Genomic DNA, 64,154 nt, shown 5'->3' with positions numbered 1-64,154 from the left:
TACACATAGAAACCATTATCGCTTCGATTCCGCTTTGCAATGTTAAGGCTGCTGTGTTTCACATTAGTGTGAAACCATAATCGCTTCAATTCCGCTTTACAATGTTAAGGCTGCTATGTGTCAGCGGCAAAATCGAACAGACAGTATACTACATATATGCAGTTTGTTGAACAACTTCTCACAACCAACCAATCGTATATGTGCATATGCATTCATGAACACATAAGCGCAGTATGTTGCTGACCAAGTAAATATATACTTACAAGGATATTCTCCTATATGAATACAATAGGTGTAATGAAATTCGACATGAATGGCGCTAAACTTACTATAAGTGGGCTAATATGTAGTTAAGCCTGTACATTCCACTGAGATATTGATATCAATTTAATTCGCATTTTTCCAATGAATTGGCAGCAAAACGGCCGGAACCTTACAACACACACCTTCTCCCACATTTCACGTTGAATGCATTCTGCAATTTCAATTAAAGGATACAGCCTTTGTACAACCAGCTAAGTGCAATCCACAAGAGCAGCACAGCGCTGCGGTATCGGCAGTCAGAGGTGGTAACGAATGTTTCTGATTGCAAAGTGTATAGCAAAAGTGCAAAGATGCAAGGTAAAAAACCAAAAAGGCTAAGAAATAGCAAGTGTAGAGTTCCAAGTAGTGTTTGTGGTTGGTTGTGTTGCTGCAATTTGCGAGCAACAGAAAGTAACAGTAATGGCAATTTCTACGTGCTTTGTAATGTTATGTATTGATACGAGTAGATAGCATACGCACAAGCAATCGGTGCGTTTGTATTTGCGCTCGCCTACCTACCCATTGTTTCAGCGCATGCAAATGTCAGATGCTGTGAAATCTGTTGTACAGCTGTGTGGGTGAGCAGGTGGTTGATTAAGACTTCCGCTTTTGCTTCCGCTTCACTTCACTTCATCGGATGTACAGGGGTTGTGCTGATGAGGAAGAATGTAATAGCTACGTGTTGTTTTTTTTTTAATACATTTCGTATACTCTGTAGAAAGTAGCAAAGAAGAGGAAGTGAACAAATCTAAAATAAATTCATAAAATTAAATTTCTTTTTATGAGGTCAATGCACACTCATGTTCTTACATATGTTTTTTGTTTAAATTAAATTTTCTAACATTTACAAGTTTTTAATCCGTTTAAAGGAAAATCTGTAGCGAAGGAAAATTTTTACACACAGCAAACATAACGCAATAACGATTTGCATATTGCTTATAATGAATTAAACGAATAGAAAATATTCTCTTTCGATTCTAATCCTCATTTGGGTCAGACTAAGTGGGTGTGGGTAGGTTGGGATGTCGGAGGCACAATTTTTCCTTGTGAACACCTTCTTCGGTGGCCAAGTGTATTTGTAGGTGGCTGGCATTTAGTTGGTTTAGAGTTCAATGCCCATGTGAAAGAACAAAAATCATGAATGTTGCAATTGTACAGTCCAACAATATTACAGAAATGTACAATACAATGAAGAAAGATCTCTTCTTCTGGGATCAGCTTTGCCGAAGACAAAGGAAGGAAGGGTTAAAGTTTTAAGAATAGTTTATTGAAATTATTATGTATAAAACGACTTGAAATATAATATCTGTCCTCAGAGTTGTATAATGGAATATAACAGAGAATTTTTTGAAGTATATTTTAACCTCTGCCTCCTATCTAAATATGCATTTTGTATCCTTTCTCAAAACATATACATGTGATGAAAGTTAATTAAAACAGACAGTTAAGGTATCAAATTGTCCGATAGAATTTTTACCATTTTACTGACGTCACCATAAACGAAAAACTCGTACTTTGCTCAAGCTAATGTTTTCACATTTGGTATAGATATATATGTATGTATATTGAAAACTCATTCAACTATTATCATTAGGGTGTATCTATTTGTATGGAACGCATTTCCTGACCTGCTGTTTATAGTGTCATTTCCGGGGTTGGTTGGTTGGTTTAAGTGGTGATTCTTCCAGAATCCAACTAGCGCTTCCGCACCATTTTGTTGCCACATCCTCGTTACCAACTTGTTTACCAGTTATTTACAGCGTGACTATATCCAGTCTGTGCGGTTCAGGAACCTTATCAGGTTGTTGACATATAAGCCAGACAGCTGGTCAGACTCTCGAGTAGCAGTTTAGCCAGGGTTAACATTCGGTCCTTCCATAGTGCAGGGCATTCGCAAAGGAAATGGAAGATTGTTCCCTTTTTCTCCGGTTGTTTACAACTGTGACAGTATGTGTTGTGAGGGATTACTGCACAAAGAAATATGAATAAGTAATTGGAAAGCGAAAAGACTTTGGATTATTGTCAGGCAAGCCAACAATTTTAACATACAAGGGGCGAATAATAAGTTCGCGACCTAAGGTACTAAACGATGACTCATCATCATCTTAATTATAATAATAATTACGTGACGTATATCGGGTTCGAAACCACGCGCGTGGAATACCAAATGACAAAACTCCTGTCTATCGTTCGGAGGCGGCATAAAACTGTAGACTCCTCCATTTGTGGAAAGACATCAAGGCACATATGTACCTCAAATAGAACGAGAAGCTTGGCCAAATACCCAAACAAAGGTGTAAGCGCCTATTGTATACTAGCTTGTGCAAAAAGTTTTGCGGTTCAATAAGAGAGAACGTTGCGACTAGGCTATTTTTTTTTTTTTTTGTCATTTCATTATTTGTTTACAAGTAATTTAGTATCGACGTGTCACAATATTTTCTACAATGGAAAAAATTAAGTATCCTGTGGTAATTGAATTTTTATTTTTGGAAGGTTTAAAAGCAATGAAAATTTATGAACAAATGTTGAAAGTGTACAAGGACTTTTCGCCATCAATTAGTAAAGTACAATATAACGATGAGCTGTTGAATTTAAACGTGATCGTACGAGCCTTGAAGGCGATCCACGCCAGGGCGTCCAAACACAGCAACAGCAACAAAACCAGAAATCGGGGAAAAATAGAGGATATCGCATTGGAAAATCGCCGAGTGACTGAAAGAGATTTAGTAGAAGCCCTAGGCATCTCATTAGGCATTGCTTACACTGCCATTTTGACTGAGGTATTGGGTTTCATAAAACTAAATGCGCAGCGGGTGCAACATTCGCTAACAAAGGAACAAAAACTCATTCGAATGCGACTTTCTCAGCAACATTTAGAGCCTCTCAGAAAGAATAAACTGGATTTTGTGCGTCGATTCATCACTATTGGGTCTATCACCATCCTTGATCCATGATCTTAAATCAAAACAAGACGCTAAAGAGTGGTGGGAACCTATTTCTTCGACTCTGAAACGAGTTAGCATCAGTTTGTTGGGATGCGAAAGAAATTTTGTTTGTGGATTATTTGTAAACTGGTAGAACAGTAAATTTTTAATATTATTGTAACTTTTTAGAGCAGTTCAAGGCAAAAGCTAAAATCCATGAATGTTGCAGCATCCACCGTATTCACCAGATTTGGCCCCTAGTGACTTCCATCTGTTTCCAGACCTAAAAAAATGCATGTATGGAAAGCGTTTTTCATCAAATTTTGAGCTCATAATAGCTGTTGTGAAAAAAAAAGAGGGAATTGCGAATTTAACTTTCCGTGCGTTGTAGCGTTTATTTCGCAGTGTGTCCTCCCTCCGCTGGCTAACGACTGATTTCTGAAATCGAACCAGTCATTAACGCAGCGGCAAATTCGGCGAAGGACACATACAAATTAGCGCTAATTCTATATATGCGCGTTTGTGCATATGTACGCGAACAAGAAACAACGAAATAGGAACTCTGCATTGACCGTTCCCTATTGTGCGGACATACTAGTTGTGTACAAACACGCATACACAGAATTAGCGGGAATCAAATACATAAAGTATATAGTACACCAAATATTTTTACAACTAATCAAGGGTTCCCAACGTTTTACAAGTAATCAGGGGTTCCCAATATTTTTACAACTAATCAGGGGTTCACAACATTCCCGCCTCCGTGAATCAACCCGATTCACCATCATCAACGTCCAGAACTGCCAATTTGGAGACGGCACGGCGCTTTAATCCACTCGAAGTGCGTACGTCAGCTCGTCTGACCTCACCATCCCCTCCTGCATACAAACGTTCCACCTTGCCTCGACACCAGTCCCGACGAGATATATTTGGGTCGCATATGAAGACGAGGTCATCTATCTGCAGAGGTTTTGTTCTTTGGCACCACTTCACCCGGCGTGTCAATGTCGGAAGGTATTCCGCTATCCATCGTTTCCAAAAATGGTCCCTTAGTTGTCGAGCAAGACGCCACTGTTGTCGAAGAAAGCATTTGGTTTCCAGAACTTCGCTGGCAATCGGAGTTCGCGGTGTGTTGGCTTCACCGAGAGGGAAGTCATTTGGAGTCAGCGGCTGCTCCTGGTTGACATAGATGGGCAAGTGCGTCAACGGCCGAGAATTCACAATATTTTCCGCCTCGATTAGGAAGCAGTTGAGCGTGTGCTCCCGTGGCGACGTTTCCTTCAAAGTGCATCGTAGTACTCTCTTTACGCACTGCACCAATCGTTCCCAAGCGCCCCCCTCTGCCGGGTTGAAAGGCGAGTTAAAAATCCACTCTACGCCGCTTTGCGATAGCTCACCCTGCAGGCGATTGCAATCGAAGACTTCACTGAAGCGCTTTGCTTCCATGTCAGCACCGACGAAGTTCTTCCCATTATCGGACCTCACACGTACGGGAACGCCGCGACGATTTATAAAGTTGCGCAATACGATTATGCATGAGTCAGTGCTGAGGTCATGAGCCAACTCCAGATGCACAGCCCTGACTGTCAGGCACGTAAATAACGCCACCCATCTTTTTTCGTTGGCGCGGCGAACAGTTACTGTTATCGGTCCAAAGTAATCAAGGCCCGTATAGCTGAATGGCCTGACATAAGGAGTGAGTCTATCAATCGGAAGAGGGCCCATCAATGGCGATACGGCATGGATTTTCCTTAAGCGACAAATGGCGCAATTGGCGACTATACTGCGCAGCAAACTCCTGAGGCGTGGTACCCAATAAAGGCGACGTATCTCACAAATAGTGGCTTCTAGATTTTGATGATGCATTTTGACGTGGTAGTGCATGGCGACCAGATTTGAGAAACAATGCTTTGGCGGTAGTATGATAGGGCGTCTCGCGCTTATTGGGAGCCAGCTGGCAGCTTCTATGCGTCCTCGTACACGAAGAACACCATCTTCGTCTATATACGGCGAAAGTTGAATGAGCGAACTGGTGCGTGGCAGGTTGCGACCGCTTTCGATGTGCTGAAACTCTTCGGCGTATTCACCGCGTTGAACGAGGCGGCACAAACAAAGCTTAGCAGTCTCAACTTCTTTGGCAGTCAACCCATAGCCTCGGTCTGGCGGTGTACGGCGGCGGCAAACGTCAATGAATCGCAGGACCCATGCTGTCGTTCTCACCAGTTTACTGAATGTAGAGAATCGGTTATAGTCTAGAAACGTACAGCTTACGATTGCAAGGGCGAATTTAGGACGTAGTTCCTTGTCAGCTTCCTCATGATGATTGCATGTAGAGCTCTCTGTCGGCCAATACTGCTCTTCTCGTAACAAAAATGGTGGGCCGCAGGACCAACGGGCGGACGAGCTGAAGTCGACAAAGTTATTAGCTCGAGTAGCCTCATCAGCGACATTGTGCTCGGTAGGTAGCCATCTCCAGTTTGCAGTAGTAGTTGTGGCTAATATCTCGGCGATCCGATGCTGCACAAATGGCTTATAGCGTCGATGTTCACTTCGAAGCCACTGGATCACTGTTTTGGAGTCACTCCAAATGACGCAGTCATCGATGTGCAAGGAGTGCTCCTCTCGTAGGCAATTCAGCAAACGCGTACCCAATACAGCTGCCTGAAGCTCCAATCGAGGGACCGTCAATGACTTCATCGGCGCGCATTTAGTTTTTGCAGATATAAATGCGACTTCAACCTCACCGGCGGCATTAGTTGACCTCCAGTAGGCTACCGCGGCAAAGGCATCCTCGCTGGCGTCGACGAAAACATGGAGCTGCAAAACTTCAGGTTTCCCATTTCGATAATAGTATCGAGGGACGGTATATTCGGCGACCATTGGCAGTTGTTTACGCCATCCTTCCCATGCGGTGTTTACGTTGTTTGGCAGTGGCTCGTCCCACCGGATGTCATTCTTCCACACTTCCCGCATGAGGATCTTAGCGCTCACTACAAAGTTGCTAAGAAAGCCCAGCGGGTCGAAGATCGACATGACCACACTGAGAAGTTCTCGCTTCGTCGGACGGCGCCCTCCGTCCAAAACGTTGGAATCTACGTTGTTGAATCTCAGTTTAAACCCAAAAGTGTCGGTTGATGCCTGCCAAAACAAACCGAGGACTCTGTCCACCAGTACTCCTTCTTTATTTGCTATTTGACGGATATTCCCGTCACCACTAAGTGCTTCTGTCACTCTTAATGAGTTTGACGCGAAATTACAAAGATCGAAACCGGCCATCTTATGTATTGCGCGAACTTGTTTCGTTATGTCAGCTGCTTCTTCCTCTGTGTCAAAGCTATCGACATAGTCATCGACATAATGGTAGTCCAGTATCGATTTCACGGCTCGGGTAGCACCCTTGACTTTGTTGCCATACTCCAACGCATTGATCGTCTTCACATAATTGGCGGCGCAAGGCGAACATGCTGCTCCAAAGGTCATTACGCGCATCTCATATACCTCGGGCTGTCTGGTAGTATCACCTTGGCGCCAAAGAAATCGTTGCGCACATCTGTCGTCACGTTGAACCAGCACCTGGTGAAACATCTCTTTGATGTCCCCACACACGCCCGTTGCTCCTTCCCGAAAGTGGAATAGTATAGCAGGCAAAGACCGATACTCTTGCGGACCCTTCATAAGCTGTGAATTAAGGGACACACCGTCCACCTCAGCAGCTGCGTCGAACACCATGCGTAACTTGCCTGGCTTATTTGGATTCTTCACGGCAAAATGAGGCAGGTACCATGTTCTATTGCAAGTTAAAGCGGCTTCTTCTGGCGACAGCTTTCGTGCGTAGTCCTTCATGACGTAAGAACTTATGATGCGGTTATATTCAGCGGCAAAGTCTGTATCGCGCCTCATTTTTGCTTCAACACCCGCTAATCTTTTCAAAGCCATAGAATAGCTGGCAGGTAGCTGTATGTCGGAACGTTTCCAGAGCAGACCAGTCTGGTACCTTCCTTCAACACGGCATGTAGTAGACTTCAAGATTTCCCGAGCACGGACGTCAGCTTCACTCTCCATGATAGGTGCAGCTCGAACCCCAAAGCTTTCCGTCTCGAAGTATTCAGCAACCATATTATGTAGAGATTGATCAGTGTGGCAGTTAACGAATAAGCATGATGGCAATGATGGATCGGAGTTCATTGTTGGCCCAAATACAACCCATCCTAGCTCAGTATTCGCAGCGAATGGCCCACACTTGTTTAGCTGCATTGTAGTTGACGGCAAACCGAGGTGGCAGTGGTCGAGTCCGATTAGCAGCTTTGGCTTGACTTGTGCGTATGGTTCAACTGCCAGCTTATTCAATTGGCTTTCATGGCAACGCAAATCGGATTTATTCAGACTCTGAGAAGGCAGCTGCAAGTTTGAAACACCATAAACCCTTCGTAACTTATGTCTCTTTTGCATACCGGCACCACTCACGAGTAGATCTACCACCATGGCCGACTCCTGAGCGGCACGTCCTCCGAACCACTGTAGGTTCAAGCGTTCAGTCCGGCCACGTAAGCCGAGCTCTTCAATTAGTGTGCTATCAATCATTGTTATTGACGAACCTTCATCTAAAAGTGCGTACGTCTCAACGCGCTTTTGGTTCCCATACAGCACGACCGGCAGAATCCGAAATAATAACTTACTATTGTTATCTGTACTGCAACTAAGGACCGCTGCACCCGCATCACCTTGCTGTTCAATACGAGACGCTGGCTGCGTCCTCGTACTAATACCTGTATGTGTATCGGCAATGGAAGTACGTCGTTGGCGATCTCGAGGCCGCGGTGACTGGTTTGATGACCCATCGATTATTTTCCCAATATCGTGCAACAATTTATGATGCCACCGTTTGCACCCGTCAGTTGAACATAGTTTGCGCCGTTGGCAATTGCGCGACCCATGTCCAACGTTGAGACAAGAAAAACAAAGGTGACGTCGCTTCACTTCCTCCCACCTTTCCGGCACTGTAAGTTGACTAAACTGCGTACAATCGGCTGGCTTATGTTGGCCCTGACAAATAGGGCAGGCTGAATGACGTTGAGATTCGGCAGCGTGCAACACAACCCGACGCTTCGAATCTTTCGCTGCTTCTCCATCGTAAACCGTGCAGATGACGTTGGCAAGTTGAGTGAGCCAATCGCTAAAATGCTGAACAGTTGCGTAAGGCTGTAAAGATGACGCAAAGACTGCCCATTCGATACGCTTGCTCATGGGTAACTTTCCGACGAGCTCTTCGAGGAGTGTTGGATTCACTAAATACTGCTCTCCGCCACATGCAGAACGTAAAAATGCACAGACGTTGCTAATCTTCGTCGCAAATGGTATCAACTTTACCACTGAGCTTTCCGATATCGGGGCAATTTCTCGAACATGGGCTAGCTGGCTTCGAATTAATTGCTCTGGGCGACCGAATCGGAACTTAAGTTGCTCTATGATATTGGCCACGTTGTTTGGATGGATTAGTAGCGATTTAACAGCTTCTCGGGCTTCACCCTTTAAGCACTTCTGCAGGCGTAAGTTGTTCTCAAAGCGACTGTACCCATAGACAGTGGTTGACTCGGTGTAGGCAGTAAAAAATATCGGCCAGTCCTCTGGTTTCCCGCTAAACTCCGGCAAATCTTGCAATTTCCTTGGCTGGGTTGAAAACTGCAAGGGTAAGGAGCCCACATTAGCGGAAATTGGCACCGTTGACGGAAGACTGCTAACAAATGTGTCGCCCGGAGGCAAAGTCGAGCTGCTGTACGTCCCATTTGTTGAGGATGTGTAAATAAGCGGTGAGGAACGAGTAGCGGTGTACATCTGATAACGTGTAGCGTTCTGAGGCGGCGGCGGCTGCACCGTATGCACACAGGTAGCAGCACATGTTATTAACGGCGATTGCGGCTGAAGCAACTGGATCTGTGTCATCGGCAGGCTTGATGACGGCAAGGCAGATTCGTTGGCGGAACTGTCGCTGGGTGCACTGGCTATGCTTTGCGCATCAACGCGCTGGGCTTCGTTGGTTAACTCGTGTTCCCTTATTTTGTCTTGGGCAACTTTCAGGCTACGTTCAAGCGCGGCGATGCGTTTTTGCATAGCCTGGAACATCACTTCTTGGCGGGCGGCAGATGAAGCACGAGTGGTGACTCCCTCGGCAACGGGAGCACTTGGCAAATCCACTACACCGACGGCAGTGCCAGTATCCGACACCCTTTGCTGGTCGGCTACTGATGCAGGTGTAGTGGCCTTTGAAACTGGTGTCGCCATGCTTACCTAGGTCCTGGCTGGAACAAGTGGCGAACAAATGACTTCGAACGGACGTGCGAAATAAAGTTTTTGTGAAAAAAAAAAGAGGGAATTGCGAATTTAACTTTCCGTGCGTTGTAGCGTTTATTTCGCAGTGTGTCCTCCCTCCGCTGGCTAACGACTGATTTCTAAAATCGAACCAGTCATTAACGCAGCGGCAAATTCGGCGAAGGACACATACAAATTAGCGCTAATTCTATATATGCGCGTTTGTACATATGTACGCGAACAAGAAACAACGAAATAGGAACTCTGCATTGACCGTTACCTATTGTGCGGACATACTAGTTGTGTACAAACACGCATACACAGAATTAGCGGGAATCAAATACATAAAGTATATAGTACACCAAATATTTTTACAACTAATCAAGGGTTCCCAACGTTTTACAAGTAATCAGGGGTTCCCAATATTTTTACAACTAATCAGGGGTTCACAACAGCTGTGGAAGCGCATTTTGCAGCCCTTCCAGATTCTCACTTCAGGAATGGATTTCACAAAATTGGAATCTCATTGGAACAAGTGTATTGATGTTCAGGGAGACTATACTGAATAATAAAATGTATTTCAAACCATGAAATTGTGTTTTTCTTATCAAACCGCTAAACTGATTGAACAACCTAGTATATATATCAGTATATATACATATTTAATATTTACCATATATATAAAAACAGAGAAATTAAAAAATGTGTAAAAAAAGATAAAATTACCTTTCAATTGCTGTATAATTTGTTATAAGAAATCCCACAACACATAAACAAATAATGGCGCTGTCGTTCACGTACACGCTCAGGATCATAAACCTCAATCACAGGAATTCTCCTGCCGCAGTATTAGTTTCTGATTTTCCTTGCCGCTGTCATCCGAAGGTCCTCAGCCTGCGCACTCTCTTAGGATCAGAACACTCAGAATGTTCAATTTTCTTCTCTCCAGCAACACAAAAGCAACAACGAATGCGTAATTGTCATCAAAAGGTAAATAACAGTACTAGTGCCTCTGGGTTTTTGATTGTTTGATTTTGACCCTATTTCTCAGAGCTTATTTTAGAGTTTGACAGCTCAACTCTTCCAACCAAATTTAAATTTGCCTATGCTGGCAAAGGCGCAAGAATGATTTATTTAGTGATTTTATTAATAAATTGCAATTAATGAGTTAAAACTAAAGTGATAAAAAATGTTACAATGGGTTACGTAAGTGTGTACTTAAAAATGTATTGATTAATTTACTGTTTAAATTAATAAAAAATATTAGTAATAATAGGACTATGAATAAGTTCGTGCGGTTTTTTTCGAAATTTGAAACTTTATTGACGTAAAATGGTTACAAATTTAATATTCAAAATATTGTCCATCGCTTACTACTACTTTTTCCCATCTTTCTGGCAATTCACGGATTCCCTTTGTGAAAAATTCGGTCGGTTTTGCCGCAATCCACGAATCGATCCATTTTTTGACTTCATCGTAATTACGGAAGTGCTAGTCAGCCAGGCCATGTTGCATCGATCGGAAGAGATAGTAATCGGATGGCGCAAGGTCTGGACTATACGGCGGGTGGGGTAGGACATCCCATTTGAGCGTTTCTAAGTATGTTTTGACCACTTGTGCAACATGTGGCCGAGCATTGTCATGTTGCAAAATAACTTTGTCGTGTCTATCGGCGTATTGCGGCCGTTTTTCTCGCAGTGCTCGGCTCAAACGCATCAATTGTCGTCGGTAGACATCCCCCGTAATCGTTTCATTCGGTTTCAGTAGCTCATAATACACAACACCCAGCTGGTCCCACCAGATACACAGCATAACCTTCAGGCCATGAATATTCTGCGCCGACGTCGATGTTGAAGCATGGCCAGGGTATCCATACGTTGCCCGACGTTTTGGATTGTCGTAATGGACCCACTTTTCATCGCCAGTCACAATTCGATGCAAAAAACCCTTTCTTTTGTGCCGTTGAAGCAGTTGTTCGCATGCCATAAAACGGCGTTCAACGTCTCTTGGCTTCAATTCATACGGCACCCAATGGCCTACCTTTCGGATCATTCCCATGGCTTTTAAACGTTTGGAAATGGTTGATTGATCAACTCCCAAAGTTTTTGCAACCTCTTCTTGCGTTTGAGCCGGATCTTGATCGAGCAATTCCTCCAATTCGGTATCCATGAACTTTGGCGGCGCACCCTCGCGTTCTTCGTCTTCCAAGCCAAAATCACCACTTTTAAAGCGTGCAAACCACTTCTGGCACGTTCGCTCAGATAGAGCATGCTCACCATAAACTTCCACCAAGATACGATGACTTTCGGCTGCTTTTTTCTTCATATTAAAATAATGAAGAAGAATTCCCCGCAAAAACACATTATTTGGCACGAAATTCGACATTTTCAAGTGTGGTAAAAATATTGTTGTTTACGCTTCAAATAAAAAACTTATACTGACGTTTGTGCCTTACGACAGTAGCTCTCCAATGAATGTTTGGAAATCAAGTTACGCCATCTGTTGTAAAACCGCACGAACTTATTCATAGTCCTATTATTATTTAAAATATAAACACAAAACCACACCATTTTGGTCACGAGCACTGTCATGTTATCACAAGGGTTAAAATCGGCTCCCTCTTTTGAGCACTTCATTTTTGTTTACATCATGCCTTTAATGCTTTTTGTTGTCATTTGTTTCTTCTAAATAAACAACCGGCTTCCAACATTGGCCAATCATTGCAAAGCGCTTTGACAACCGAACAGCTGTTCACTAATGTCAAAATAAATATTGAACTGCACGTAATTATTTGGCATTCCACACAAAATTCGCAACTATCTTGCAATTCATGCAAAATTCATATAAAAATGCAATAAAAAACACATTCGAAGTTGGAGTGAAGTAAAAAGACTGAAAGTGGCCAGAAATATTTTAAAAGTTCTAGCGTAGTGCATCAACCACAGCTCGCCAAGATGTTTCGAATCGAGTCTTACGTTACGCCCATAATTATGGAATACGTGGCAAAGTATGTGAAGAACATACGATCGGAGGATATGCAGCTTTCGTTGTGGGAGGGTGAGGTCACGCTGCAGAATCTTGATTTGCGTCTGGACGTGCTCGAAGAAGAGCTACAGTTACCTTGCGAATTTTTATCAGGCCACGTACATGAACTGACAATACGTGTACCTTGGACAAAGATCACTTCAGAACCAATCCGCATTATAATTAATACAATTGAATTTGTACTTAAGTTAAGACATAACAAGACAGATGATGTTTCGTCGGCCAGTTCATCACCGCAACGCAAAACTAGTGAAATTGCGAAAAAGCGCAAGCGGGCACTGGATGAGCACAATTCTGCGCAACAAACTGCTGGTTCTGGTATAGTGAACAAAATCATCAACAACATCAATTTGGAGTGTCACAATATTATTCTTAAATTTGTGGAGGATGATATTGTCTTGTCGATGAACGTGCAGCTATTGCAATTCGGGGCAGCTGATGAACGTTGGAAAATTGCCATGACAGACGTTCATCCTGTCAAAGTGATGATGCGTAAATTGATTAAAGTATCGGATCTTACCATTTGCATGGACAAACGGAATTCAGCTGGACACATTGAAGTGTGCCAGGAGCCAATTCTATATCGGTAAATATGGCAACTAAAATATTTACGTACATTATAATGGTCAATATTTGTTTATAGATGTTCGTTTGAAATCCGCATATTACGTAAATATAACACCAACACTGTATCAACGACTAGTCTAACTCGTGTAGGAATATTCACTAAATCGATGGATATCAATATTACATCCATGCAGTTCCCAATGGTTATGCGATTAATAGACATAATTTCTGAATTTGGCAGGACAAATGCGAAATTCTTAACAACAGAACAAGAAGATGTCATCGAAGATCAGGAGAGTGAAGAAGCTGGTCGTGAATCCATTCTACTATGGGCTTGGAATAAATTACCAACATTATCATTTGAACCTGTGGGATTTGAGGAACCCAGTCCTGAAGAAGTTTCCGGTCATTTAAGAGATATTGGTGTATACTTGGAAGAGCTGAATGTTACGTTGAAAAACTCGGAATTGATAGTGGATACTTTCGTTGGCAATACAAAGCGCATTAAATACACACCCATTGTACGGTTAACCATTGGCGGGTTGTACTTCGAAAAGGTGTCATGCGAAGAGCAAAATTGGCGTAGCACAAAGTCAGGCATTTCGTATTTAATAGTCGATCCTTTGGGTTCGTACAGATTCGATGACATTTCCGACACGGCGCTGATCTCGAGCCCTTCTGTAAAAATGTTTTTATCTTACCATTGTGTATTTAGTAATTTTTATTCTTTTTGTTGCGTTTTATAAATTTTCAGTTGGAAAAGATGACCGGCTTCATGGATAATAGCCTATTCGATGAAAAGGCTGCAACAATTGATCTCAGCGCTTGCATCAATTACGATGGCTACATGTCACACTACACTGACGAATATTTGCTACATCGAACGCCTATAATTGCTTTTGACTCTGTCGAGTATAAAACAGTAAAAATTCGCGACAACAGACAGCAAGAACTCGATACGTCAGCACCAGCAATAAAGGACACACATTTGACATACCGCATACTATCATCTGGCCTCACATTTCGATGGAATCAATCTTTGCGACAGGTTAAACAAACAATACTAGATTTAATTGATTCATACGATTATTCAGGCTATCATGTAGACCAGTTAGACACGGCTGCTCCGAGCAGCACATGCACATCCAAACTGCCGCCACCGTTAATGGAAGACTACGATGAACTTATGGCGCATATACCGCTTTGCATCTATAAGTTTGATTTGAAGAATATTAATTTTGAAATTTATGCCATCACCGAACCAACAGCTACACAAAAACACGCACAACACCGATTACCGAGCGCATTAAAGCAAAGTATGCCCTACTTCTTGGCACATATCGAAAGCATAGATGGCACTTTGTGCAGGCCTTTATGTCCTGATAAGCTAGTGCACACCACCTGTCAACTGCCAGAGAAACCACATGTGCTGCTTGATGCTTGCCATGACAACTACACCTTCCATATGAAACAGATTTCGTTTTCAATGGTGAATAGAATGCGCCATACTACTGCTAGGCTTGTGCACATCCCACAGATAGAATTAGTATACTCTGATCTCTTGCAAAAACAACATTGGAAGGAAGACATACTGATACCGATGAGAAAAGTAGATGTATATTGTGAGCACATGAATATTGACTTTAGTAAACGTGATTTGATCATTGCCGAACGTCTATTAAATTGTGTGCTTAGCTATCGGCCGTACTTATTGTGGAAAATAGCTAACCAATCGATGCAATTGATGAAAAACGAATTACAGCCAACTCTCCATAACGAACTTAAAGAACTACGTTCCGATTTCCAATGCTTTCAGAGTTATTCTACTGGATATTTTGAACTTTACGCATTGCTATCGTATGTGATAACTTACACAGACCCTTGTGTTAGAAAACATATTCTAATGGACTCCGTTAGAGGGAATGAACCAAAGAAATGGCTAACTGCCAGCATACAATCAAATCCGGAAGGTATACATTCAGCGAAAAATGTAAAAGAAGAGCTTATCGCGCTGGCTATATGGGTGGAACCCATTTCGATATTTGTCGATATGGTATTACTTGAGTTTCTCAAATACCAAGAGGATTACGATTACTCTGTTGAAAAAGGTAAGCGAAAATAGGCAATATATTATCGATTAAGCCGTTAATTGTACAAAGCGAAGCCCTTTCTGTACATACTTAGTAAATTCTAATGAAAATATCAAGCTTTCGCATTCTACAATGAAAGAAAAACATTTCAAATATGTGATATAAACATACTTTTATATTTCAAGAACCCTCTAGTGAAGTGGAGTTGCATACACAACAACTCCAATCACAAACTCCAACACAAACACAACTCGGTACTGGCCAACCGCCTCGGATTCACACAAATATTACTTCAGCCAGTGGTACAGTCGCCGGCCCACCGCTCATACGTCGCTCTTCACGCAATTCACTTCCGTCTCGCAAGATTTCACATCCTGAAGAAACAATACACTTCAGTTCTGAACGCGATGAGAAAGTTGATTTGGATACCACAACCAGCATTTCGCCACCAGCATCTACGAAGCCAACTACTACTTCACTATGGCAAAAAATTAAATGTTTAGTTATTAGTTTACAATTCGGTCAAATTGTGCTCCATGTAGCTGAAAAAATTAAATGGTATAATAACCAGAAGGATATAGTAGGTGAATACACCCAAATTCAATTGCCCCGAATAGCTATGCGTTCCACAAACGCCGAAAATTTGTCACGCACTAACCTGCAAGAAAAATTTACCATACATACAGCGCCAAAGGACACCATAAATTGGGTAATCGCGTTGTATGGCCTAAGTGTAAAAAGGTACAATTGCCCCGAGCTGGATACTGTGCTCTCAGATGTATATACCACAATCACAATTGTTGTTACACACAAGACACAATTGGAGGCAGATATAACCTCGACAATGACGACACTGGTTAGTACTATGAACGAAAAATCGTGTGAGAATATATGTGACGCTATAGGCGCAGCCGCACAGATAGAAGGAATGCCATCTCCGGCGCCACTACAGGAAACTACGAAATTGAAGTGTATGCAGCCACAAAGTAATGCAATGGAATTTGATGCCATAACAATACATGTAGATACGACGCCTATACATTTTCATTTATCGGAAACGAAGGTTTGACGACCCAGTAAATGGAATTACCAATTCTGTTTATATATCATTTATCACCGTCAATTAATGTAATATTTTGTTATAGTGCAAGGCGTTACATTTGCATCTGGGAATATTGGATAAGGTTGTCAAACTAATAGGGCCGATGGCACAGTTGAGCGCAAGCGCACAAATGCAAGCTTCCCCACCTCCTATGAAAATCATAACTGCATCCGAGGAAAGTGCAGCAATTAAACAGTTTTTGGAACTGGAAACTAGCTCATCGGTGTCCTCGGTGTTTTTAGAAAAAAGTAAGTACTCGAAATATATAACAAAAGCCAACTATTTGAAAAGGCTCTTCAAATGTATATAGTATTAATAATTTTTGCTTCAACAGAAACTCCAACGTCCTACTCCACATCGCTGTTTTGCCAATGGTCCATTGCAAAAATAATTTGCGAATTAACCGCACAGGAACGTAAGAGTAAAATTGTTTTTGAGCTTGAAGATTTGCTTTCAACCGTTGACAAGCGTGAGGATTATACTAAGTTCACCGGCAAAGTTGGGCAATGCAATCTGAATTACTACACACCTGATGCAAATGAGGGTGGTGGTTGGCTAGCCGAAACTGGTTTGCGTTTGAAGATGCTCGGGGAGGTGGCAAATATGCCATTCCTGAATATTGTGTACACTTCTGTTAGGCTTAAAAGTTTCTACACGCGTATCGGTGTCAAACCCAAATGCGACGCTAATCGCTCTATTGCTGAAATCATAGTCACAGTCCAAGCAATGGAAATAATCATCGATTTGAAATGTTTAAGAGAGTTTGTTGGTTCCTTGGGTATTCTGTTTGTGGCAAGTGAGTGTGAGGTTAATCCCAAACAAGATACTAATAAGCAGGCTCATACAAATCCACCGACTGTTTCGGATCTACCATTAATACATCTGGATAGCAAAGGATTTACGATCTATACGCCCTTGGCTACGGAACGCGAATACTGTACAGTGATTATTTGGAAGGTAATCAATATTATAACACATTTAATTTTAAAAGACTTTAAACTAACGCATTAACTGTTGTTAGATTGAATCCATTAAAATGTCGCCGAACTTAGAGAATCCACTGCAACGCAATCCACTGCGTATTGATGTGTACAGTAAAGCGGCGCAATTAGGTTTCCTAAACACGCCCGGCTCATTGATTGAAGATCGTCAGTATGAATTGGTGTTGCAAAATCTCTCTGTAGCTACTGGTCATTGGTCGGAGATATTGGGTCATATGGCGCAGCAAGCCAAAACTTTTCAGCACACCAATCCTGCAGTGGAGTGGAACACACAGAATCGTGAAACATCGCCACATATTGCAAACATTTTTAAGCACTTCACTTTTATTGGCATCTTTGCTCCTTGCATTGCTTATAACAATGTATTAATTTGCGGTCAAGCGCTCGAATTTAATTGTGCATCGGATTTTGTGGCCACACTCAATACTGATCAGTTGTATGCGCTAGGATGTATGGCGTGTCAGATGAGTGAATTATACGCGTGAGTTTTTAATCAAATCAAGTTGCATACGAATATATAAATTATATAACTTAATTTTTCTCCTACTACAGTATTATCGCTAAACGCCAAAATTCGAATGGTTCATCTTCGCGATTGGAAAAGTTAAAGTCGCACTCCCATCACTACGAATCTGAGAGTGTATCAAACAACTCTAGCAGCTCTTTGCAATGTGTGGAACTACTTGTTACCCCCGTGAACAAAACCGCACGTAATTCAGCATCAGTATTTGAGCCAATAGATGAGCATACTGAGCAAAATGTAAAAACCGACTCGGGCATTCAGTCGCAACAATCGCGCCAAGAACGTCTGTCCACATTGACTGCACCCACTGATACAGTTATGCGCAAATTTCCACAAACCATATCATTTATAGCCGGCACTTTCACATTACAAATATATGACGTTATTGATAAAATGGAAGAAACCGCTGAGTCAAAAACAAGCGGTACTGAAAAAATGGATGTCATGCGGTTGGTGCCGCTGCTGTCCTTGTCGGTGTCTCAGCCGAGTTTTATGTTCACGCAAAATATCTACGATAGTATTGCGCAGATATCGGTGTTCAATTTGAATATACATTCAGTACCTACAATAGATGCGAAACTCGAATCTGCCAATCCGTTTTCTATTGAATTTGTCGACACAAGACCAGGGGAGCTGGGACCTACAGGCGTACCGCCACCGCTCATCACTTTGCGCAAGCATTTAACCAAGCAAAGGCTCGTCGAGACAGACATAGAAGTGGCAAGGCCAATAATTGTAACTCTCCTGGAAGACCAAACAGTTGTGCTATTTCATAATACACTAATCTTGTACCAAACCATATTGCGAAGTGGTTGTCTGAATCCACGAACAACAAAAGTCGTGCAGAAAGCTTCTAAAATCATGCTCATGCGTAGCCATTTCTATGACTCTGATCGATTGCATACAAAGCTCGACAAAGTAGTGCTCTTGATGAAGCGTGAAGGTGAATACGAATGTAAGTTGGTATGTGCCGATATGCACTTCAATGCCACATTTCTGCAGCGTCCAGAAAAGTCTGTACTTAAAGCTTCTGTGGGTGCAATGCATTTACAACTGAGCGATAAGATATTTGTACATCCCATTGCACTGCGCTCAACATTTACATTTGTCAGCGAACCCTGGTACTATTTACCGTTGGTGAGCGGCACGGTTAAAGTAGATGTGCTGCAGGTGGATATGGATGTTGGCGGATTGAAAGAGCTGCAACGCACACAACGAGGTCTGGAAAGAATGTCTGCCCGTGCGAATGAACAATGGAAGGACTTTTTGCGCCGTCGTCCACCAATGGGAGAGCCTGCAGAAATGTCCGCTGACAAGTTGATGCCTATGAAAACTCCAAGATCACAAGGCTCAAATGGAAGCAAGGAGAAACTGAAACGCGAGGAATTTTATCAAGACGACTTGAGGTAATGTTGAAACATGTGTTGTACGCATCTATGCTATGTCTTCATGTACGTTTGTGTTTGTAGGGCTGGTGCTTTTCAGTTTGTAGAGATGGCTACCGACACTTTCCTACCGCTGCCTTATCAAATTCAAATAATCAAAAAGAATTTCGGTATTATCTGCTGGCGCTACCCGCAACCAAGAAAAATGTGTAAAATACATGTTTTTCCCGTACCAATGGCGGTAAGTAGAATTCCTACCACTGCCAGTAGATTCTTAGTTCCTGCACGAGCGCTGTCTTAAATAAATTCAATCTAATGTTCCCTGCCAGGTTCAAAAGCCAATCAATATCCGCTGCCAAATGGAATATTTCAGCGAATCGCATGAATGTTTTCTACACTTTAGCGAATTTTGGCTCTCCGAAACCTCATCCAAAGATATAGTGTTACCTGAGCGTGAGATATGCGCGAACATTTGGCGCGTCGTCATAATGCAATCATTGGTCGCCGTTAACGGAGAATACTTTGAACCCGGCGAAGAGGAGGAGGATAAGGTAAATCCAATTACAAAGTTTCTGTTTACATAAAAATTTATTGCAATTCACTCGCTCCTTTTTCCAACACAGATTCCGAGTTTAAAAATTGAGGAACTCTTCAAACTTGAAAGCAATGAGGAGGAATTTATTTTACACCCAAAAGTGCTGGTAGGCTGCATGCGCATTGACACAGCTTTTCAATCCGAATGCGTGCCCAAACTGCAGGTGCTACTTTCGTGTACATCATTGCAAGTGAAATTTTTCAATCAAGCCGATGGTGAATACAAATTGCCACCAGTGCTGGCCGAATACACACTCGCGCCATCCAAGAAAATTAGTCAAGAATTTTTGGTCGTCTTGCTGGAGAATTTACGCATACATGCAGTTTTCAACGCCTCCCATATGTACAGCGTCGACAGCAGTTTGACGCTCAATGTGAAGTGTCTGGATTATGGATTCCTGAATATGCTTTCAGTGCTAGAGGATGCAACACTGCAAAGTTATGTGAGCGTAAACAAGCTAAAACGCACGTTAAACATCAACGCTGTTCTCGAGAAATTCCGCATCAATATTGGACCCTCGATACTGCACACATTACTATCATCAAAGGCCCATTGGCAAGAGCTCTTCCAAGCGTTTGAGCCGAAGGAATGTCATGTGTTATTGCCCAAATGTATTGTTGCAAATTGCATGCACGCGTTGGTTTCCTTCGGACAAACTGGCACCACAGAACGGATTCAATTGCAGCCGTTGGAGTGTAGTTTGTACAGCTTTGGCAATGATGGCAGCAGCCAGGAGCTGTCTTTCTACATAGCTGACAATGAGACTCGCATCACGGATGCGTCGCAATCGGTTGCGATTCCCTTCAAATTCGACGGAGAACGCAAGTTGCAAACTATACGTATCGGCGATAAATGTCTCATTATTGAGTCGCAAAAACTTTCAGCCACACAGGTGGTGGTGCAGTTGAAAGGACAAATTGAGTTGATCTCCATGGTGCCACAAGAATTGCGGGCAGAATTACGATTCGATGAAAAGAAATCCGATATAGAGAAAAAGTCGCACGACTATTTGGTGAAAAAAGAGGGGTGCGCATCATTTTATACTCCAGTGCAACGCACATCAAATGTGTCAATAAGGTAGTATGTGAAAAATAGAATCGGTTGAACAAAATTAAATTTTAATTTTTGAAATAATTGTAAATATAAACTTTATCTATCTAGACTGAAGATGGTATCCCCAAAAGTGAAAGGGCGCACAGGTGACATACCCTTAAAGCCGAACAAAAAATTACCTTGGTTAGTAAAAGGTGAGTATTTTTAGCGTGAAAAGTACACTCGTTAAGAACATTTATTTCTTTACAGTGCCAACTTCAAATAACGAATTTATTAGTCTCTGGGTTCGTATTGTACGCGAAGATATAGAGGAGCTATGCAACGAATCATTCGAGCCGCAGCGTATACTTGTGACAATCTGGCCCATATTTGAAGTGCAATCGAGGCTACCATGCACGCTGGCTGGCAATGAGTATACAACTGGTAAACAATTTGAAATCGAACCACGCGGCGGACGCTATGTGCTTGATGTGCCTGCTACACATCTGACGGAGCACAAAGTTAAATTCCACACTAAGTAGAATAATGTAAAATTCAAAAAAGTATATTATTTAAACGTTTTGCCCGCCCTAGGTATCCCTTAAACTGCGAATGCGATACAGAGCAAACACTCTCTCTAAAATCAGTGCAATGGAACACATTTTTTTGGTACGATGAGAAAAGCTGGGGTATTGATGACGCGCTATACAAACTTAAAGCTGACCGATTGCCAACATCCAAATGGCCTTTGGATGATGAGGATGAGTTACGCGTGCAACGCATCTCCCATTGCACCGATGCTGCAAACCTATTGTTTGTAATAAAACCGGCGCGGCAGTTTTCTTGCTCCACTTGCCTGGAAGTAACACCGTGGGCAATGTTCATCAATGCAACTGGAATAGACATTGGAATTTGTATTGGACAAATTGTGGGCCGTGCGTCTATCAAATCGAATTGCATTGAAATGTTGAGTGCAATCACGGCCTCGTTCACCATAGATTTGCCCATACAAAATGGTGATGCAAAGTGGGTTAGCTCAGCCCCGATTTATTGTAATGGTATCACACCATCGGGTGGCTCCCGTGGGCATATTTTGCCCGACAATGATAGCATAGATATTGGAATTGTACATGATGCGGAAATTTATAAATTTGTATTGGAACATGTAATTAAAAACGAGCAGCGTGTATTTCGCCTTCGCCCAAAATATGTAGTAGCCAATTTTACGAATCGCAAACTACAAGTGCTGGCATTCGCAATGGATCATAAGGAAAGTGCACGGCGGCAAGCTCTCGAAGAGTTTAATGTCAACGCGAAAAAGTTTGAGTTGGTGGAGAGGCAATGGACTGAAAATTGGTAAGTGTTCTTTGAAACGAACAATCGAAGTTCTTGCTGCCTATTTCAATTAATTTTTTTCCTAAAACAATTTCATTTTAACCTACTTTGCGTTCAGCATTGGCAATACTCTGGACTCATTTCACGACTTGAAACCCAATAAAAAGGCCAAACGCACCAAGGACACAGCTTATGTGTATTTCGCCAGCATAAAGTTGCCCGAAAGCGCTGACCTTTCCATACCTATTGCGCTTAGTATACCTTTTACACGACGCTGCTTCGCTTTACAAAATGGAGAGGAATCCCTGCCACTTGTAGTCACTCTCATCGAAAAGGATCGAATTTACTATTTGAATATTTTCGAAGATAATAGCCCAGCGCTGTTGGTTACCAATCAAACGGATGTTCAGTTCATTATCGCACAAACGAGCGCATCGGAGAATAGCAAAGTTTCCAATACCACTCCAGAGTACAGCGGACGGCACTTTGAATGGTATCAGCATGTGCCGGCATATAGTAAGTGCTACTACACTCCACCAGAGCTATATACGAGTTTTCCGGATGTCGAGTCCACAACGTGCAATATTACACTAGCGTTGTACAAAGGTATTTAGGTGTAAAACCATTTGCTGGTTTGTATGTTTATACAAATGTCCATTCGGATTTACAGAAAATCCAACGAAGAAGGTGTTGAAATGGTCGAAGCCTATACGCACGGATAGGACATGGGAAAAATTCTTATACATACCAAATCATGGAGATGTCAAAGTAATTGTCTGCGATAAGCATCGTGTCACGCGAATTTTTGTGTACTATATCGCTCAGGTATGTCCACATGCAATACCCCACTCAACATTTCATTATTCAATAAATTTTCACAGCTTGAGTTTTCTGTGAAAGATCTACGCTCACGCCTGCTGACGCCACAAACTACTCCCGATGCTGAGAGTCCCAATTCTTCATTATTGTCGATTTCTCCCAGCACTGCCATTCACGACCCGATCACAATGCGCAACACGCCTGCCAAGTGTAGACACTTTTCCAACGAGTGCAACACAAAGACCCAACTGAAAGTGCGCTGCTTTATTAAGGAATTAATCGTTAGTTTGCACGCTGATGGCAAAACAACTGACTGTGTGAAGTCTGAAATTGTGGGTCTGTATGCCGATGACACGCTGATCGCCTTTGATGATGACGATGATGACAGGGAACTGCACCTGTTGTTGCCCAATTTGCAATTGGATAATCAAAACTACGTGTCTGGTCAATATGATTTTCCTGTTGTGCTGTGCGCACAGGAGTTGTACGAACGAAAGCCAATTGTGCCGCCAGTGCACTATCTGGATCGCACCTATCAAAATCTGCGAAGTCGTCCCCTAATGGCTCACTTCCAAATGGGTTTCTTTGAGGATGAAATGAAGCTACATTCCATAGTGTGCAGCTTCAGTCCAATGCGTATCTATATTGAGGACTCATATCTTAATTACTTGCTTGATGCAGTTGTCGATTGCACTCCCTCCAATTGTGCTTATCGCGCAGAACCATCGAGCGCACGTATCACTCTGGCTAGTGGTGAATTTTTGTTACCGCGCGTCATCGTCGGACAAGCGATATGTATTGCAGAGCCTCTGCAGATACGCCAATTTCAGATTGACCCACTCAACGTACTTCTCTCCGTCCATACATCTATACGGCTTTATATAGCGCTTGATCATTCACCGCTATCGTTTTCCACCTACAATCGCCAATATATACTAACCGTGCCTCTGCGTTTCGGCCAATCGCTCAGCATGCATTATTTGTCGGGTGCCATTTTTGGGGCAGGCTGGGTGGTGGGCTCACTAGAAATCCTCGGCAGTCCCAGTGGCTTGGCACGCTCGTTTACTACAGGCTTGCGCGATTTCGTTTCCATGCCAGTAGAAGGACTTTTCCGTGGGCCTTGGGGTTTCATTATAGGCATAACCCAAGGTTCGGCATCACTTCTGCGTAACGTTACTGCCGGCACATTGAATTCGGTGTCAAAGCTAGCTGCGTCTGTGGCACGAAATCTCGATCGTCTTACGCTGGACCAGGAACATATTGAACGCACTGAAGCGCTACGTCGTTGTCGGCCGCATGGTTTCACAGAAGGATTAGCCCAAGGTGTTACGGGCTTAGGTATAAGCATTTTAGGCGCAGTCGGAGGACTGGCTCGTCACACTCTGGAGGCGCGCTCACCTGTCGAAGTAATGACTGGTGTCGGTAAGGGGCTTGTAGGTGCTGTAGCAAAGCCTCTTAGTGGTGCAGCAGAGTTGCTGGCGCTCACCGGACAAGGTGTACTCCATACTGTGGGCTTCAATACTATGCCTGAGTTGCGTGTTTCTTGTCTTTACGCGAGTATAACATCAGAACCATCAGCGTATCGCATTTGGAAACTGTTACCTGGTACACTGAAGTCAGATCAGATTTTGTTTAATCACGAGGTAACACTAGTGGCGCAAGAACAATTGCGCCGTGGTTACGCCTTGCTTACAACCAGTGTTTTCGCTCTTATGGAGTTGCAAAGCTACAGTTTAATGTGTGTATTCCCCATTGATAAGGTGGAAATGACGAGTGATCTCACGGATACCACACTGTATTACATACATTTGGTGAAAGACAAGGAGGCGACTGATGAGGTAAGCAAAGAATTATTTTAAATATAAATTTAAATGTAGTAATTATTCTTTGCTAAATAGGAAAACTATACAAATCAGCGGATTATCACTTATATACATTCCTCGACTTCTCTAAAGAATGTCTCCACAGCAGCAGCTGACTCGTTGAATGATCTGCTGCAAAACCACGAGCAGGAGCTGCAAGCAAGTAGACGAAAGCAGACGGATTGGTCATTCTATATAAACGAAGCGCTTGGCGAGCATATTATAAAATATTTAAGAGTGATGAAGAGAAATTGTTAATTGGAGAGCATATACCAAAATTCCATTCATACTTTTAACCCTAACGTTTAATGTTTTTAAAGCATGACATTAAGTATTTAATATGAATTTGTGTATATATTTGTATTTAAGATTAGAAGCACGATATCTAAAAAATTTTAAGTTATTTAAAGAAAGACACAATAAACGTTATAAAATGCCTTTGTACATCTGCATATGGATTTCGACACTACTCTTCATCTCGTTTTGGAGGCATCGATATGTGCACATTGATGCATTCGTTGTAAGAATTTAGGGGGAATTTTCAAGTGTAAACGCCGCACTGAAGGTGATTTATTAAAATCCTCCCCAGCTATTATGAGAATCTTCGATGAACTGCAATCATAAACAACGAAAGCGAAATAAGAAATTAATAATAAAAAACTGAAATACGTGTATTAAATAAGTTTTACTGATTTTGTTCATTTGTATGTGGGTGATTCTCCGCGTAGCCCAGAATTCAGTTCATATTATTAATGGTTTTTTTTTTTACAATTAAATAAAAATCAAAACCTAATCTTCAAGGTTACGGGTCAAGAATGTTTATAATTTCTGTGTTTTTTTAAATAATTTAATTGTAAACGCTGGTGTGTACTATATATGTAGCTATTGACCAACCATTCTTTACCAAAGTAAGCTGTTGGATTTGTAGGAGAATTAAGTAAGACTTACCCTTATATTGTATTTTTCAAGTTTTAATTGTTTAAACAAATTATGAAAAAATTACACTTTTTTCGATTCTACAAGAAAAGTTAGAAGCATTTTGTGATGGGAATATTTTTCTTTAAGTCGTACTTTGTTTATAAATCATTATAAACAAATAGCGCTTCAAATGGCTCCAATTCAGATTTCATTTTAACCACATTAATTTGATATATTGAACTATTGAATTCATAGTCAAATTCGAAGAAATCAGTTTAAAAGTTTGGACTTATTTTTATAATTTGTTTAAATAATGAGTATTCAATAGTTAAAAATTATAGCATAAAAAGGATAATTTTTATTTTTCTGTGAATTCAACGGTTATTGTGTTTATGGAAATTTATGCGGTAATTTACTATTATTTATCAAACTAGATTTAAATAAAAAACATTTGATTTAGGAAATTATGGAAATTTATACGGCAATTTATTAGAATCTTACCTTAGCTTTGATTGCTTTAATCAATTTTGTTGTCTTTATTTGTTTTCACTAAACTTGCACGAGTAACTATTTGAATAAAGCACACGGTTTAAAACAAAAAGGTTGGCGCAGAGGCGGCACCGGCGATTTTCAATTATTTTCATGTTGAGGCTATTTATATTCACTAGACTAATAGTACCACACATTATTTAAGATTAATTATAAACAATTATTAATTTTATTGCAAAATATACGGAGGCTTCACCGTGACGATACTGTTATTCCCAATGGAAATTTGTTACTTCGAAGGTACAAAAGCCAAAAAATTCAATCAAGAGATTAATTTCTGCCTTAGTGGATCAAGTTAGCAAAGTTATATGTAAAACTAGTTTGACATTTTATTTTTATGTAAAACTGGGGACAAGAAATATCATCCAAAAAAAGCATTAAAATTATTTTTTTAATAAGTGTTTTATATTTCTCAATTCTACTACCTTGCACAATACCAAAATGTCAATAACAATACTGATTATTATACTTCACTAAAATATTGGTTTTTATTTTATAAGTAATGCTGGGGACAAGCTTCACCGTGACGTTTGGGCACCTTAAACTGCACTTTTGAAGAAAATTCTATTTTCTTAACATATGTATATATATTAACTACTGGTTTTTGTTTGTAAACGCAGAAATTACTTTTTCACGTTCATTACTGTAAATACTATTTAATATATTTAAAAAAAGTCTGGGACATGGAATTCTGCGCAACGCGGAGAATCACCCATGTAATCTGCAAATATCTTGTCTGCATAACAATTTTTACAGAGGCCGCACTTACCCTATTTTCAAAGCGGAGACGATTTTGCGTTATTATTTATTATTTTATAGCACTTAATTGAGAATTTTATACAATTTTCCTAACGCATACAAATTGAATTCACACATTCGTTACAGATGAGAAAGAAAACCCCTTATTAGCCCAAGAGTACCAAAAACACCTTTCTTTCAATGTAAATATTTCATATATTTATTTTATTGAGTTTCTAAATCGAAAAAAAATTTATTAAATATTATAACTCATAAGTAACCCAAGTTCTCTGTTTCTGACTCATTCCCAAAGTATGCAATCGCTTGGAAATGGATGGGCGGGTAACTCCTAATACTGAAGCAAGCTCTTCCTGCGTTTGACACGAGTCCTCATTAAGCAATGCCTCCTATTCAGCTTCTTCGAAGGTTTTGGGCTTTCCTTCACGCGGACGATCGTCAATATTAAAATCACCGTTTTTGAAGCGACGAAACCAATCTCGGCACGTTGTTTCACTTAAAGCAGCATCTCCATAAGCTTTTTGTAGCTCTCGATGCGCTTCAGCCGGTGTTTTTTTCAAATGAAAGAGGAAAACCAACATTTCCCGCAAATGACGATTATTCGGCACGAAATCAGACATTTTCACAAAACAAAAAGTATATGATACCAAAGCAAAATCACTAATGTGTCGAAACAGTTTGTTTACCATATGTCTAAGCTTGGTTTATGACGTTTAGGTTATGTTAGAATCAAGGTGGATTTAATAAGGTGACAGCATTCACCCAGCTGAATTTTTCGCCGTAGGTATGGCTTACGTCAAAATGATATGCTTTGTTTGTATGTATTGGTATGTTTACATTCGGATGTTTACATTTGCTTGCTGATTTTGACATGATGCTTGCACCAAACGCAACAACAAATACAAGTAGGGTTTTACTTATATGTGTTTGCTGTCACCTGTAATAAATTCGCCTTGGTTAGAATCGAGTAGCACACACTGCTGGCGGCATCTATTGACAAACAGCGGGAACTTAGTTGCGTACCTAATAAAATATTTTTTTTTTTATAAAATTTGCTTTGTTATGACAGATTCTTTTTCTGCATTCATTTTTTGTTTTTTCTTAAAAAAAATGAGTTAAGGAATTTTTTAAATGGCGCAGAAAAAAAATTTAGCAAGTTATTTAATTTTCAGTTTTAATAAAACAAAATGAGAATCATTATGTTCGATAAAATATTTCAGATGAATATTGAATTGAATGAATATTTCGATGAAAATATTTCAGAATGTATATGCCCATTATTAATCCAACAATACTTCCAGATTATTATTTTTTTAGAGTTCTCTCAATTAAACTTGCATTTGTCATTATCTGCACTCTCAAATTCCTAACATCAGGCAATAAGAGTAGGGTGAGGGGGTCCATGGATAAATTACCTTAGCAAGTGGTTTGTAAAAAGCCACTCCAGCAATCTTAGATGGAGTGCAATTGCAGTGTTTATTGTTCATACTGCAATATTAACTGCCACATTTGCGTGGACTTATGTTCTATATCTATGATATATAAACAAACGGGATACACAATTAAGTTAAGGTTTTGAGAACACGCCACCTTCAGTACTGAATTCGCCTTCTTATTATTTTATAAAATAAGATTTGCTGCGTATAACCACGCTATAAATTGACAATTCGCAACGTCAACGAAAGTGCCTGATTATTTTGTGAAATTTCTTAAAATACACTCAATCTAACTTATTTTATCTTAAAATAAGAGCAAAAATGGCAGCCAATGGTGACCAAAAGATTGATGAAGCTGGTAAGTTCGTACTATTCCAAAAAGGGAATAATTAAGTCCTCAATATAGTTGCCATTACCAACAGTGGAAGTCCGCAACTATTTCCTAAAACTGCTGGAGCGGGACAAGGACATGTCATCGGGCACAGCTGCAATTAAAACCTTGCTGATGATTCTGGAAAGCAAACAATGTAAGCTATACGCCCGTACCTAACCGTTTCCTACAGTGAATATACTTTATTTGGTTCGCTTCAGTCGACACCATTCACATTCTCCATACGACAATGCGTGACGCTGTGGCGGCAATGCGCAACACAGACCTCTCAATAGCGGCTGTAGTGTCTGGCGGCGAACTCTTTTGTCGCTCCATTACACTAAGTTTGGACGACAAAGACATGGAGGAATGTAGAAAAATCATGGTACATCGTGGTAAAATATTTTTGTCGAAGCTGGAGAACTCTCGCAATGTGATTTCTCAACAGGCGAAGAAATTTGTTACTGATGGCTGTCGCGTACTAACACATTCACGTTCTCGTGTTGTGTTAAAAGCGCTTATAACTGCAGCAAAAAATAAGGAGTTTCAGGTTTATGTGGCACAAGGCGGGCCTGGCAATTCAGGGTAAATTATATAATTAAATATTTCCTCGTAAGCCATTTAAATTTGTTTTCTTTGAATACGTACTTTTTTCTTAATTTCAGCGCTCAAATGGTAGCCGATTTAGAACGAGCGGGGATTAGCAGTACGTTGATTTTGGATTCTGCAATAGGCTATGTAATGGAATCGATGGACTTTGTAATGGTAGGCGCTGAAGCGGTGGTTGAAAGTGGCGGAATTATAAACAGAATCGGCTCCTTCACCATGGGACTCTGTGCGCGCGAAATGAAAAAGCCATTCTATGTTTTGGCTGAAAGTTTTAAGTTTACTCGACTCTACCCACTAAATCAGCGCGATTTACCCGATGAATATAAGGTAAAAGGCCACGCAAATATTGTGTTTCGTCATGTTACAATTAATTCCGCTTTCTTTGTATTCAGTATTCACGCAAGCACCTGCTCGATGTGTCTAAAGTTCATCCACAGGTGGATTACACCCCACCCGCCTACATCACGTTATTGTTCACCGATTTGGGTATTCTTACGCCCTCTGCTGTTAGTGATGAATTGATTAAGCTCTATATGTAAAATACTAGAATAGATTGAAGACTGCGCGAATCAGTTACAATAATGCCAATCAGTCTTCTATATTTATTCATAATATTTTCAACAGTTCTAGATTAAATATAAATATCTTTTTTTCACTACCACGATATATCGATATGCTTTCTTGATTAGCTGAGACTTCAGAACTTCGAAATATACCGAAAAGCTAAAGACTTGGAACTTTGAGTATGACTCGGGCTCCACCTGCAATTAAATATTTAGTAGTTTGTTTTAAGTTTTATGAAAGGTGTAACCATTTTTGTCGTTGTTGTTGTTGCAACAGTTCAGCAAGTCCTACAAGCAGCAAGACATCGTCTCTCTCATCTAGCGGCAAGTCCAGAAAACAAGCAGCTTCGACGCATTGGGTCCATAGCGACAGGAGTGTTAGGTGGTTAGTATTGTGTGGGGTACATCCAGATTCCGAACATATATTGAGTAATTGTGCCCCGGCAAACTTGCCCTTTCTGGTGAGCGGAAACTCAATAATTTTATTGTTGCTGTTACAATGCATTGCCATCACTTGTAAGAACTATAGGAGTCATATCAGCTGAGCTCGTTTACAAATTTTGGAGTTGGTCAAAAAAATTACCATAAACACCGACGTTTTTTGTTGTTAAATTTTCCCATGACTATAAACTGAAGTTTTTAAACCCACGCAAGGCAAAAGGTGTAGAAAATACCGTATTCCACAAAATAAATAAAATTGTTTGAAAGTCAAAACCTTCAATCATATGCTTAAGGGGGTCCTCTAGTTTCTTGGGTCGAAAATATCGAATTTTTTTTTTTTTCATAAATCACAAAAGTATGTGCTGAAGGATTTTTCGATATTCGAAGTGGCTCACAAGTTACGGCCTTGAACGGAGCAGGTATACTTAGCGCGCTCAACGCTGCTCCGCACATGCGCGAACTTTGAAACGCGTTTTTCTCGAAACACTATTTTTCAAAATAGTGACCACGATATTTCAAAAACTACTGAACCGATCTTGTTCAAATATATACCTCATCTTTAATATATTATAAGCCAGCGATTGAACTAGGATTATCATGATTGCTTCGATAGTTTTTTTCCTATGAGCGAAAAAATTAAGAAAAAATAAGTAAAAAATAGAATTTAATTTTCAAAAGTGTATATAAAAATTAATTTTTGTAATTAAGAATTTATTCTAGTTCAATCGCTAGTCTTAAATATGAAGATTAAAATGTCGTTTGGTTTTTCGATTTCAGATAAGCCAAACAGCCGCAATCTTGGTCACCGTCAAGCACCTCTTTTACTTTATGTCTTCTTGTCGGCCACTATAACTTTTATTCTATTATATATTTTGTCTTCAAAAAATTTGTAAAGCTCATTTAAATGTTACTAAAGATTATGTGAACACAATGAGATTTATTATTTTGATCGTTTGCCCGTTAAAAATTATTGAAAAACCCGAAAAAAAACAGACGAGAAACTAGAGGACCCTATTAAGGGATCCTCGATGTATAGAATACAAAAGAGCGACCACCATCGAACCGTAGCATACCGTACGATATGGCACAATTTTTGGAAGTTAAAAAATAAATTTGGTCTTTAAAAAATTACAACGCCGAAAAGTTATTAAGAACCGCGTACAAAGAGTCCTTATAATTGAACATATTTAAAATTTCACAATCCTCTGGAAGTAATGCAGCAGCATTTGTATGAATTAAATTTGATTGCTTACATTTAAATTTTATTAGACATAGTAATTACGGCTTAAGAGCAACATTATCGCAAAGGTAATTTGGATACAATTAAATATGTATATAATGTTTTTAGTTTCATTTGATTACGGTTCACGTATAGCATAATTTTTGCATTTGCGCTGTTACTAATGGAAATTGGTAAATTTTATGCATATACATATTACACAAATAAGAACAAAGACTAACTCCAGCCCAGGGAACGCCGTAAGCGATTAGCAGCGGTATCATGATTTCGGTCGTTACGCGCGCGTTCAGCAGCATTTACAAATTCCATATACCTATTTGAATTTTCATCTTCATCATGCGGATCATCGCTAAGATAGTCGTCTGAATCAACGTCGTCGTCATCATCATCACCATCATCATCATCATCATCATCAACGAAATCTATTTGGTCTAAATCAGCCGCAGCCTGAAATTACAATTAGAAGTCTTTAATGGTTCAACATATAAGTTTCGCATATGACCTGTCCTGACTGTATATTAATTTCGATTTGCAAACGTATATCCATAATTAGGAAGATCGTTGTTACTAACATCGGTATAGTGACACGACTTTTCCATGCCAAATCGGTGAGGAAGAGAAAAACTTCGCCGAATGGCGTATTCATGTTTGCATGTATCTATGTTCTCTATTCTTGGAATTCCTCTTTTTTAACTTCCTTATCTTTATCTATTTGCTTATCGTTGTTTTCTTGTGTCGGTTCCTGTTGCAGTTGATCGTACTTCACAATGTGCACCAGTTCGCCCACAGAAATAGCTTGTACTGGTTGAAGATGTCTGTAGAACTCGGGATTGTTTAAGGGCTGATCCAAAGCTAAGACAGCATTGTTATTATCGGGATCACCATTATTCAGTAGCTGACGTAAACAGTCGTTGCGCTTTTCCGCTAGCGCTTCCACTAAATTAGCACCCTTTTTAATTTTCTGCAATTTTCGCTCTGTTTTGAGAATTCAAAAGCAAACAAAATATATTATTACATTGCCTATTTCAATTCTTTTGCTCAATCTTTTTTATGTTTGTCAACATACCGAGTCCACGCAAGTAATTATCGGAATCGGGTAATGGCTCGACGGCGCAAGCAATGGTGTTGCTATTTTTTTTGCCGCTCCTTGGTGACACCGTGTTTTCAAAATTATCTCTAATGTGTGCGTTTGACGCGGGTGCGAAGTTATCTTCAAATTCAAGGGGTGCTAGCTCAGAATTCTCTTTGCTCGGTTCTTGTAGAATGCTGTTATCCTTTGCACCGTTCTCTACCGAATTGTTCTGTTGACCTGAGTTTTGTACCATCCAAGGATCTGTCATTTTCCTACGAAACTCTTTAGTTTACACGAAGGTTTACAACAAAAATAAACAATCCGTTAAGACTGTAACATCTTAACGAAATATTAGTGAGTAATCACAGATTTAGACTATAAACAAATCATTAATAGTAAGCCAAATTCACTAACCAATTTCGTATTTTTCGCAATTTTTCTTCTTTCCACAAAGTCAGTCACAATAGTTGAGTGTACTTGGTATCAGATTACTCAGTTCATTACGGAACCGGTCAGAGAATTTTATTTTATTTGAACTTATTGAAAAAAATCCATTAAATGTTATTTAATTTTTTTTTGTTCATGGAATTTAAGAGTGTAAAAATGCTCATTACATATTAAAATATTGTTTTATATAAGAAAAAAGTATTATTACAAGTTTTCATAATGTATTCAAATATTCGTTTACCATGAAATTTTTATATTACATATACATATATCTTACCGATTTAAAAAAAAAACTTTATATTTACATGTAAATCCTTTCTAGATGTGGAATATTTCGGTGTTTTGTTTTGTTTAATTATTCTTAACGATATGAAGAAAAGACAAGGAGAAGGAATAGCTAATAATAAACAGTTAGAGGAAATTTGTAAACGACTTTCGACGAAATTCGATATTACATTTTATAATAAGCAATAAAGGCCAAAGCGTCTATGGACACACGTTTTTTTCTGTTATATGAATGCATACCTAACAAACATTTTATTAGTATTATGTCTACAAACCTGTTTTCTTTACCGACATCCATTTTATTTAGTTAGTACTTTAACGTTTTTCTTTACACGCGTAATAATAAGGAAACAACCCTGTGCCAAAAAGGTATTATCTAGAATTATTGTATAATCTCAGTTTTTGGAGAGAAATATTGTATGGGAAATCTCGATTTTTAATTACGGATCGGGAGTTAAGTACGAAAAAGTAGATCATCTACTTAAATGTGTACGTATTATAAGTTGTGTAGCCATTAGTTTACGAGATTTATTTAATAATCCAGTGATAGAACTCAAAGGAATTATAAAGAGACGTTTAATTTGAGAAAAACGTAGCAACACAAATCTCCAGTTATATGTCACTCAAAATCCAGGCATTACAAAAACGAAAGTGACGAGTGATTTTATTATATTAATATTATAATAATATTATATAATATTAAAATAGAGTTATAATGCTTCAAAGTTTACGTATAGTATACATACCCTTATATAGAAATAAAAAAAAGGCAATCCAAATTTTCACCATAGAATAAAATATTGTTTATACGTCATTGAAAGTCTTTTCTAGATATAAACTCCGAATATACAGGATTCGAGAGAAAAAATGGGAAAATTTTGTAATATATTAAAATATAAGGTTTTTTATAAAAAAATTGGAATAGAAAACTTTTTGTTTATGCATTCGTTTCAAAGTCAACCAGTTTTTTGTTTTATGGGATAGTGAGAATCAAGTGAAACCAAACAGTATGTATATATAAATCCTTAGTAAAATTTTAACGTAGAAATATTTGAAACCAATCACTATAATGAGTGCCTGGTAATATTTTTTGCAACGACACTATTTTTCGGACTGATGTTGGTATTGTAAAATTTTAAAATATTCCCCATTAATTTTTATGAAATTCTACTGAACATAAATGCAGGTCGTACCCAGTGTTGCCAATTTAGCGACTTTTTGTAGCTAGAATTGACGACTTTTGCTTGAGTCTTGGCGACAAAAAAAAGTTTTGACGACAAAAATGATTTAGCGACTTATCTGGCGACTTTTGGAGAGCAAATCAAACCCGTTTTAGGCAATAGATACTTTTCTGTCAACTTGATTACCCGTGAATGCCTTTTACCTTCCATACTCTAGAGTAACAATTTACTGACTATAGGTAAAATAACGCACTACCTATTGGTGTGTTATCGTTGATAAATTATCGATCTATAATTGAAATTTTAAATTTGTTTTTACCTTAAATTTTTTTATCAAATTAACAACAATCATACGTTGTATTAAGAAATAATAAAATATATCTAATTCAATTACACCTTGTTTCACACAATTGTAATGAGTAATCAAATTATTTTTACCACTGATCACATAAGAGCAATGCGGTCGGGGAATCCCCGGATTTTGCTATGTTCTGTACGTGAAACAATTGAATTGATATAGGCTCAGTTGACTGTTTACTATCTTCTAGCTTACTTACTTTTTAATTAATTTTAAGTAAATATAAAATATTTAAATCTATCTCTCAGAATGAAATTTAGGATCCGCCCCTGATGGAGTTAGCGACTTTCTAGCGACTTTTGATATTGGCCCTAGCGACTCAGAGTTTTTGGCGTTGGCAACACTGGTCGTACCGATAACGTAAAACCAATTGCTAGGGAAACGAATGTGTGCTGGGTGTATATGAAGTCGCGATCGTCCCATTTAATTAATTTATAAAAATCGTATTGAGCAAAATCAATTGTAATTTATTTACAACATTTCACCGAGATAGAAATAAGTTTTATGAATCCAATTATCCAAAATATTTAAAATTTTATAAAAAATAAGAAATATTAAATTCGGTTCGGACTCAAATTTAATTTTACTAAAATTTACACTGATATTTATAGCTTGGCTCTGTCCGAATTTAGGTAATTTTGACTAGCATAAACGTTATCCCTTTTAAGTCAGTCTTCACCGGGAATTAATATCATTATTGAGTTTCGCAAAGAAATCTAAGCTTTTTACTGAGTTCTCGCTTGTAATATCAGATTGGTGGACGGAAATTTGGTTATAACATAGAACAAAATTGACAAGGTTCTATCCGATTTAATAATACTCGTATTTATGTCACATACCCAATTTTGGTGGCTGGCAATACATGTATCAAGGTAAGGGGGAGTTTTTAAGTGATTTTTGAGATACAAGTAATTAACTATAACATTGTGACTTCGCCAATTTTTCAAAAATCGGTATCTTTTTTTAGTTCGAATTTTTTATGAAAATTACCGTTATTAACCGATTTCGCCCAATTCAATACCAATCCATCTTGGGCAAAAGTAAAATCTGTTCCAACTTTAAATTTACAAATGTTATTTTTAATCCAGCTACCGTTGACGCGGACGGTCAAAGGACAGTCAGATAATGCTAAATTTACTCCTCTCCTCATTCTGAGTTTTTTGATGTACTAATAGTCTATATTGGTCGTAGTTATTGACTGATTTCGCCCAATTTCAATACGAATTTACCTTGGAAAAAAGTAACATATGTTTCAACTTTTAATTTCAAAATGTTTTTTTTACTCCAGCAATCGTTGACACGGGCGGTCAAAGGACAGACATATGCTAAGCTACAGACAGATGCATATGCTAAGTTTACTCCTATCTTCATTCTGAGCCTTTTGATATACTAAAAGTCTATATCTATGTCGATTAATTTATGCTTTTATATACAACCGTTATATATTTGATTAAAGAAGTGTTTTTCTTTCTATTGTTTTCTTGCTTGTTTGCAATCTGATTGAAATTCTGAATTCAAACTACCAAATTGCAGAATAAAACGGTTTTTGTTTTACTTTGGATCTCCCCTTGTATGAATTCGCTTTGGTTTATTCATTGTGAATGGCCGCAACCGAAAGACCAAGCATGTAAATAACTCGTGGGATACCGCTGATTGCATTTTGCATTTTTTGTTAATTTTCTGTTTGAATTACATTTTAAGTACGTAAATTAAATAACAATGGTTACAAAAACAGAAACAGTAGATGCAGATATGAAAATAGATACTGTACCTACTGAAGATCTCAAGTTGCGCCCTATTAACTGCGAACTAAACCCACTAACACGTTCTGATGGATCGGCTTTATTTACGCAAGGTATGCGATGTAACTACCTTGTTTAAATATTAAATACCTTCAAATGATTTATTACTATTTAGGAGATACCTGTGTCCTCTGCTCAATGCTGGGTCCAGTCGAAGTAAAGTCGCAGAATCTGAATATAGAAAAGGCGTACGTGGAGTGCATTTACCGGCCAAAAGCTGGCATACCGACTATAGAAGACAAATTAAGGGAGAGTATTATACGCGATACCTGCGAGTCGGCACTGTTAACCGTGTTGCATCCTCGTACCACCATTTCAATACAAATACAGGAGTTAGATAATCGATGTGGTGTAAGTAAATAATATGAAAATCGTAATTACGTGGCTACATCTTGAAGCTTTTTCTAGCTTGAAGCATGTGCAATAAATGGCGCTTGCATGGCTTTGCTCTCTGGTGGTGTGCCCATGAAATTTACCATTGCTGCAGTAAACTGTATTGTGGACAAGGATGACAAAGTAATACTTGATCCAGATCATTGTAAGGCGATTGGAAAACGTGCTAGTTTTATATTTGTGTTTGATAGTTTAGAAAAGAATTTAGTAACGGTCCATACGAGCGGTCGCTTTAAAATGGCTCAATTTAACGATGCAGAATGTATGAGCCGCGCAGCCAGTCAGAAAATATTCAATTTTTACCGACGTATTATATCAAACTTCCACAATAAATCTTTACTTACTGCCGATACTAAAGCACGAAATACAGAAGCAGAACCATTAGTCAAAGTGGAAACCATGGATTTATAGAACTTTGGCATACCTTATTTAAAATAAAGACGAAATAAGCGGATTTAAAAGTAACAAATACATATTTTAAAACTTTTTATTGCTTTGGTCATTATAGCTATTTGCATAAAACTGTTTAATTGAGCTAAAATAAAGAGGTGTGCCTTTAAGGATCTGTGAGTTGGACTCACAAATCTTGGCAACTACAAAATCACCCGTTGTTATTTCTTTTTTGCTTTCCATTTCACCATCTAATTTCATGGCTGGTACAATGACTTTAATGTTGGCGTCATTGCGTCCAAACCAGAATTGATCTGACCTTTTACTTTTCCCCTCAATAAGTATAAGCTCGTCACGACCTTCGAAATTCTTATGTAAATCCGTAGCACCTTCACGGAACACCTGCACCATGCGCTGCAAGCGTTCAGTTTTAACCACCGCCGGCACATCATCTTTATAACGTCGATGTGCAGTTGTCCGTTCACGCATACTATAAGCGAAAAGAAACGCTACGTTATAACGTACCTGTTCCATAAGAGTTAGTGTGTCTTTGAACTCGTCTTCAGTTTCACCGCAAAAGCCGCAAATGAAATCGCTGGATAGACCGACGTTGGGCAGCATTGTTCGTATGGTGTCCACCAAGCGAAGGTACGCATCACGTGTATAACCACGTCGCATACGCTCTAGCACCGCATCATTCCCAGATTGTGCAGGCAGGTGTAAATTTTTACAAACATTCGGATAGTCTCGTATGACACGCAACACATCTTCGGAAAAATCTTTCGGATGTGGTGATGTGAAACGTATACGCATATCAGGTGCTGCCTCAGCTACCTGTCGCAGCAGCTCATCGAAGCGCATGCCACCCAGCTTGGGTTTATAAACTGTACTGAAACCTGGCACAACTTTATTCTTTGCAATGGTTTCTATACTGCTTTCAGTGCTTGCGGTAATGTCCCGGTAGCTGTTGACATTTTGTCCCAGCAGAGTGATTTCCTTTACGCCACTGTTCTGTAGTTCTTGAACTTCTTGCACAATTGACTCTATTGGGCGTGAACGTTCACGACCACGTGTAAACGGTACAATGCAATAAGTGCACATATTGTCACACCCACGCATTATTGATACAAACGCAGTTGGTGATTCGGCATTCAAGCGCACTGGCATCACATCAGCGTACGTCTCGTCGAGAGAAAGCAGTACATTAATGGCCGATTGTTGATAATGTCGCGATATGGCGAGTAAACGGGGAAGATCCTTGTAACTATCTGGTCCGGCAATCACATCGACGCATCTTTCACGTTCAAGTAAACGTTCTTTCAGTCGCTCCGCCATACAACCCAGGACAGTGATTTGTAGTGGACCGTGTCGTGCAGAACGACGGTTTTTCATTGCGTTTAAATGCTTTAAACGATTCCAGATCTTTTGTTCGGCGCCGTCGCGTACAGCGCATGTAACCAACATGATTACATCTGCCTTTTGTGCTTCCTGACAACGCTCGTAGCCGTTTTGTTGTAAAATAGCCCAAACCACTTCGGTGTCATTGGTGTTCATTTGACAACCGTAAACCTCAAAGTATACTTTACGCCCTTGTCCATTGTAATTCTCCGGCAGCAAATAAGGAATCTGCGATACTTCACCGTCAGCCTCTAATTTTGCATGAGATGGTGTGCGTTTGGCATTGAAGAACTCCTGCAGACCTGGGCCGGCTGCTACCTTTTCCAAAAATGTTTCACGTGTCTTGTGGGATTTCGTTGAGATAGAGTTGGCGCTGGTCACCTCTCCACTCGATCTCCGATACAATATTGTACCTTGCCAAGCCGCAGAGTTACGTTGTAGGACAATTGATTGCAGAGTTTTTAAGTATTGACTGATCCACCGTGCTTTCATCATAGCTCGGCAGCGCTTAGCTATGGTTCTTCTTCAACATTCCCCTGTTAATATATTTATTCTTTATAGATTCATCAAGTTCAAAATATTTAAAAAAAATTACCTATTAACCGCACGACAAACCAGTCAGTTCATGAGATTACGGCATAAACAATTTGCTTCTTTTTCGGAAATATTCACAATTACCCTTCATAAAACAGGGTGTACCAGAAAAATAGAGCAACGGTTTAAGCATATATTTTGTAAAATCTTTTTTAGGTCAATAGAAAAAAATTATATTTTTTCGAGGTGCCTACCTATTCTTAAAGTACCGATGCTCGTCTATGTATATGTGGATTTAGCAATGGGCAATGATTTATATAGAGCCTCTCTTTGTTAGTATAAACTGTGCTTTGAAATCTCTTCAGTATACAATTTTGTTTAGCCCTTTACAAATTGTTCCAGGATTGGCGAGCTAGCATACCTCTCCCTCCACTTTCATATGGGAAAATAACTAATCGAACCCCTGACGGCATCTCAGTTTATATTAACATGTCAGAATACCTCTCAGTAACTTTAAACTGATCTTAGATCTTAGTGTTAATTAGCGTCGTTTCTTTTATTGGCGTTGTTGTTGTTGTTTTAGCAATTAACTTTGCCTTGCCAGTGTAGTGTAAATCATCGGTCGTCTACGTCTAGTTCATCTAACGAAACTTCTTGGTTCGTCAGGTTGGGTCCAGAGGGAGAGGGGTGTTAGATGAGTGGGTTTGATGGGGCATGTGAAAAGGTGGTTAGTACGTGAGGGGTGCCTTCACATGCCGGACATATGTTTAGTATGTCGGGGTTAGTTCTGGATAGGTAGGGGTTTAACCTGCTACAGTATCCAGAAAGTAATTGTGCCAAGGTTACGCGGGACTCTCGGGGAAGTTGGAGCTCGTTGTTGTTGTTGTTGTTTTAACAGCATAGGTAGCCCTGTCTGTGTAGGCATATCATCGGTCATCTTCGTCTAGCTCATCTAGGGGTAGGCCCAGGAAACGTGCTGTTTCGACAGGTTGGGTCCAGAGGGAGAGGGGGCCTAGATGAGTCGGTTTGAGGGGGCATGTGAAGTGGTGGTTAGTGTAGTTCGGGGTACCTTCACATGCCGGACATGTATTTGGTATGTCGGGGTCGATTCTGGATATGTAAGAGTTTAACCTGCTACAGTATCCAGAACGTAATTGTGCCAGTTTTGTCCTGGATTTCGTCAGCGTAGTCTAAGAGGTGTCTCCTGACGTGCCTGGTAGGCGGCTCAGGCTCAAGCAGGTGTCTGCAGGGGTGAAATCTGCGGTAACATCCCAGCAGGAACTGCTTGCTGAGCAGTTTGTTGTGCTCCGCTACTGGGAGCATTTGTGCCTCGTTATTTAAATGTTGTATCGGAGACATCAGGAGGCACCCGGTCGGTGTCCGAATGGCGGTATTTTGACAAGTCTGTAGCTTTGTCCACTGCGAATCACTAGTTCCAGGCGACCAGACAGGCGCAGCATAGTTTAGAACCGGCCGGCCTATTGCCTTATGTGTCGATAGTAACATTACTTTGTCTTTGCCCCAAGTGCTGCCGGCCAGCGATTTGAGGGCCTTGTTGCGATTTTGGACTTTTGTGGCAATTGCGGTTGTATGCGCAGAGAAGGAGAGCAAGCTGTCAAAGGTTACACCCAAAATTTTGGGGTTATTTACCGTCGGAATTGGTGTGCCATCGACTTTTACCTTAAGGGACACCTTGAACTCCTAGTAGCCGTGGAGGCATCAGATGCCTGCTGGCGGGAGCAACACGTGGCCACATACCGTGTGGACCACTCCCTATGCGACTTAAGGCCTGAACAGGTCTTAAGGTGGCTCCACCCGTTGCACTTGTTACACCTAACCGAGGTGGAGTTCGGGTGAAGCCGTTTGTGGCAGACGCAGCAGTAGAATACTTCTGGCCCAGGGTTGGATTCGATTCCAGCCCTGAGGAGAAGCATTTGGAGCAGGATTGCTGCGAGAGTTTGCTCCTGTGACGTAAGGGGTGGGTGATATGCGATACCCTAGACAGGGCTAGTATACTGGGGCGGCAGCCCTTGGTCGGGAAAAACCCGAGTCATTCCGGTAACGTAGAACCGGCTGCCATGGGAATTGTTGGAGCTCGTCGTCTGCAATGTTTGGTGGTTGGACTCTGATGACGGCATTCAGGGTCGGGAGCTTAAGAATGTGGTAAGATGAATGCCGTTAATTGTCTGTACACTGGCGGATCCAGTAATTGTCGGTCTGTTTTGTTCTGGATCTCGTCCGCGCAATTGAGGAGGTGCCTCCTGACGTGCCAGGGAGGCGGCTCAGGCTCGAGCAGGTGTCTGCATTGGGGAGACCTGCTAGCTGAGCAGTTTGTTATGCTCCTTTACAGGGAGCATAAGAGCCTCGTCGTGTAGATGTTGAAGTGGGGACATCAAAAGACATCTTGTCACAGTCCTAATGGCAGTATTTTGACAAGCCTGTACCTTCGTCACTGTCGATAGTAACATTACTTTGCCTTTGCCCCAAGTACTGTCGGCAAGCGATTTGAGAACCTTGTTGCGATTTCAGACTTTAGTGGCAATATGTGGTTGTGGTTGTATGCCCCGAGAAGGAGAGCAAACTATCAAAGGTAACTCCCAAGATTTTATGGTTGTTAACAGTCGGCATTGGTGTGTCGTCGACTTTTATCTAAAGTTGCAGTTTCACCACCTTTATCCAGGTGATGTAGAGGGTCGCCGCAGACTTCGTGGGGGAAAGTTGTGGGTTCTTCGCAGTGAAAAAGCGAGAAAGGCAGGCGAGGTAATCGTTTACTCAACAGTCATTCCTCAACACCATTATCGTGCAGTCGTCGGCGTAGGAGATCAGGGAGACTCCCTCTGGTGGCTGGGCGAGTTTTGATACATAGAAGTTAAAAAGCAAGAATGGAAGGGCGCCTCCCTACGGAACTCCTTGCTTTATTTTCCTCTGTTTAGAGATTTAGTCTCGAAATAGCACCGACGAATCCCGACCACTCAGGTAGTTCGCGGTCCACCTCTTCAGCCCTGGCGGAAGTGTCGACTGTAAAATATCATCTAGTACCGTGGCGCGGCTGACAGTGTCGCAAGCCTTTTCTAGGTCCAACGCTACTAGGACAGTCCTTTCGCAGCGGCGGTTTTGGTTAACCCCGCGGTTAGTCTGGGCATTTATGGCGGTGAGTGCTGTGGTGGCACTGTGCACTCTTCGAAAGCCATGCTGGTGTGAGGATGTGGTCAGGTGTTTCGTGTAGAGTGGGAGTAGAAGGGCTTCAAGAGGTTTCACTACTGGGGAACGGAGAGTTATTGGCCGATAAGAGTCCCCTAGATTGGCAGGTTTCCCAGGTTGCAGTAGTGAGACCACTCTCCTGATTTCCACTTGTCAGTAATTATGAGAGTGGCCATGGACATATTGAAAACCCTTGTGAGGTACTTTACTCCCAATGGACTCAGATTTTCAACATCAGCATGTTTAGTCCGTCAAGGCCAATGGCTTTAGAGGATTTCATTTTGTTGATGTTCCCCTCAACCTCATTACTAGAGAGAGGAAGTGGCGCACTGTTGTTCGTAAGTTTGCGCAGCCGTCTGGTGGCGCTACGCTTGGATCTGTCGGCCGAAGGATGCAGTATGAGTTGTTGGCTAAAGTAGCCCGTGTAACTGTTAAAGATGATATCTGCCTTGTCGTTGTGCTTCGTCGGGTTCGACAGAGACCGGATTTGTATGTACCGGATTCTTCCAGCAGTTATGAAGCGAGCCGCAGCAGCTGTGAGCACCTTGTGGAATGCGCGTTCGCCTACGCGCACATCGGTGGGGATGGGGAGAACGGCGAAGGTGTCCTCGGTAAATTCCGCGAATCTGGGCCAATTAGCTTTGTTAAAGTTACATAACAATTTGCCTCTTCGTTTCTCTTCATGCCTTATGGATTGGTACTTAGACGAGCATGATTGTAATAATTTCAACTAAGGCATTAAGCTTCGCTAGGTACTCCAGGATCAATGACAATTTTATCTCAAACGAGGACAAAAAGATAATGTAAAATGCTCGTTTCGAACACTGGTCTTTTCACATAGATTTATGATACCAATTTCCGCTGGAAATATACATGGAAGACTGCCCATCCGCATGAATGTCTTTGCTCTAGAATCAAAGGTGTCAGCTTCTATGTTTTCCGAGTTTTAGAGTCATCCCTTCACTAGTGTGTTGCCTGGAATGGAGCGGTTTTAGCTAACTTACTTTCCTTTAAAGCCGATCATTTATATTGAAGTCATCTGTGGAAAATGGAGGTAAAGGGAGCCGTGCTCAAAGGTTCTTTATGATTCAGGACAACATCACTTTCGATTTTTCAGGGCGTGTAGTGAACGAGTCTGTGAACAAAAATACCAAGGCGCATTCCAAAAATCGGGGGAGAAGCTTGGCCGAAACGCCGTTCAATGAAGTATGTGCGCTACAGCTTGTGAACCTTGTCCATCCATCCAGAGCAATCTCTACTCTATAAATATTGTATACGTAAATGTAGTTACCGTTTAAAAAATTGTATTCTATCTAAAATGAATTTTTGTTTAAAAGTTTAAAGGAATTCATATGCGCTTACATACATAAATATAAAAGCAATTATCACACACCAAAGCATGCCATACCAGTAAATACTACATTGGCATCTATGTACACCTGTGTTCACAACAATAGCACATATGGCAAACTTCTGATATTTTACAATATTTTATTTTGTTTTATAAAAATATAATTCATACTACAAAAAAAAAAAAACAAAAAAAAAACCATACAACTCAAAATTTCAAATTTTGTAATTAAAAAAATTTAAATTTTTTTTATTGAAATTTAAAACTTTTTAGTCAAAATTGAAAAAAAATCTGGATATGCAGTTTTGTAGCCCATTTAATTTTGGCGCGCCGAGTTAAAGTGGCTCAAAATTCGTATTGACTTTTTTTAATTTTTTTGTTGAGGGTGTTATGCATTTTCTTTCTTATAACGAATGCTCGAAATATTCTTATTAGCCCTATTTTTTTTTTTCAAGAATAAAAACAATAAATAAAAAATAAATGTATAAATAGTCAAAACTTTGAAACATGTCGCGTTGCTATTATTATGAACACAGGTGTACACACTTATATACGTCACATAACTCAAAGATGGTTTTTTCGTTTGACAAACTATTGAATTTCTCACAAAACTTTTAGGGTGTCAGACAAAACTTTGTGTGCCTGTGTACGTAGTCAGATGTGTGTTTGTTAATGCTTACCAGTATGTGTGTATGTATTTGGTTTAATTTTATGGTGTTTAAGTGTTGCGCGTTAAAAAGAAAAGTTCCGGATCTTGGAATGCTCCGGCTAAATTTGAGAGAATCCGTAACAAAAGCATTCATTTTTGGGTTCTGCGTTGACAATGCGCAGGATGTTATTAAAAAGTGGAATACAAAGGCACAATATCGATGTAGAAATCCATACGCGTGTGGTGTTATGCTGGCATGGTATCCCTGCAGAGAAATCCACTTGTAACGAACTGGTATGCTTCTAGTGATTTTAGAACCATGACTACTTAGCGTTTTATATATTTTAAAATAAAGTAGTAATTGGTGAATTTTACATATCGATGCGCTAAGGAATGTTAATTTCCCCACTGTATGCCTTTTTCAGTAGTTCCGAACCAGTGCTTCGGCAATGCCGCTGTCATAATAATTGATAGACTAGAGCTAAGGTGTACCATTTGGGAGTTCCTCGGTTCCCGAACAATGTTTCTATTTTTATATTGCATTAGCGCGAAAGAGCATAAAACCTTGTTTAACGGTATATAGATATAAAGGGCCCGCCATCTATCGTTACGGATTTGAACTAGGTATTATTTGAAGAATGGTAACATTTAGCTGTCATCTGATTTGACAGAAAATTAGTTTTATACTTCCGCTGAACGAAAATGGTTGTGTGTACGCTCAAAGAACGCTGGGAAATATTGCGACATTACTTTGAAAATCATGGTAATGTCGCAGAATGTGTACGAAAATTACGTACGGCAATGGGAAGAAGAAATGCACCGAAATTCTGATATCGTTTGGCCGCCTCGGGGCTGCGATTTGACGCCGTTGGATTATTATCTTTGGGGTGCCGTCAAAGTCCAGTGTTATGCGAACAAACCAGCAACAATTGATGCACTGAAGACCAACATACGCGATGTCATAGCTGAAATACAGCCGCATACAATCGAAAATGTGTTGAAAAATTGGACCGATCGTATGGGATGGTGCATGGCTAGCCGAGACAGATATATGCATGAAGTTGTGTTCCATCATTAACCGAAAGGATTGTACTTCAAAATAAAAAAAAAACAGTTTGGAAAAATATTGAGTAGTTTCTTTTTTATAGCATTTTTAATTCCGTAAAGTTATATGGCGGACCCTGTACAAGTATACAAACCCGTGCATACCAATATGCTCTGAGTTACGAAATTAATCGATGTATCTACATATGTATCTCTGTCCTCCCTTCATCCACACACCATAGGTTAGGTCAGGTTTCAGCGATTGTCTACTATGGGACACACACAGGGTCATAGCCCATTGTAATGCCGCTCGGGGAATTTATTCTTATCTCTCTTAAAGCTAGTGTGAATTTTCAAAAAATTTTAGAAGATCCCCTTCCAACTCAATAATAAATTGTCTACCTAAAGTGGCGGATCTACGTCTGGATAGAGCAGGACAATGACGCAGAAGCTGCGAAATCGTCTCTTCCTCATTTAGACAGTTTCTGCAGAAATCATGTGTCTGCATGCTCATATTCAGGGCCTGTCTGTCTTTTAGTCTGTGCCCCGTTATAACGTAAACCAGTGTGATAAGACTATGCTTATTTTGGTTTAGCAGAGATTCTGTGCGTTTAGCATTGCAGCTGGGTGCGTTACGCCATCTTTCATTCGCTGCTCTTACAAGTTTCTCAAAAATAAGTAACTTACATGTATGTAAAGGTTACATATGCTATTGTTCGTTTAGGTTAGCTTAAGTTTTTGTGGCAGTCGGTTTAGAATAGCCAACTCACTTAGACCAAGTAGGTCCGTTGTGGTACCACTGTGTAACACGGGAACCAAGTGTGGAACCATTTAGACGCTCTTATGAAGCGTGGGATAGGTTTTATTCCTAGCTAATTGCCTGTGTACTTGTCAGTTTATACATATAATATATATATAATTGGCGCGTACACCCTTTTTGGGTGCTTGGCCGAGCTCTTCCTCCTATTTGTGGTGTGCGTCTTGATGTTGTTCCACAAATAGAGGGACCTAAAGTTTCAAGCCGACTCCGAACGGCAGATATTTTTATGATGAGCTTTTTCATAGCAGAAATACACTCGGAGGTTTGCCATTGACTGCCGAGGGGCGACCGCTATTAGAAAAATGTTTTATTAATTTTGGTTTCACCGAGATTCGAACCAACGTTCTCTCTGTGAATTCCGAATGGTAATCACGCACCAACCCATTCGGCTACGGCGGCCGCCTCGTCAGTTTATTGGTGCAAATTTTCGCTAGTTCATCGCCCTGCAGTTCCCCTCAATGCTGCATAGGCCATAGGTAACATGAGTTACCTTTGAGTGAAATAATTCAGCCATCTTGTTAAGAGATTTGCTGCACTTAATGGCTACCTTAGTGGTTATCGATTGTTTTGAGGGATTTTATCACCGCCTAGCTTTCAGTGAAAATATAGATATCATCAGATATAGATGCGAAAGCTGGAGCATCACACTGTCCAGTATCACGGCTTTTCTACAACCCTCAATTTAGCCTGAAAGACACTGCAACAGTCGGGAAACTAAAAACAAAATGAGATCTTCAGATGTTCGGAATATATAAGTACACCTTCGTCCACCATACCCACTTATTTATGGGTATACCCTAATTCGTTTCGGAACCAGAACTTTTTTCCACTAGTTTAGTTTTTCCTCATAGGACTTGCACTTTTACATATATGGGTGTGTGCGCATGAATAATTTGCATACTGCGGACTTATCGTTTACTGTTGGCGGCGGCAAAATGTTTCCTTTATTGTTCTTTTGCAACTAGTTACATTGTAATATGTTTTATATTTAGTTGTGTTTTATGTTCTCTCAAAGTATTACTGTATTCAATTCTTACAATTTTTCAATAGGTGCAATATTTTTAAATATTTCTTTCATATTCAGTTAATGTTATTGTGGAATTGCTTTAATTAATTACTTCATCTATTATTTTTTCCAAATACCGCTTTAATCGTACCAATGATTTTTACCAGCTTCAAAAATGAGCAGCACTCCTTTTGAGCTCTGTGGGCTTTCTAGGTTTCTGTAACATACTTATATACTACTGTGGGCAAAAAGTAAGGTGAACTTGGTTGTAAAATGAAAAATCTTTATTTATTCTTGCAAATCAATGTAATCTCCTTCAAAATAATCCCCTCTCGATGAACTACCCTTATGTATAAGTGGCATGCCTTTACTTTTCTGACAATAGTTTGAGAAAGGCCTTAACGAAAATGGGCTCACTAAAGGATAATAAAAGGAAAAAGTATGCGAACGCAAAATACCGAATTATTTTGTCCGAAGGAATCCAACAACAAAAAAAAACACCATTTTGTTCTGATCAGGATGGAGTAATAATACATTAGGTCACTTCGATTCGCTAAGCGTTAGCAAGGGATGAAGCAGCAACTGGTATAAATAAACATTTGTTGGTAGCACTCGAAAAGGGTTGCCAAGAATTACATATGTTCGGAAGCACTTAATAAGTATTAGTAAGACCTCGTTCCTACAGATAACATTTGTTGCTTCCACTCGTTACTTGTCTTGCTAGTGCCCAATACCGTTTGTGTTCTCGTTCTTCTCAATGTTGTTGTTGACTTTAGACTAAAAACTAACAATTGCAAGGTGTGAGAATACGATGGGCAACACCAACGGAGAATTCGCCATGTGGAACCAACCAAAATATCCCTGTATGAACGCGGTCTAATAAAACTGTCTTTAAATGGAGTTGCCAACATTGAAAAAAGGTTTTATGAGGTAAAACTAAACTCGAAAGCAGCGAGTCTTGATATATAATTTTGTTGTCGTTTTCACATGCACATTTTTTTTTAAGTGAACAGAGCAGAGATAGCGAGCAGAGAAGTGATGAATCGAAGGCGCCTCTTATTATTTTTGAATTGAAGAATGTTTTTTCATGAAGAATGCTGCAACAAATCTTTACAAATTAAATTCTGCAAGGTGTAACCTATGGATGTTACACCACATTTCTTTCAGAATTCCAAAAAGTGGCCGGAGCATAGCCTCATATGAAAGTTTTGCTGCGCGCTCATCATACCCTTTTAAGGCGTTATGGGATATTGAAAGCACGGGTAGGCAGTCGCTCGGTAGTAATCTGTAGGGGTAATTTGATTTATTTTTGAGTTTTTAATAAATACAATTTTTTTAATTCAAAACATAACATATAGTTTTTCTTTACAGTGCTTTAAAAAACATAATTATATCCTAAAACAAATTTGTATACAGAATTTTTATACAGAAAATATTAGTTTTACATTAGTTTGTTTTTAGAGAATTTTTAATATACCGAATTGAGACGCAAAATAATTTAGGCTGTTTAGACTTAATTTCACATTTTTCCTAGAATTTTTAACTAAAATACTATTGTAAAGCAGAATTAAGGACCGCTTCCGGCTCAACGGTCGGTTCTACGTTATCGGAACGATCCTGATTTTTATCCGGCCTAGGACTGTTACTTCAGCAGCACTCTCCGCACATGTATGGAGGATATTTATCTGCTATAAAAACATCAACCGCTCCCGGCTGGTATTTAGCTGAGAAAATAATACTTTGATTAAAAAGTTCCTGGAACAACCGCCAGGTGACGCTCTAATTCAACTGATTGGAGTTTTTCTTATTAGGTTGTATATCTCTGATTAACATTCTTACAAAAATTTTATCGCCATTGCTTGACATTTGTAAAAGTTAATATACTTAATCTACTTTTGCACGTGCTTTCGATTACAATTTTTTTATTTTACAATTTTAAAAATGGACTTGAAATTGCAATAACTCATTTGTATTAAATTTTGCATTCAAGAAGGATTCAATATTGTGAACATTTTAGAGATGTTGGGAAACTCTAACGAGGATAATGAGCGTGGTGGCAGCCCGTGGACATCTAAAACTGATGAAATCATCAATAAAGTGAAAGGAAAGTTGTTCAAAAACCGCAAATTAACCTATCAGAGAGCTGACAGAGGACTTGAACACTGCTTATGAATCCGCTCAGGACATTGTAGTTGATGATTTGGGTTTGCGTCGCGTTGCAGCAAAGTCGATCCCAAAGGAACTGAATTCCATGCAAAAAGGGACCGAGCTGCCACGATTTACAAGTCTGATTCCGCCCCAATGTTCATCAAACGCATCATGCTGGACGTGGGCTTATGAGTACGACACGCAATCTAAATATCAGGGGAGTGAGTGGAGCCCTCCGAATGAATCGATACTAAAAAAAAAAACAATTTATTTTGGTTTAAAAAAGAAATCGATGCTCACGATTTTTATAGATTACAGCGGGTGCAGTGACCCAATGTGCATCATTCTAAAGAAGATTTAGAATACTAATTTGTATGACAATCGATTGAACAAGGCAGAAGTTGCCTCCCTGCAGCGCCACCTGGTGGTGAGTGGCATCAATGAGCATATTCTAGAAACCTTATCCGTGAAAAAAAACATATAATAATAGAAACAGTAGTTTTTGAGTTCGTCGATGTCATACATACAAACATTCATTTTTATATATACGATTAGAGCGAACAAGTATAAAACTTTGTTTAAAGGTATATAGTTATGTAAGTATACAAACCTGTGAATACCAATATGCTCTGAGTTACGAGATTAATCGATGTACCTATATATGTATCTGTCTTCATCCACACTCCATAGGTTAGGTTAGGTTTCAGCTATTGTCCACTACAGGACACAGTCAGGTTGAATGCCCATTGTAATGTGGCGTGGGGAACTTATTCTTATCTCTCTTAAAGCTAGTGTGAATTTTTCAAACATTTTAGAAGATCCCCTTCCAACTCAATTATTCACTGTAGTTGAAACAATCGTTCAGAACACTGTAGTTGATGATTTGGGTTACCGTCGCGTTGCTGCCACGATTTCCAAGGCTGATCCCACCTCAACATTCATCAAACGCATCATGCCGGAGACAAGACGTGGGCTTATGAGTACGACGCGCAATCAAAATGTCAAGGCGAGTGAGTGGAGAGCTCCGAATGAATTAAGACCAAAAAAACCACATCGTTTTCGTTTAAAAAAGAAATCGATGCTCACGATTTTTATGGATTATAGCGATATTGTACACCAACAGAAGTCAGTCAGTTAATAAGCACTATTATTTGGGCTTTGTGAAACGTTCACGTGAAACAATTTTGTACCACGAGAGTGCCGTGCAGTTTTTTTTAAGAACGAAACGAGTAGTATTCTCCAGCCATCGAATTCATCTGATATGGCACCCTTCGATTTTTTTGTTTGATCGAGTTAAAAAACTACTACGTTTTAACAGCAGAAAGACAGTAATGGAAAAATCGAAGACTGTTCATATGGCTATACCGAAAATAGAGTACCACAAATGTTTCCAGAGCTGGATCAAAAGCTGGCGTAAGTGCATTGCAGTTGATGGGGAGCACTTTGAAACCGATGATATCCCTTTTGAGGAATAAACTTGAATTTTGAATTTTCTGAATATATTCCGGGGTATTTTTAATTAAGGTGGTATATAAATTACTAATGAAAATTCATATTTTTCCTTTTACGCTCATTTAAGGCAACCGCACTTGATGTATCATAGTTGTAAGACCAATTTTTAATTAAATGCACAAATATTGCAACATTCATAAGATTATCTGTTAATAAGAGTATAACTTGCCGCAAGTAGGTTTACTTAATTTAAAATCTTATATCAAGTTAAGTACCTACTTATCCATGTCCATCTTCGCCAGAAGCACGCATTAATCGCCCCGACATTAACATGTAACTAGCACATGTTTGCACAATTATAGCAGGCTCAATAGAAAGGCTCAAGTTGTTGCTTTAAAGGTAAGAATCAGTTTGTGTAAAAAGTCGGTAGTCCAACAATGAATTTGTGATGATAAAATACAGTCGAGTGTTCAAACTTCACTCTACACTTCTTCAAACATAGACCAGCTGGTGTACCTTAGCAGCAAATTGTTTCTTATTCCGCAGTGTTTATAATCATAAGCATTAATGTGGTCATGTTGCAATTATGATAATATTCAGGTGCTGACAATTTTGTAATACAATTTTGGTCAAATAAATCCTCTCTAAAGAGTAACAGAAACTGTGACTTTACAATTACGAGTGTGTACATGAGTGCTGGTTTACTTATGGCTAATTTTACAAGTCAGTAGCTCGTGAAAATGTGAGCTTAACATGCTTGCAGGAACCTCATTCATTGCGTATATCTTGGGGAGTTGTGGCGGGCATTATACAAATATAATATATACAAATTGTTAATGTCAGGCTAATGTTGTGGTGAAAATGAATACCTGGCTGCGTATCAACACAAATATGAAGGTTCTTAGGGTTATGTAACTATATATCTAATTAAATGTGTGCATATACACCTGAGTTCACAATAATAGTACTTGTGTTCATAACACTGCAAAGTTTAGACTACAGTGCACTCGCGGTAACTCGAATAGCCGCTAAGTCGAACGACGTGCTAACTCGAACACATTTTTTTCCCTATTGACTTCTTTGTAACTCGAACAATATTAAAGCGCTATAACTCGAACAAAAAAACAAATTTATTTGTACACACATTCTTTTCAAACATGTACATTTTGTACATACATACATATGTAATAGTATATGTATATAAATTATATGTATACTAGTTTATTGTCCATATGAATATGTCGACGTTAATATCCCGTTAGTTTTCTGGGAACAACATCTTGCATTGACCAAATTGCTTTAAATTTGTCATTTGTAGTGTATCAGTGCATGTGAGTAATGGATCGTAAAAGGTTGAAGTGTTTAACATTAAAAGAGAGGGCTGAAGTCCTTAACAAAATTAAACGTGGACGTAGTGTTACTTCTCTAGCGAAGGAATATGGGGTAGCCAAGTCCACCATAAGTCTTATAAAAAAGAAAGATAAGGCAAGTTATGACTTGCACTAACGCTACCGGCAACCATAAGCTTAAACTTCTCGTTATTGACAAAGCAAGAAATCCTCGTATTTTCAAAAATTTTAACTGTCCGGTGGAGTACGAAAATTCCAAATCAGCCTGGATGACTTCGGCGATTTTCAAAGACTGGTTTCATACCTCGTTCGTGCCGCAGGTAAAATCCAGATTCATTAAAACAATTTTTTTAACCAAGTTAAATGACTTTAATATTTAGGTAAGAAAATATTTGAAAGATGGGGGACTACCTGAGAAGGCTCTTCTTCTAATTGATAATGCCCCATCACATCCCAACGAAATCGAATTAAAGTCCGAGGATGGTTTAATTTTAACCATGTTTATGGCGCCGAATGTGACACCATTGATCCAGCCAATGGACCAAAATGTAATTCGTATAACGAAACTATACTACAGAAATTTTCTACTGGCTTCCATTTTCAACAATCGATCGAAAAATCGATATCGATGACTGTTTTTTTAACATAGCACACTCAATTGATAAGTCGAACAAATTCGATAAATCGAACAGCGCCTGTTTTAATTAGTTCGAGTTATCGCGAGTGCACTGTATTTATTTAATTAGCATCATCGGACAGCTTTACAGCTTGGGATGAGCTTTAGCATCGTTCACGATTCGTTTCCATGCCTCTCGATCCTCGGTAACAGTTCTCCAGTTTCCAACACGCAGTGTTCTCAGGACCATTAGAACTTGTTCCAACCATGTTCGTCTTGGACGTCTTCGTGCATTAGAGGTTATATGATGCGATTAATTTCTGGAGACGGTCATCTCCTATACGAGTAATATGACCCAACCATTGTAGTCTTTGGGACTTGACGCCTTTACGATGTCCTCCTCATAAAAAATATCTGCCGTTCGGAGTCGGCCTGAAACTGTAGGTTCCTCCATTTGTGGAACAACATCAAGACGCACGCCACAAATAAGAGGAGGAGCTCGGTCAAACCCCCAAAAAGGGTGTACGCTTATCCTATTTTTCTCCGCAGATGCTTAATTGGGGTTTGAAGTTCTTTGTCTGCATTTATTTAATTTTTTTAAATATACCTACTTTATACAAAAACAAAATCAGTTAAATTAAGTTTTCAAGCTTTGTGCATAATTGTAATCAAATTTCCACCATTTTCAACTAGAATTTGAAGGAAAATTTTAAGAATGAAGTTTTTTAGACCATTGAATTTGGACCATTGAAGTACAAGTTTCAAGTAGCTTAAAATTCGCATTGCCTTTTGGTAATTTTGTGTTTTGCTGGTGGCCTTGTGCGTTTCCTCCATAAAAAAAAAATCGAGCATTCCTTATATGGAAGAAAATGTTTAATACACTCAACAAAATACAAATTTAACTTTTTTATTAACGATTTTTATTAATTTTATAGAAGCGTAGGTCAAGAAAAGTGTGTTCTTTTTTCTTTTCCATAGCTTTCTATGTTGCTTACGACTCTGTGTATTTGATTGAGCGTTGAAAGATGTTTTCTAAAACCAAATTGGTGAATGAGACGTTTATTTTCAAAGTGTAGATGTTTTTGAAGTATTTTTTCAAAAAATTTCGGCATAACCTGTAACAGAGATATTAACTCGCCAGGGGTACTTCGTTGGGTGATATGCCAGGCTTAGGTATCATGGTAACTTCCATGAATTTCAATATACGAGTATATTTGTACGTACGTAAAGCTGAGGCACTTATCAAATAAACTGGTCAAATAAACAATGCTATTTTTTGGCAGATTACGAAGGACTGCAGTCGTAATTAAATCAAATTGAGGGAACTTTTTAAGCTTCATTTCATTTATTACCTTACCAACTTCTTCAGGTGTAACTGGAATAATATATTTATCGCACTCAGGAAAGTTCCCAATCTGTTCTACAGGGTGAAGTTCAAAATAAACAAGACTGGCGTCATAAAAATGGTTTTGATGGCACCATATTTATAATGAGTTAGTGCGTTGGAAGTTACATCCTTAGCGGACTTCCAGTAAAAGCTGGCGACAATATTCGGTTCATTCGGTTATTGCGTCTAAAGTGTCAGTATGCCGGTGTCATCGGCACAAAAATGAGTTTCGAACACAGAGCTAATATCAAATTTTGTTTTACGATCGGTAAAACGTTTACTGAAACACTTGAATTGATGAAAAAAGTTTATGGCGATGATTGTCTATCTCATACCAGAGTTCATGAGTGGTTTACACGTTTCAGAGATGGTTGTGAGGACATAAATGACAATGAATATACGGGCCGCCCAAAATCAGTAATCACCGGAAACTTCATTGAAATTGTTGGTAAATGTATCAAAAATGAACCGAAATCATCGTTGACAATCATGGAATCGGAGTTGAATATCTATAAAACATCGATTTATCGCATTTTAACTGATAATTTGGACTTACGAAAGATCTGTGCTCGTTTCATTCCGTTGAGTTTACTGAGAACCAAAAATTGCTCACAATTCAATATTCCAAAGACCTCAATAAAAAGGCGAGGAAAGACGAGAATTTCCTTTACAACATTATACATTATCATGGTGGCGAAACGTAGTGTTTCCAACATGAACCTGAAACTAATCGTCAAAGTGCCGAATGGAAGACCCCAGACGAGCCACCACCTAAAAAATCGCGTTTGGAGAAGTGAAAAATCAGGTCGATGCTCATTTGTTTTGACGAGTCCAAAGTATTTGTCTACAAGGAGTTCGAGCCAACAGCCAAACCGTCAATGCAATTTTCTATCTTTGCGTTTTGAAGCGTTTGTTGCACCGCATTCGTCGAATTCGCCCTGAATACCGGAAGGGAGGAAGCTGGCGCTTATTGGCTTATTGTGTGAAAATGCACCATCTCATCGATTCACTCTTGTGACTGATTTTTCATTTTAACCATCAATCACTCACCGTATTCGCCTGATATGGCTCCCTGTGAGTTCTACCTATTTTGCGTCCGTAGTGGCCATCCAAAGGGCTTGTACCGAAATCCTGAAGGAAATTCCAGTCAATGACCTGAAGCACTTTTTCGAAAAAATTTTAGATCGCGCAAAATAGTGTTTCGAGACTCGAGGGAACTATTTTGAATAAATAAACTCAAAATTTTCAGAAAAGCGAAGCTCCTGTTGTTTCTATATTAGCTCAGCTTAGTTTATTTTTGAATTTGCCTTGTACTTCATCGGTAGATTCGGGCCGAAAGTTTTTGTAAAAGCTCAGCAAATATATATTCGCTTTTTGCTCGCTTGTCTTAGCCCAGTTTTTTTCATCAGTTGTAGCAAGAGCGATGTGTTGAATTGGTCTATTAAAAAAATTTTCGCTTTCTACAAATAATCTAATACTCTCTTTCATCAGCTATGAGCCCCGACAGAAACCGATTGAATGCATCATTTTTAAATGTCTTGATCGCTGTATGTAGCTGTTTATGTTTTAAGTTCAATTTGAATCTGAACCTGAACCTGAAGCACCTGGAAATCTGAATAGGTGCTTCTTTTCGTGTGCGTGTACTGTTCCAAGCTGCCAACTGAAGTTGTTGCGAAAAATGAAGCAGTTATATTTGTCTAATTGTTCTAGCTGAAGTTGAAAATATTTAAATTAATATTTTTTACAATTACAATTTTGCAGTTTTTAACTGACACAATATTATACCAAATTCAATGGGCTACAAAACTGAATACTCAGACTAAAAAGCAATTTTTGATTTTTTTTAATTTTGTACAAGGTTTGAAATTTTAAATTTTATGTTTTTTTTGTATTATAAACTAAATAAAAAAATTGAAAAAAAAAAAATAAATAAAAAACAAATATCAAGTCCATCCAATATGTCGCGCTACTATTATTGCGAACACAGGTGTACATATGTAATTATAATATATACTTATAAAGAGGTGCAGGATATGAACAGGCTTCTATGTAAAAGCAAGATGTCGGTATATTCAACTTATTACATAGCTTGTAAAGTTTGGAATATTGTTAAGGCGAGATAAGATATATTTCAATTCAATTAAATTACCAAGTTAAGCCAGCGTTCATGTGGACGTCAAAGCCTTTCTCATATTTATCTAATTATGTACTTAAAATCTATGACTCCCCTTATATTGTGCAAAATCAAGAGGCACACAAATTGAATAAGACGAAATTCGGCCTAATCGCGCCAAATCGTATGAGGCTCACTAAGTATAATTTAGGAAAAAAAGGAAATGTTATTCTGGCCGTTGGTTTCTTTTTAAAAATGTTATATATTATTCAATGTTTCGATCTTTTAATAAACAAAGTCACCTTCCAATTAGTTATGCAATATAACTTCATCAAATGACTTTCTTGATTACCTCTGGAGTAGCCTATCATTTCAACACAATTTTGCAACACATTTGCTACTACGAGTATTTGGTTTCGGTTCCTATTTCAGCAATAGAGCCATTCCATGTAGCACACTACATTCACTATAGCTCTCATCTTTCTAGGTTATAATCGGTATTACCGACTTAATTCGGAATCAACTCAGGAATTAAGTGTAACTAATGTGGATTGACAAGTAGACTTAATTCTCATAATTGCAGACGATTAGAGAAATTCTCGATGGCAACATTGCCGAAAAATGAAAAGTAATGAAACTTTTAAAGAGAGGAACAAGAAAGACTGGATGCAATGCTAGTTTGCATTAACACGTTCAAAATTACATTAATTATTTGGATATTTCGGAGCAGTTTGAGAAATTGCAATTTAAGATTTTTTTAATAAATCATTATTTCTTAGTATCAGGTCAGCTAATACCTTCGTTTACTGACACAACTATCCAATAAACGAATCAGCTGTTTACTAATCCGCGTGACAACTTTCTGTTACACTAAAATTTTAATCAGAATTAACTATGCCGTTAGTCTCGATTAACGATGTCGTCTGTCTTGGCTATAACACGCATTTGCAAATCAATGGAGCAGAAACAGGGCGTTTTTCATTGGTTTGCTGTAGGTATTTGCATATAACTCGAGAAGTTAAGTTCATAGTGGAAAACTTTCAGGGATTACAGAGCACAGTCTCAGCTAGTAATAAAAAAAATCTAGGAGATATTTTCCACAAATAAAAAAAGTCCAAAAATTTTTAACAAAAAAATTAATTTATTTTCAAAAAGTTGTTTCAAAAAGTATATTTTATCATCAAAAATTAAAAAAAAAATTTAAAAATGTTAAAAAAAGCGAAGATATTTCACTTAAGAAAGTCTGTACATTTGATGATTTCTGATTTATAAGTGGAATATAATGAGAGTGAAGTAAAACACTTGTTACCTGCAGAGCTGTCCAAAACAAAGAAGGACGCATTTTTTATTACAACACTCAAAGTTGGCTGCGGTTAACATATGCATATTAAACATATCTAATGTGTGGTGATTAAGTCTCGTTCACATTTACAATTAAGTCTCGTTCACATTTACAACATCCCCTCTGAACGAGATACTCTTATAATGTAGTATATAGTTACATAGCTCTTCAATATATTTTTTTTTTTGTTTTTTTGTTCAATTACATGTTTTAATACAAGGCAAGGTATAAAAATAAAAAATATAGTGCAAATGGTTTCTATTTATACATGTGTTTGTAAGCAATCAATTAAGTCCAAATTTCTTTGAAAAATATTCTAATTTGATTTTAGGCAAGCCTTTTGTCAAAGCATCTGCGATCATTTCATCGGAAGATACATGAACTAACTTTAATTCTTTATTTTTAATTCTCTGATGCAAATACTTAAGTTTGATGAGTACGTGCTTTGTAGCGTCCGAGTATGAATTGTTGTTGGCCTTATTCTCAGCTCCTTTGTTGTCGCAGTACAAAATGGTTAGTTTCGGAGTTGCTGGAAAAATTTCACGTTGTAGACCCTTAAGCCAAGTGGCTTCCTTGGAGGCTGCAACCATTGCCACGAATTCGGATTCAGTAGTTGACAGAGTAATACGCTTCTGCAGCTTCGAAGCCCATGATACTGCAGCACCCTGAAGCAAGAAAACATAGCCAGTTGTGGTTAGAGCTGTGTCTAAATTACCAGCATGATCAGCATCGCAATAGCCTTCGACCTCTGAATGTTCCTTTTGATAAGTTAATCTCTTATCAATGGTTCCTTTTACATATCGCAACACACGTTTCACGGCTGCCCAATGCGCTTTGCCTGGGTTGGTTCCAAAACGACTCAACATGTTGACCGCGTATGCTATATCCGGCCTTGTCAATTGTGCAGCAAACAGCAAACTACCAACTGCTTGCATATATGGCTTCTGTGACATTTCTTCAATATCAGCTGTTTCCGTTGGACATTGACTTTTCGTCAACTTTTGGTTCGGGTCCAGTGGCGTCGAGATTGGATTACAGTCTAACATATTAAACCGCTTCAATACTTCAAGCAAGTAGTGCTTTTGATCTAACGAGATAGTGTTATGGTCGTTATTACGCGTTATTCTAATTCCCAGTATTGAGCTGGCTTCACCCAAATCCTTCATTCGAAAATTGTGGCAAAAATTAGATTTTAGCTTGTCTTCTATGACGCTGTCGTTGCTTAGTATAAGTACGTCGTCGACATAAATGGCGACAATCAAAGTTTTCTTTTCACTTGGAAAGAAGTACACACATTGATCGATTTCACTACGAACCAGACCAAAATGGAGTAGCGATTCATTCAAGCGTTCATTCCAGACTCTACTGGATTGTTTTAGTCCATATAAGGACCGCTTTAATTTACAAACGCGCTTCGTTCCGTCGTCACATCCCTCTGGCTGTTTCATGTAAACATCCTCTTCAAGTGTACCATTGAGGAATGCCGTTACCGCGTCCATTTGTCGTATTCGTAGGTTAAGCTTTGCAGCCATGGCAATGAGTATGCGAATTGAGGTATATCGCACAACGGGGGCGTATGTTTCCTTGTAGTCGATACCTTCAATTTGCGTGTACCCCTTCGCAACAACTCGTGCCTTGTACTTACACGCGTTACCATCTGCATCGCGCTTTACCTTGAAGACCCATTTTGAGCCAATGACCCGTTTCCCGCTTGGAAGATTGACTAGCTCCCATGTTCCGCATGCCTTCAATGCATCAAGCTCAGTTTTCATTGCTTCTTTCCAATGCCTGGCTTCAGCGCTAAACATAGCCTCATTGAACGACAATGGATCACATTTTTGCTCTTCACTTGCCATAAAGCTATACTTAGGTGGTAAGTAATTAGGTTTATTCCTACCTTGTTGCCGAATAGAAAAACGAATACGCTCCAATGTAGAAGTGTCCTCATCAGGAGTATAGCAAGAGTCATGTAAATCATCAGCGTAAACGCCGGAACTGTCCAATGAACTCACTTCAGGTAGACTAGGTGATTGGTTTGTAGCCGCTTCTTCAGTTGACGCTTCCGGTGCGTGCCCGTCAGATAAAGTATCAGCATGTTCACGTTCGCTTGTTAACTGATCGCCAATTTCAACGACAATTTCCCCTCTGGAATTGGCATCTTCAGAACCTATACCGACTTTACATTTACTTTGTAACACTGTTGAGGGCAAAAGATTTTTCATTTCATTGATATTCGTTTCATTAATTTCAATTTTGTCTTCAAAAAAAACAACATCTCGACTGATTACGATCTTCTTAGTCGTTTTATTGTACAGCCGGTATGCTTTGGACTTGTTACTGTAACCCATCAACACACATTCAGTTGATTTTTCATCCAGCTTGAGTCGTTTTTGTTTTGGTACGTGGACCATTGCTCGACAACCAAACACTCTTAAGTAAGACAAATCTGGTTTCACGTTTGTCCACATCTCTTCAGGAGTTTTGTCATTGCCTCTGCATGGGTTTCTGTTTAGCAGATATGCTGCTGTGACAGAAGCCTCAGCCCAAAATTGCTTACATAAACGTGCATCTATCAACATGCATCTTATACGTTCAACAATGCTCCTATTAATTCTTTCGGCGACACCACCTTGTTCTGGAGTATACGGAGCTGTTTTTTCATGTTTAATACCATGCTCTGTTAAGAACTTTTGGAATTCACGACTTGAGTACTCAGTGCCGTTATTAGTCCGAAACACCTTAATTTTTCTTGAACATTGATTCTCCACGAGCGACTTATATTTTTTAAATTCATCAAAAACATCTGATTTCGCAGCAATCGGCACTACGGTAACATTGCGGCTGAAATCGTCGACGAAAGTAACAAAAAAACGTGCACCAGAGTGGGACTTTTCTTCGAATGGGCCACAAACATCTGAATGTATCAAATCGAGATGATATTTGAATGGCAGCCGGGATTGTTTACCTTTCATACAAACAATGCATTGTTCACCCTTATTCGACGATAGCTTTAGACCCTGCGATGACTCTTGTACCTTTATCAAATTGCTGTCACAAATATGACCTAGGCGACGATGCCATAACTCATGGTTATCACTCGCAATCATCGCTTTGTGTCTGCTATCTACGTTGTGTACAGGTATACAATTCAATCGATATAACCCATTGACAAGTGATGCTGTACCGATTAATTCAGAATTTGCATTATAAATTTCACAACTCGTCTTTTCAAAGACGATTTTATTCCCTTTGATTGCCATTTGACTCACTGATAAAAGGTTAGCACACAATTGGGGAACGCATGTGACATTAGTAATTGTTGCTTTAGATTGACGTTCCTCTTTGCCAACATCGAGAAACATGTCTAGGTCACCAATACATTCCGCTTTAAGACTGGAATTGTTAGCAACAATAACATTCTTTTCCAAAACTGAGCGTTTGTTTGAGAAAAGCGAGCTCTCCATTGACATATGGGACGTGGCACCGCTATCGACGTACCAGTCTTTCGAATTTACATTACACGCGAGAAGCGAAGCAAACAATACATTATCACGTCTAGGTTTGTTGTTTACCGGTTTATTTTTCTTCTTAGGACAGACCTTCGCAAAATGCCCAATTTGCTTACAGAAATGGCACGCAAATTTTTTATTTTTCGCAAACATTGCACTGTCGTTCGAAGTACTTTTCTTTGGATCTAGTCTTGATTCTTGCAACAACGTAGTTTTGACATACTCAATTGTTAGACTTTTTTGAGTATTTTCGATGGTCATAACGAAAGTATCAAATTCAGCTGGTAAACCAGCAAGCATGATTGAGGCTATCACTTCATCATTCAGTGCCAAACCGGCACTTTTGACTCGTGACGATAACGAGAGCATTTCAGTAACATACTGCTCCATGCTGCCGAAGTCAGAGAGCACGGTGTGAGTGAATTGTTTTAGCAATGCGACTCTACGGCTAAGACCTGTTTCACTTAAACTTTTTTCAAGTGCATCCCATGCATCTTTCGCCGTTTCCTTTCCATCAATATATGAAAATACGTGTGAATCGATCGATTCTCAAAAGAAATTGTATGAGAATTCATTATTAACCCAAAAACGATAAATTCACACGTTTTATCAAGGGTTCCAGTGCAGCTTAGTCTGATGACACGCTCTCTCCAGGTGAAAACAAATTTTATGCGAGATGTGCGTAAAACAACAAATATCCAAATATATACGTGGTACGAGATCGAAATTTCGAAGTTTTAGATAAATTCGATTTTAGACTCTCAAAAACGTTAGCCCATAACCTGATGATTTCTGATTTATAAGTGGAATATAATGAGAGTGAAGTAAAACACTTGTTACCTGCAGAGCTGTCCAAAACAAAGAAGGACGCATTTTTTATTACAACACTCAAAGTTGGCTGCGGTTAACATATGCATATTAAACATATCTAATGTGTGGTGATTATGTCTCGTTCACATTTACAATTAAGTCTCGTTCACATTTACAACAACATTGAATAATTTTAAAAATTATAACTTCTTTTTAAATTCTTTTAGCTTATTTCTTTTTATACTCAAACCAACGAATAGACCAATTTTCAGAAAATTTGAAGACCATATCCAATATACTTGAGTTACTTGACAAAGAATAGCTCGATAGCGCAACTGAATAGTTTCTAACTTGCGGGCTTAATATCAATATCCGACGGCATTCTATAAAAAAGAGTTAAAATACGTTTAAAGTTTCGGAACGGTATGCATCGGACTGAGGGAGGCCGCGCCAGAACCCAGCATAAATACACTGCGTTAAATAACTATAGCTCTGAGACTTATTGAGAATTTTTGAAAATTCATCTATTTTTCATTTAATTTTAATAATTTTTTCATGCAAATATATAATTCATTCTCCTACAAAAAATATATAAATTCAAGTTACAAACTTTGTGCAAATTAAGAAAATTCAATAAATTCTCCCGAAAATCTCAAACTTTTTAATAAACATTTTTAGAAAAATTTCGAGTGCGCAGTTTTGTAGCCCATTGAATTTGGGTGTAATAGAGTTCAAGTTGTAAGTGTAATATTTGCTGGCGGTGGGTGTAGAAATCTCCATACAACGAAAGTGCGATATTTCTTTCATTTTTAAAGCCACTCAATTTTTGAGCAACTTAAAACTAGCACTTTATTTAACCAAAATTCAATCGGTTATAAAACTGTATACTTGAAATATTTCTAAAAATTGGAGTTTGAAATTTCCACAATTAGCCCTTAAAGAATATTTAAAATTCAGAAATACATATGTATGTGTGTTGTTCCCTTGATTTTTGCTATGATAAGAATTAAAATTTCACCCTATATGTATATGAAGAAAAATTCACAAACACTAAAAACCATTTCTAATACTGACATACCCAAATACACTCTCCTATGCATGCATATATATATGCATATGTGTATGTTACCATCATTCCCCAATGCATTTAAATTAGTTATGTTTATGACAAAAAGAAATGCAAAAACTAACCATCAGGAAGCATCCAATTTAACGCTAAAGATATTGCTAGACTTCATGGTCATATACAAATGGATTATGTCCAGTTTCAAGCATCCACAAATGTCGCAATTTAACATTCACTTTTGCAATAAGGCAGGTATTCATAACGCAACAAAACATAAATGAAAATATAAACATTTGGACAATGCAATAAAATACTAAATAAGGTAATTGCGACAATACCCAAGCATATTACATAATAGGCAATTATAATTCGCTACGGTGGCATCAACGGTCAAACCAAAGTGGGCAAATGCTACATGGCAGGACATTTGACAGCGAAAGACAATGAAAAAGAAAATAAGAGGAGTTGATAGTAAGCAGAGTGCGTGAGCCGTCAAAAGGGTATGGGTTTGAGTTCCGTGGCTAATCTATGGCAATAATGATAAATATAAAATGATAATAATATACCTAAAGAGAACATATAAATATCCATGCATATATACATTTTTATATGTACGTAAAGGTGTTTACTTAAGAGCCAAGTATAAATAATTTAGCAACT

The 64,154-nt window shown here is 39.1% G+C and overlaps 7 protein-coding genes across 7 annotated transcripts; 3 read left to right on the top strand and 4 right to left on the bottom strand.

Annotated features, from left to right (window-relative positions):
- Positions 1-3,995: 3,995 nt before the first annotated feature.
- Positions 3,996-9,506, bottom strand: LOC128871620 (uncharacterized). The gene has a single exon (XM_054113513.1). It carries the CDS (start codon positions 9,504-9,506, stop codon positions 3,996-3,998), a length of 5,511 nt encoding a protein of 1,836 aa, XP_053969488.1.
- A 2,783-nt stretch (positions 9,507-12,289) lies between these two features.
- On the top strand, positions 12,290-25,333 carry LOC128854904 (intermembrane lipid transfer protein VPS13B). The gene is made up of 18 exons (XM_054089360.1): positions 12,290-13,164; positions 13,222-13,825; positions 13,900-15,253; positions 15,421-16,298; positions 16,381-16,585; positions 16,672-17,294; positions 17,359-17,819; positions 17,891-19,267; positions 19,331-19,487; positions 19,576-19,797; positions 19,870-20,918; positions 21,003-21,088; positions 21,144-21,411; positions 21,468-22,229; positions 22,327-22,814; positions 22,879-23,033; positions 23,090-24,865; positions 24,926-25,333. The coding sequence occupies exons 1-18, from the start codon at positions 12,488-12,490 to the stop codon at positions 25,145-25,147; spliced, it is 11,364 nt and encodes a 3,787-aa protein (XP_053945335.1). The 5' UTR covers positions 12,290-12,487; the 3' UTR covers positions 25,148-25,333.
- Positions 25,334-28,762: 3,429 nt separating this feature from the next.
- Positions 28,763-30,193, top strand: LOC128854901 (translation initiation factor eIF-2B subunit alpha). The gene is made up of 5 exons (XM_054089357.1): positions 28,763-28,906; positions 28,971-29,075; positions 29,140-29,503; positions 29,584-29,854; positions 29,920-30,193. Exons 1-5 carry the CDS (start codon positions 28,870-28,872, stop codon positions 30,064-30,066), a joined length of 924 nt encoding a protein of 307 aa, XP_053945332.1. The 5' UTR covers positions 28,763-28,869; the 3' UTR covers positions 30,067-30,193.
- Positions 30,194-31,756: 1,563 nt separating this feature from the next.
- Positions 31,757-32,417, bottom strand: LOC128854903 (uncharacterized). The gene is made up of 2 exons (XM_054089359.1): positions 32,274-32,417; positions 31,757-32,218 (listed from the first exon to the last, which is right to left on the bottom strand). The coding sequence occupies exons 1-2, from the start codon at positions 32,415-32,417 to the stop codon at positions 31,988-31,990; spliced, it is 375 nt and encodes a 124-aa protein (XP_053945334.1). The 3' UTR covers positions 31,757-31,987.
- Positions 32,418-32,438: 21 nt separating this feature from the next.
- Positions 32,439-33,277, bottom strand: LOC128854902 (uncharacterized). The gene is made up of 2 exons (XM_054089358.1): positions 32,838-33,277; positions 32,439-32,746 (listed from the first exon to the last, which is right to left on the bottom strand). The coding sequence occupies exons 1-2, from the start codon at positions 33,109-33,111 to the stop codon at positions 32,439-32,441; spliced, it is 582 nt and encodes a 193-aa protein (XP_053945333.1). The 5' UTR covers positions 33,112-33,277.
- Positions 33,278-36,724: 3,447 nt separating this feature from the next.
- LOC128854900 (exosome complex component RRP46) lies at positions 36,725-37,913 on the top strand. The gene is made up of 3 exons (XM_054089356.1): positions 36,725-36,969; positions 37,032-37,267; positions 37,325-37,913. Exons 1-3 carry the CDS (start codon positions 36,834-36,836, stop codon positions 37,718-37,720), a joined length of 768 nt encoding a protein of 255 aa, XP_053945331.1. The 5' UTR covers positions 36,725-36,833; the 3' UTR covers positions 37,721-37,913.
- LOC128854899 (CDK5RAP1-like protein) lies at positions 37,764-39,794 on the bottom strand. Its single transcript, XM_054089354.1, has 2 exons — positions 39,693-39,794; positions 37,764-39,633 (listed from the first exon to the last, which is right to left on the bottom strand). Exon 2 carries the CDS (start codon positions 39,590-39,592, stop codon positions 37,787-37,789), a length of 1,806 nt encoding a protein of 601 aa, XP_053945329.1. The 5' UTR covers positions 39,593-39,633; positions 39,693-39,794; the 3' UTR covers positions 37,764-37,786.
- Between the last annotated feature and the right edge of the window lie 24,360 nt (positions 39,795-64,154).

Source organism: Anastrepha ludens, chromosome 2, assembly GCF_028408465.1.
Source record: "Anastrepha ludens isolate Willacy chromosome 2, idAnaLude1.1, whole genome shotgun sequence".
NCBI lineage: Eukaryota > Metazoa > Arthropoda > Insecta > Diptera > Tephritidae > Anastrepha > Anastrepha ludens.
This window is presented reverse-complemented; position numbering and strand designations above follow the sequence as displayed.

Coding starts and splice junctions, on each gene's coding strand:
- LOC128871620 (XM_054113513.1), bottom strand. CDS start 9,506: ATGGCGACACCAGTTTCAAAGGCCACTACACCTGCATCAGTAGCCGAC.
- LOC128854904 (XM_054089360.1), top strand. CDS start 12,488: ATGTTTCGAATCGAGTCTTACGTTACGCCCATAATTATGGAATACGTG. Junction 16,299..16,380: donor TTCATTTATCGGAAACGAAG/GTTTGACGACCC, acceptor ATTTTGTTATAG/TGCAAGGCGTTACATTTGCA. Junction 24,866..24,925: donor ACAAGGAGGCGACTGATGAG/GTAAGCAAAGAA, acceptor TTTGCTAAATAG/GAAAACTATACAAATCAGCG.
- LOC128854901 (XM_054089357.1), top strand. CDS start 28,870: ATGGCAGCCAATGGTGACCAAAAGATTGATGAAGCTG. Junction 29,076..29,139: donor GATTCTGGAAAGCAAACAAT/GTAAGCTATACG, acceptor GGTTCGCTTCAG/TCGACACCATTCACATTCTC. Junction 29,504..29,583: donor GGCGGGCCTGGCAATTCAGG/GTAAATTATATA, acceptor TCTTAATTTCAG/CGCTCAAATGGTAGCCGATT.
- LOC128854903 (XM_054089359.1), bottom strand. CDS start 32,417: ATGAATACGCCATTCGGCGAAGTTTTTCTCTTCCTCACCGATTTGGCA. Junction 32,219..32,273: donor TTAATATACAGTCAGGACAG/GTCATATGCGAA, acceptor TTGTAATTTCAG/GCTGCGGCTGATTTAGACCA.
- LOC128854902 (XM_054089358.1), bottom strand. CDS start 33,111: ATGACAGATCCTTGGATGGTACAAAACTCAGGTCAACAGAACAATTCG. Junction 32,747..32,837: donor TAATTACTTGCGTGGACTCG/GTATGTTGACAA, acceptor TTCTCAAAACAG/AGCGAAAATTGCAGAAAATT.
- LOC128854900 (XM_054089356.1), top strand. CDS start 36,834: ATGGTTACAAAAACAGAAACAGTAGATGCAGATATGAAAATAGATACT. Junction 36,970..37,031: donor ATCGGCTTTATTTACGCAAG/GTATGCGATGTA, acceptor ATTACTATTTAG/GAGATACCTGTGTCCTCTGC. Junction 37,268..37,324: donor AGTTAGATAATCGATGTGGT/GTAAGTAAATAA, acceptor AGCTTTTTCTAG/CTTGAAGCATGTGCAATAAA.
- LOC128854899 (XM_054089354.1), bottom strand. CDS start 39,592: ATGATGAAAGCACGGTGGATCAGTCAATACTTAAAAACTCTGCAATCA.